General features: G+C 41.2%; 2 protein-coding genes across 2 annotated transcripts; one reads left to right on the top strand and one right to left on the bottom strand.

The window, feature by feature from the left end:
• Window positions 1–7,038: 7,038 nt before the first annotated feature.
• On the bottom strand, window positions 7,039–31,419 carry cep44 (centrosomal protein 44). Its single transcript, XM_079277965.1, has 10 exons — window positions 31,194–31,419; window positions 13,645–13,792; window positions 13,315–13,452; window positions 11,328–11,402; window positions 10,547–10,741; window positions 9,768–9,896; window positions 8,665–8,763; window positions 7,914–7,982; window positions 7,695–7,732; window positions 7,039–7,301 (listed from the first exon to the last, which is right to left on the bottom strand). Exons 1-10 carry the CDS (start codon window positions 31,283–31,285, stop codon window positions 7,217–7,219), a joined length of 1,068 nt encoding a protein of 355 aa, XP_079134091.1. The 5' UTR covers window positions 31,286–31,419; the 3' UTR covers window positions 7,039–7,216.
• Window positions 31,420–31,791: 372 nt separating this feature from the next.
• Window positions 31,792–47,520, top strand: fbxo8 (F-box protein 8). The gene is made up of 8 exons (XM_079279346.1): window positions 31,792–31,964; window positions 34,937–35,042; window positions 37,798–37,881; window positions 39,298–39,442; window positions 39,922–40,048; window positions 40,285–40,403; window positions 40,744–40,940; window positions 44,576–47,520. The coding sequence occupies exons 2-8, from the start codon at window positions 34,937–34,939 to the stop codon at window positions 44,761–44,763; spliced, it is 966 nt and encodes a 321-aa protein (XP_079135472.1). The 5' UTR covers window positions 31,792–31,964; the 3' UTR covers window positions 44,764–47,520.
• The last annotated feature ends 20,216 nt before the right edge of the window (window positions 47,521–67,736 follow it).

Genomic DNA, 67,736 nt, shown 5'->3' with positions numbered 1-67,736 from the left:
AGGATACCAGAGAACCAGATTGACTAATAGGCCTTTCCCTGGACATAACCATTGAGATGCTGTCTGAGGGACTAACCTCTGCTTCAAACGTGTCTGCTTCATCAGCCTGGTGCCTGATACGTTTCAACCAGCTCGCCACCTTTTCCACAAAATGCCTTTCATCATTAAACTTTGGCTCAAACCACTGAGTTTGATCTCTCATAGCGTCTTCCTCACACATTTGAACTCGTTAGCGCCTCGTTTTTCTCCGTTTTTTTTACGAGTTGTACCATCTGCTCACAAGTGATTTACTCAACAGTCCATGGAAGACAATAACAGTGCTTACTTGACATCCGTGGCGACTATTTCTGTCCATCAGATTCCAAAGCAAATCCAACAGAAATCCGGGAAAGGTGGTTTCATCTTTCATTCCTTGTGCATGAATTCACGGTGCTCCCATCATTCCTGATCCAATCTTTTCACGGAGCAATTTTTCTGACTCAATGTGATGGCAGCTTATTTTACCGTCCTTCTTGGCCGCTTCTTGCAGGATGTAGCGAAAAATGACGAGGACAGGGAGTCAACCGGAGTTGCCAACAGCGGGTCGTGTTTTAATAAGAACATTCTTATAGTCAAAATTCACGCCTCCTTTTGCTACGTTCCACCAATCAAACCAGTCTGTTGAATCAAAACAGGACACATCTGGACACCTAATCTGGCCAGGTTCCTATTCTGTCCTGTGCTCACCGAAAACAACTCCATGTAAGGGGTTGTTTTGGTGCTTTTGAGAGATTAATCACACTTTATCTGTCCGAGAGAATCATTTCCCGAAAACTACTTCGAATTCACAATAACACGTTACGTAACTTTTTTTTAGTTCAATTGAAGGGCAGTTCAGTTATAATGCAGATTTTCCTCTACACATCCCTCATCTGAGGGTTTCTTAACTTAACTTTCCTAACTTTTCATAACTTTTGTCAATTGGTGAAACTGGAACCTAAAATTTTGATCCCTGCCTTCATTGCAACAACACAAATGATTTATGTAAATTATATGTGATTGATTATATACCAATACAGTAACAATACAATACAGAACATTTGAGTTCGTAAGATAATTCAAATAACATCATTCAATGCTCAGATTCACTTTCATATAAGGGCGAAAAAACCAACAGATTGCAGTGCAGGAAAAACTCCCTTATGGTCCTTTCCCGCCAAGCGACCACCTTTTTGGTATGAAGTGAATCTGTTCTTGCTGGTCTTGCTTACAAACATGTATTAACAGATACATCACACATTTAATTTCTGCAAAATATTGAACAATGTTTCAGTATTCATTAGATGCAATGTCTTGAGCGAACTGGGCCTTTGTCCCTTGCTCCATCGTCATCATGTTCATCATCTGAGCCAGTTGGAGATTTGCCATGAGACAGTGCCTCTGGCACTGTCTCCTCAGGATGGGTACGATGCAACATGCCAATAGAAAAGCCACAATTAAAACTATTAATGCGCTAATGCCTGCTTTTACCAACACAGACCCCCATTGTCCCAACATTTGGTCTAACCAATCCCATGACCACCCCCCCTTGCCAGCGTTGTCCTTAACTTCCTGTCTCAAACCACGAATTTTCCCCATTGCAACAGCAAATGTTCCATCAGGTGCAGTGTTATTGGGAATGAATGTACAACACTGTTTCCCAAACATTTCACATTCCCCACCTTTTTCAGCTAGAATCCAATCTAATACTTGTCTGTTTTGCCATGCCATGGTACTGGTCTGGTGTAGCTGCTCACCCAACCCCTTCAGCCTCAGGTGTGTGCTAGTTTTCCCTTTCCACATGGTGTGAAGTCGTCTCTTTCTACGTGTATTAACGTGCAACTGTCTGAACACTGGATAGGCTGGTTTGAACTTAAATGGCAATGCTGGCATAGGTCCTGGTCTAACATGGGTTGGAATATGTGTGGTTGCATCGCACTCATCTTGATTCATGGCTTCTGGCTCTCCTCCAGGACGGCTGAACCACCGTCTGGGCTCTCACGGCTCTCAAGGTTGGAGTCCTGGTAGTTGTTACATTGGATGGGTTCGGATGTCCTCGTCTGCGATAGAAGTTATATCTAACAGAACATGACAAATTGCCAATTGCCAACAACTCCCCCCTCTGGCCATTCCCATGGCCACTAAAGTGTTTACAATTTATCGAAATGGCAAAAATGGTTTACATACGCACAACATATGAGGTCAAAACATTAGCTGTTTTTGTGAGTTTGAAGCAACTCCATGTTGTAGCTAGCTTGGGAATGTTAACATCAACATGACAAAATAAATCTCCTGAGATGAGGCGAAACACAGACGTCGGATTTATGGTACAAGACATGTTTACAGGAAATGTAATCTTTGAACACCTTAGTGTGGGACAAGTTGGTGTAACACATTAAACAGTGGCATAGTGTGATGTCGAAGATGTTTTGGATCTTTGGCACACTGCTGATGTGTGTCATTGGTACAAGCATGGACTGTGGTCGTGCTTTCTAAAATTATTACCAAACAAAATATAAATAATATTTGTTGTTGCAGTTCCTACATTCCCTAATGTCAGTTAAAAACTAATTCAAATACTGTAATTAAATGATCTAATATCGAGGGCCAGTTCATTACATCATCATTTTGTCACAAGAATTACATTTTGTGTAAAAGAGATAAAAATGTTCAAAATATCGATACTAATTGTATTTACGTGGTGTTATTTGCTTTGATGATACAGCAAGATTGATATGACCAGCTAAAGAAAGTATAAGATTGAATATCTTATTCAATTTCCTTTTTAACTTTAAAAACTCTACAAAATGTGGATCTACCTTTCAAAATATATCACATATTCTCCCTTTTGCCAAGGGCTGTGGGCTAATTTAGCTGAACAATAGAATAATTCATGTGGAAGTTGTCTGGGCTCATAATACTTTTTAATAATAATCCATTATCCATTAATAATGTTTAAATTGCACCAGATTAGGCCCAACACTTTCTCTGCAGGGGTCGCTAATGTCTGCAATATTTGAACATCATAAGTGTTGATTTCTGTTGATAAATAAATCGTGCTCAGTCGCAGCATCAGCTGCAGCATTTCCTGTTGAGATGGGATCAGAAGCGTTAGTGTAAGCATCTCATTTCATAACACAAACAATCTTTAAGGAGCAATATGGCTTCTAGCAAGTCGGCCACGAGACGGTGGTGAGAAATGGTTTTGCAGGATGATTTCCAAAAGCTCCTGTGTTTCCACAAGGTGCCACAGTGGTGCACTACACCAAAGCAGCAGTCTGTGTAGAAGTTAACTATTTTGTTGGCAGCAAGCTTATCGGCTCCTGTGAGAGCCACATGATCTGCAGCTTGAGCAGAAAAGTGTGTCATGTGATGTGATGAGACTACAGCAAACCAACCAGCCCTTCTTTCGTGTCCGGCGAGCGGGATGCCAAACCGTCCACTAACAGTTGTAAATCAGCATTCGGTGGGCGTGTCTGTGAGGTCAGGTCTCGGTATGCAGACCTGTTCAGGAGAAACAACAGTTTCAGTCAACCAATAAATATCCAATAGCAGGACAGAATAGAGGAGCCTTTCAACTTCAAAGGGCAAAACACATATTTGAAGCACATTTTACAACATGAGGTAAACATCCTAAAGAGCATAACACACATACTTTTGCAAGAAACATAAAATACAACTGTTAAGAATACGAAATGGCTCTTACAGTGGATTTTGTGAAAGTAAACATAGTTTCAAAGATTTTCTTCAGAAAAGTGGCTCAGGACAGTTGCTTTCACAGTCTGATGTCAATTTCATGAATATCTGCAGCTTTCAGCACTTTACTGGCATTTTCACTATTTTATGCTCTTAAACGAAGTTTCAGGCAGAGATGAGGCCAAAAGTGGATTTTGTGAAAGTAAACATAGTTTCAAAGATTTTCTTCAGAAAAGTGGCTCAGGACAGTTGATTTCACAGTCTGATGACATTTCATGAATATCTGCAGCTTTCAGCACTTTTCAGCACTTTACTGGCCAGAGATGCATTGTCACTTTTTATGCTCTTAAACGACGTTTCAGGCAGAGAGGAGGCCAAAAGTGGATTTTGTGAAAGTAAACATAGTTTCAAAGATTCTCTTCCGAAAAGTGGCTCAGGACAGTTGCTTTCACAGTCTGATGTCAATTCCATGAATATCTGCAGCTTTCAGCACTTTACTGGCATTTCCACTATTTTATGCTCTTAAACGAAGTTTCAGGCAGAGAGGAGGCCAAAAGTGGATTTTGTGAAAGTAAACATAGTTTCAAAGATTTTCTTCAGAAAAGTGGCTCAGGACAGTTGATTTCACAGTCTGATGACATTTCATGAATATCTGCAGCTTTCAGCACTTTACTGGCTAGAGATGCAGTGTCACTTTTTTTATGCTCTTAAACGACGTTTCAGGCAGTTCCAGAAAAGCCCAGTTTGCTGTTTGTCCTCTGAGAGTTCATGCAGGCCAGTCCTAAAGTGAGGGTTTATCACTCACAATTCGTGCACTGGAGGTCACATGTTTCCGGAAGAAGTTTGTTAGATCCTGGGGTACTTCTGGCCCGATACGGGGCTTACTCAGCTCTCTAAAAGATTATCGAGCTGGTGTTCTTGCGAGGGAACTCGCCTGGCTCTTCTAACTGCCGTTACTCCCGACGTCTACCCTGCTTCCGCCGGTCTGAGTGCACTCGGTCGAGGGGCCACCCTGACCCCGGGCGCTCCTACCAGTCGCGTCGGTTATGGCAGCTTCCCTCTTCTGGATCCGTGCTCTTGGTAAATGCCAGGTTAGGTTTTAACGGCTCGGATTACTTCTAAAACCGTAAGGGATTGTTAAGTGGATTCGGTCTTCTAGGATAACCTCACAGAACTCAGTTGTTAGACATACAATGGATTTAACTTTTTACTGCCACGAGGAACTTTTACTACTTGAGCAAATAAATGCACTTGAGAATTTTACTTTAAATGCAGATTAGATATTTATTGCAGGTTATATTTAGTTAGTTTGCAAGGGTTAAGCTACAGCTCACATAACAATGTCACTACACTTGATTCGTTACTTTAATTTTCTTCTTAGATTATACTTATTCGTTTTAGATGCCGAGACGGTTCGGTGGAGCTGGATTGTCGATGTGATAAAAGATCCTTTTGGGGTTTTTAGGAGCGAAGGTTCGGCCAGACCCCCCCAGGCTCCTCCTGCGCGGCAAACGAAGTCCGTTCAGCGATCCTCAAGGCTCAGTGCAAAGTCTTTAAGGCGACTGTGTCCATCCGTTGTCCAGTTGTTAAAGTCAAGCAGGGGGAGAGGTGATTCTCCGTCTTTCAATTTTTGTCCACGAACGGCGGTCTTCTTTCCGTGAACAGAGACAAAGTCCTCCGACACGGCTGTCGAACGAGGGCCAGTGTTTCTCCATGGATGGCTCGGTCGGCGTCCCATCTTGAATTCCCGTCTTGCTGTTTGCAAGTTACTTATTTTATAACACTTTGTCAGTTCAAAAACACTGACATATACCAGGTGATACTCAATGCACAGGACCCATAATAAACTCGAGCCAGAGACTGCTGTACCAAGTATATCGATTTTTATAAACAATGCAGTTAATCAAAGACAAGGAAGTTTCAACTAAAGGCCTGTGGTAATGGACATGGTCTGTGCTCAGCTGCAGGGGAGAGATGTGTGGGAGTGGTTCAGGGGAACAGTGCAATGGTTAATTGGCACAGCTGTAACCAGTTGCCAATTATCCCTGATCCTTTAAACAGAGGAGCCGGGCAGCGTGAGAGAGTGCACAGCAGTTTACATTTTCTGTTTGCAATAAAGTACGTGTGTGTGAACATTGGCTGCTGTGTTTGTGTTGAGGTGGGATGAGAGGGGGCAGAATAACTTGTATTTGTCTTTATAACAGATTACATCTTGAATTTAGATTTTACTGCAAATATTAAATAGATTCAAACAATTCCTAGTCTGTGCAGTAACCTAGAATGGTCTGTTCACAATTGGAATAACACCTGGACAGGAAGGAGACGAAACTCGAATTGTGGGTGCTGACCTTTGTATTATACGGTCTATGGCATTGACAGATGCAGGTACGTTAGTTTATAGCAACACACAGACCTGTGTAATGGTCATTTTTTACGTCGTATATATTTCTACTCAGTATGTTGTATTCATGCATAAGTAATTTTGCTCTGAACTTTGTTGAACTTCACCATGTCTCCCCAAGTGAGCGCCCCAGAATCATTTGTGAATGTAGACAAAACTCTTAAAATTATAACATTTGTTGAAAATCAGAAGAAAATGACATAATTCACATTAAACAGTAGAATAGTTTAAAAGAATTGTGTTTTCAAGAAGTAAACATGTACCCATCTGTTTGACCTACGAACAAAGAGCTGCCCCAGGCTGCTTAAACATGCTCCGTCTGATCAGGGCCTTACAAGTCATTTTTTGCCAGGCAGTGAAACAGTTGAAACACAAAGCTTACCATGTACTTTATTTCTCACGAACTCACATTCAGAGGATGCAGAACCAAAACATAGACAAGCAATCCGCTATAACTAAGCTATTTTGTTGAGATGCGGAGTGTACGCCTGGAGCTTTTATTGTGACGCACGTGTGTCGAGTAGGCGGCCCTTCAATGTGACAATATGCAGCCTAGACCACTGCCGAATATGGTCTCTTTATGTTCATCTCCTCACTGGTTGTCAATGAGTTTGCTTTGCTTACAAGGTGTCTACAAAGTCGTTCTTTGTAGTTTCTGGTTGCTTTTTGGTTTATGAGCCTTGAAATATTTCGTGTTTGTCAAAGCAATGAAAAGTGATCCACAGTATAGATAACATTGACTTCTGTTGGGCTGACTGAGTTATAAAAAGTGAACACAATATTGAGAAATGAGTTATCAATTTCACTAAATGAAAAACACTTCAAACAGGCACATTCAGTTTTAACATTTGTGCATTTATTTGCGATAATTAGAAAATCATTTACTGCACTCATCAGCCGAGGCCTTTATTCCTGGACATTCATTCAGTCATTTTCCTTAAGACTGGAGTTAAAAGCTCCAACAGTAGAGCCTCTTGTCTAAAGTTCAGAAAGCTTGCTAGGAAAAATACAAAGCAAGCCAACATGCAGATAATTAGGTTCAATTAGGAACATTACCAATGCCAAAACAATAGAAAAGTAAGATATTTCAATGAACCCAAACTAAAGTGATGAATATGTGTCATAATTAATTTGCAGTGTTGTGGAAGATTCTGTGTTCTTCAGCAGACTGGAGGTGCTCTTCAACCTAAAATGTTCAGACATACACAAACACACAAATTGTAAAAATGATTGAATTATTAATTTGATAAACCCAACTAGATAAAAAAAACATTCATACAATTCAAGGTTGGAGGGGCAACTGGTGCTGCTATTATCAAAGCAGGATGGATGCAGCAAAAAGATCAATAACTGTGTGAAAGGTATCAGATCTTAAACAAAGCGAACTTTGTAGTTTTGTTGGAGGGCACAGCTAACAAGGTTAGCCAGATTTGGAACTTAAGTTGTGTACACATTTAAAAAACAGAAAAAGGGAAAGCTAAAAACAAACATCAATGAATGAAAATCAGGGAGCAGACTGATTTCCCAACCAGGAGGTGGTGAATGTGAACTCCTTTTCAGTGAAGTCTGGAGAACTTACATGCTGGTGATCCTCTCTAGTCTGTCTTTGAGGTCCTCCTGGAAAAAGAAACAGGACAGACAAGAAAACAATGTCTCCTCAATGTTGTGGCTGCAGTCCAGAGTATGACAATAATATACAGTATATTACTTGTTTGATATAAAATAATGACCTAATGATTGAAATCTAATCTTTTTTTATATCCATAGTGACAGCAAGATGAGTCATTTCCTCTGTCACCTTTGAAGCATCAGACATAGTGCAAGAAGACGACGAGGCAGATGACGAACATGGCAGCGGGACACTTAACTAAGATAAAGAGACGAGAAAGCAAAGGTCATTTTAAAAATGTGCTTAGTCAAGGGTTCATCTGAAAACTGGTTTAGTGATAGTTTCAAGGTAATCACAGTTTAACACCTCTGAAGGTGACCAACACTGCAGCTTAACCTATACAAGAGTTTCCCACTATGAACAGATTTAACTGTTGTATAATCTGGTAAGCACAGTGACCTTCCGTCAACATCCCCCTCTCCTTGACTGAGGGTAAGATGGAGCATCATGAGACTGAAGTTCGTCATGTACCAGTCTATGCAGATGCACACCTCATTGTCTCTGCAACCGTGAGATGTTTGATGCAACTGAACCGCTACGTTCCTGATACATCAACATGACTGACGGACTTCACTTTATTACAGTATTGATCCTGGTCACATTCTAGTGTTCATTCCGAGGCTACTTGATCTTTTCCAGATAAAATCCAGTAATTCTGTCTTGTAGCCCTCCAAACAACGACCTGTCTTCAGGGTTTTCATCTTGTAGTGTATACATTACAGGGCATTAGCTTTGATTAGCAATTTGTTACAACCCACCATTGTCATGTGAAAAGGCTTGTTTAGTCAAATAAACATTAACAAGCAGAAACAGACCACAAGACAGTCAGTGTAACAGTCTACGAGGAGATTCAAATGAAATGTCACAGCATGTACACTACCTGTATATTGCTCAGATCTAGTTTAGTCTCCAACAACAGCACTCTGCTCATCAGATTTTCCCAGCTCTCTCTGGATATAGTGATGACTTCCCCTTCATTCTGGAGTAGAACATGATAAATAGAAAAGGTGGCTGCAGTGGTATGTTACAACAATATAATATACAATCACATCCTATCACAGGCTGAAGTGAGCTATTGCTTTTATAAAAACGGGCATCAAGGGTGGCATAATGAGAGTTATATAGCCACATTTCAATTTTAAAAGTTTTTCTTAATGAATAACAATATTCACAATGAAGAAAACAGGTCAATCCTTGTTTTTGTGGTTCACAGGAAGGAGGCACTGCTTTATGTGGTTTCATGTATTCTGTCGCACGTCTTTCATGATTCTTACCTGTTTTATGGTGCCTATGTATTTATAGTTATTTGGATCCATCAGGACATGGCCACCATTTGACATGTTTTTCTACCTTGTCTTTTGGCTGTGTATTGTTTTGACAGGATTGCAGCTGTGTACAGCCCTACTGCCCAAGCAATAAAGTATATCTTATCTTAAAATCGTACCTCCTGGGCCTGGGTGGCCGATATGTGCCTGCCTGCACATATCGAGGCGGGTGCTATGGAAAGTAGTCTACACAGGCAGCTAGCATATTTATTTTTTCATCACATGCTATTGTTATATTGATTTCAATTTGGCTATTTATTTACATTTATCTCAAAGTGTCCAGTAGGATGACTTTGATAACTGCTTGTATTAGGCTTGCCTGCATTTGTTAAACGGAGGTGTGTTGCTTGGTGAGGATGTTGCTATGCTCTCGCCGGTCCCTGAGCTTCAATAACCAGTAGCTCTGGAGAGAGGTTTCACACCTATGGCCACTTATGGCCATAATCTCTAACGTAGCAGGGTGTTTTTCTTTCAAGTCTTATCCCAAATAAAGTTTCCTTCCCAATTCTATTTTCTGGAGCTAAGGGCCGACGGCAATTCCTTGAGCTTGAGTCCTGTATGAACCAAACAGATTGATTGACTTGAGCTCCCCATTTTTCTTGCTGCCTGTCAAATAAAGAAAATATTAAAGAAGTAGAGTAAAGAATGTCATATCAACCTTGTCTGTGATTCTCTGTTTGTCGAGTTTCTCCAGGCGTTTCTCCAGGATATCGAGCCTGACCATCCCAGACAGAAGACTCCCGAGCTGAGCTTCCAGAGCTGAGAGCCTTCCCTCGACCTCTGATGACTGACAGACAGTAAACACAGTACATTACACGTGTTCCAACTCCTCTGCAAATATGTGTGGTTGATCCAGTGGTCCTCAGAACTGTAGGCCTTTCAAGGTTCCGGTACAGAACTCAAACCCCAGCATTGTAGCTTCTCCCATGAGAACAACGTGACCACTCAAAGGCCGCGTTTGCTTAAAGATGGGTTAAGACTACAGGAGTTTAGGGCCGATTCAACCCTGAATCACCCCCCGACAATTGGAGGGAAAATCCGGTATGAACCATTCGCAGCCTCACTAATTTCCAAACGTAAATAATAATAATAACCGTAATAGCCAATGAGAGACGAGCCATGGCAGCTGACGGTGTTTCCAGGCAACGGTAAACTTTCTAGCTCTTGAGGATAACGTTAGCTAGCATACCACTGTTGACAGACATTAAAACGAACACTTAAAATCTCACCCCCCGTGAGAGAGACTGCGTGAGGTGGTTTGTTGCTCCCTCTGGCACAAAAAATCTCAATAATACCCTGTAGTCAAATCTTGAAGTGTGTGCATGTTTGAGATTAGAGAGAAGAACATTTGTGAAGATTCTTCTTATGTGTGTCATATTAAAACTCCTGTAGTCAGAGCCCGGCTTTAGTCTTTGTACTGGTTAAATAAATGCTTACGTAAAGAACGTTATCCTTGTCCTCCTCGTGTCCTGCCAGCTCTGTGATCCCATTTCCAGGAGAATTGGAGGAGTACACTTCATTATGAGAGGTACAGGTTACATCATGGGAGGAGAATTCTTCCACAGAAGAGGAGTTTTTAGGAAAAGTGGAGGAATTTTCTACGTGACTCACAACAAATGGCCTCTCGGACACCTTAAACACATAAAAACACAATTTATTTATACATTTAACTGAAGAGAACGTCCTAATGCACATATCTTCATTGATTTGACACATCACACCTTTATCACCCCCTACCTGCTGATTGCTGCTCATTTACCACTGGACATCCTTGCTAATGTTCCTGTATATTTCAGTGACATTCATTTAGGTTTAAAAGTATGAATTGCTTCTCTGTAACAAAACACACCCTCTGACAAGCACATTCAAGGCTCTCACAACTTATGCCATACTGATGAACAGCTTATTGCATTTACAAAAACTAAACTACCCAAGAATGGATCCATTCATAATCGACAACTAATTTGTTTTGTCTTTAGGTAATTGGCTTTTTAATTAGGGATCTGTATTGCCAAGAAAGCTGCCTTTTGTTTTGTTAAATTGTACAGAATATACATAATTGTCTATTTTTTATGGGTATAGACCTGCTCTGTTCTTCAAATGAAACAAGTCAAAACTCAACACTGAACTCTGTGGTCAGTGTTGACATGTCAACGGAAAATACAGTTTTGGGCTTGTAAGGTCAGAGTGTGTGCCGGTATCTTTACATGATACTTACAGTGTCTGCATCAGTCAGTGTTGGATGAGCTTCTCCTCGGTCATCCTTGTGTGAGGCAGGACATCTTACTCTTGGCTACATCGCATATAAAGACACAATCCTATTGGTTATGTTACAGAGTTGCTGTTTGTCGAATGACGTTTGTCTTCTGTTTTGTTAACCTCTAAACTTCCCTACTGTCACCTCACAGATAGTAGCAGTCCAATGATTTGTTTTAGGTCTAGGGGACACCTTATGGCTGTGCATGGCTATCCCCTGGTAGTGTGACTGGAACACGCAGGCCATCTGTATCTTAGTGAAAAGAAAATTTTCATTACCCTGATGATCATTACAATTTTAATCGAGAGCTGCCAGTCCAGCCAACTAAACTGGACCACATCTGTCATCCAACTTTGGGCAAATGCTCTATTTATGCCTCAATGTATAACAGTAGTGGCAGTGAAGCTCTCCTTTAAGTAGCAGGCCAGTATGACCGACTGAAAACAGCCTGGCAGGTCTGTCTTTGTAATAGGTGTTTATTGTAAAGACAGTGTGTTCCATCAATCCACGGGCCTCATTGTTGTATTGCGTTTGTTTTAAATAAATATGCAAATCAGAAAAAGGTACCCCGTCTGGATGTGTAGCTTCAATTAATAACATCAGAATAGACACTGTCTCCACAAAGCAGCATTCCTAATTATGCAACCCATCATTTTGTGAGAAATTGTAAGTACCAGCTCTTTAAAAATCATAAAATCAATTGGATGAAAGCTTATTTGAAAGAAGTTTTCTGAAGCTTTACTAAAATGCTCATTCTTGGTCGAGACTAAACTGACTAAGCATAAAAAGGATAAGGTTGTGTAAATATGACTCAAACTAACAAGGACTTTTGATCTCAGGTCTAAGACTAAATATAAAAGTAGTCGACAAAATGAACACTAGACATGCCTAAGCTCTGTCCTTCTGTCGGTGGTCAGAGTGTGTTTTACATTTAAAGTAACATCAAAATATTTACTATACCGTAATAAACAACTACAATTTGTTCCTTGAGATTGTGGTGGGGCATGGTGTTGTATATATTGTGGCTCCAGTTCAGAAACTAGACCCTGAAAACCTTGAAACAATACCAATGGGCAGCATATTCTTGCATATAAATCTTGCCATCTTATCATTGACAGCCTTCTACCAACTTCCTACCAATCACACACGCAGACCCGGCACCTCTGCTGACCTCACCAGAAAACAACTCAGCACCATCTAGTGGACTGAAAAAGCAATTGATTTGATTTTTTAATTATTTTAAAAATATTTTATATCATAAAAGATCGATACTTGGCGTCCGTGTCAATAAAACATGCAATAAGTCAAGCTGTTGGTACATTTTAAGAGCATGCTCTGCTGGACCACTAGGTAAACCACTTGAAAAGGTGTGTTGCGTATACAGATTTTGCATTTGAAAAGGTCATTACAGTTTAAATATTTCATATTTTCCCACATTCGAACAAAAGTACAAATTTCGAATAGAATACAAATTTTGTGGGATAGTCCGTTATAGTACTATTTACAGAAAAAAATCTAACAAAAGTTTGGGGTCACCAAGCAGAACTGATGAATTTAATGATCTTCATGATCCAAAATCTCAGATTGCTCTATATTTTTTATATTTTAAATCCCGTATCAGTCCCGCAGTTGGGAAATTTGTTCTCTGCATTTGACCCATCCCTAATATATAGGGAGCAGTGGGCTGCCCCTGAGAAGTGCCCGGGAGAAGTTAGAGGTTCAGTGTCTTGCTCAGGGACACTTCGGCACAGCACATGTAGTAACAGAGGACCGAACTGCCAACCTTGCGGTTACCGGACAACCCTCTCTACCCCATGTGCCACGGTCGCCCATAAAAGAAGGCAGACTGCATTGCTGCCTTTAATGTTACAAATTACACATACAGCTTATGCAATCTGCTTTCAAGACACACATGTAGATAAAAATAAACCATTCAAAATGTCTGTACCTTTTTCAGCTGGTTGTGTTTCTTCAGGACCAAGTTAATGATGTCGCAGATGACAGAGATTTTCCTTTGAGAGAAACCGCACTGGAGGAACTGCTGCTTGGTCAGTATGGGTTTGTAGTGGAAGATATCTCTCAGCACCTACACACACACACACAGAGTGGAACGGACGACAGGTTAGAAGAAGAATTTTGAGTGTTAAATAAAAATCCACTGTTCAAGTAAATTTATTTTGTACAGCCCAAAATATAGACGAATGGGAATTGAGAAACGTGACAACATTTTGCAACGCATCTGTGAAAACACAGCGCTCAGAATGTGTGTACGTGTTACCTTATAAAGAGTGTCAGTGAATCGGAGGTCAGTTTTGCCAGTCAGCTCCAGTCCAGCCTCCATTAGCTGCTTAGCAAAGGGTGGAGAGAAGGAGGTGAGGGTGAAGCTCACAATTGGCAGAAAAGCAGAGGGATCTCCTTTGGAAAGGCTGGTGGAGAAACAAAGAACGTGCTAAACTGTGAGAAAAACTGCAAATGAGGACAGAGAGAATCTGATATGGAAAGTCCACGCTGCTAACAATCCTGCAGTTGTCACAACTCATCCTAAAATCAAGTTCATACACAGTTATGTTTGGGCAAAAAGTGACAGACACATTTAATTTCTTTATATGGTGCCAGAATTGTATTAGACAATAGTTGGCAAAATCAACAGACATATTTTGCTTCATGAAGTGAATATAAACTGTGATGGGGAAATATGTCATAGTCTTATGCTTTAGGATTGAAGAATGTAAGTCTTTAAAAGTGCAGGCACAAAACCTATTTGAGTAGATGATTCTATCAGTTTTGCATCCAGGTGTCTTGTTATTTGTTATCTGTTATCTTGTTATCTGTTTTCCTGTGCATTGTTTCTGTCTTCAAAGACGGCGACACACAGAGGTCTAGATTACGGTACTTCCTGATGAGCATCAGCTGAAGGGCATGACCCTCTGTATGTATATGTGATGTGTGATGGTAAAACAGGCTTATTCAGACTCTGTATTTCTTGTATCTTAACTCTTTGATTGGGTCACAGTGACCCAATCAAAGGAAGCACCTGGCTGAGTATAAATGTCCATGTATCTGACTATGTTGTCAGAGCACCTCCTGCAGATGACGTGATGTATCTGTGAGACTGTGCTCTCTTTGCTTGCAAGACATGCATCTGACTGTGTTATTCAGAGCACCTCCTGCAGATGACGTGATGTATCTGTGAGACTGTGCTCTCTTTGCTTGCAAGACATGCATCTGACTGTGTTATTCAGAGCACCTCCTGCAGATGACGTGATGTATCTGTGAGACTGTGCTCTCTTTGCTTGCAAGACATGCATCTGACTGTGTTATTCAGAGCACCTCCTGCAGATGACGTGATGTGTCTGTGAGACAGTGTTCTCTTTGCTTGCAAGCAAATAAATTGACTATTACAACTTTGATCGTTCATCCAGACTCTGTTTCATTTGACATTGATAAGAAACACTTTAACTCTTCTCCCGACTTTTCATAGAAATATTCCACAACAAAGTGGCGTTGTCGGCAGGATTCGCTGACTGTCTATCAGAGCTCCAGAAGGACTGACCGGGGGAAAGAGGCCTCTCCCAGGAATCCAAAACTGAAGTTTCCTGTCTTATACCTCATTAGATAAGAGAGAAAGAACCGGCAGACCTGAGGGAGTTTCTGATTGACGGCACGCGAATCCAACGAAAAAGAATTAATTTCTACAAACGGGTAAGAAAGTTAAAATTCCAATTGTAAAAGTAATGGTAAAATTATACTAAGGTCATATGATTTAACAGACACAGATGAATGGTCAAGTAGTCATTTTTTAATTTTTTTTTATTATTTGGGTAACAATTGTTTTTGACGTTCGTGGTTTCGTTTTACGAATGTGGTTCATGTAAACTCCCTTTTTCATTTTCTGGCATATCACTATTTGCACGCTTTTACGTAGAAGACAGGATTGTGTTATACGGTGATTGTAGACACAGATCGCTTGACTACAGATATAGGTTTGTTGTAAGACCGTTGTTATGCGCTAAATACGTGAATTCTACTAAAGCAATTGATAGAATAAGATTTGTGCGCCAATACGTGAATTCTATACTGATAGAATAAAAATCGTGATAAATAACTAACGTGAACTTCAAATAACATTTGAAATTAAAGCTGCGAGCAGCGATGAGCGGGCCCTCGCAATATGCACATCGGGGTGCGGGCGGGACTCCGGCCTGCGCGGCCGAGAATGTCCGCGACCGTCGAGCGTCGGACGGCGCGAGGACTCTGGCTGATGCTGCCATTCAGTTCTGTGACCGTCAGACACTGCATGCAGGTTTAGAGCATGGCCCCAAGAGACGTTTATTGAAGTCCATATGTGATACATGTTCCTACCAAATTTCATACATCTAGGTGAAACGTACTGCGAGGGCTGCTTCGTTGAAATTTTGTAGGGGGCGCTATTGAGCCGATTTGCCACTCTGAACCAATAAAATCATATTCCCTAACTACATTTCAGCCTTGTAATCTACTTGCCAAGTTTGCTTATGTTTCGACCATTTTTAGCCTCTCAAAATGACCTTCGTTGTTAACGGCGAAGACTGCAACGCCACGGCAACGGCGTTCGACGAAACATCAAAAGCTTCATGATCTGGCATTATGAACTATTTGTGTGGAACAAATTTGATATTGATTTGATTTACCTACTAAGAGAAACAAGCCAAAGTATCAAGACTTTAACTTCCTGTTACCAGTAGGTGGCGCTATGACTATGATTCAAAATTGGCCTGCATATGTCTTCAGGCCTGGAGTCTAATCAAACACGTGAAATCTGGTAAAGATCTGATGATGTGGAGTCGAGTTACATCGGTTTATTCGTTCATGGCGAAGGATCGAAATTCCGTCGCCACGGCAACAGCTTTTCACGAAACAACAAGCTTTGAGTAACTTTTCATCACAAAGGTCTTTAGACTGTACCGACCAAATTTGAAGTTGATCTGATGAATTCCCTAGGAGGAGTTCGTTAAAGTGCAGCGCCTGGAAATGACAAAAACGACATGAGAAATTCATAAAAAATGCAAAATGGCTGACTTCCGGTTGGGTTTAGAGCATAGCCCCAAGAGACTTTTATTGAAGTCCATATGCGATACATGTTCCTACCACATTTCATACATCTAGGTCAAACGTACTGCGAGGGCTGCTTCGTCGAAATTTTGTAGGGGGCGCTATTGAGCCGATTTGCCACTCTGAACCAATAAAATCATATTCCACAACTACATTTCGGCCTTGTAATCTACTTGCCAAGATTGCTTATGTTTCGAGCATTTTTAGCCTCTCAAAATGACCTTCGTTGTTAACGGCGAAGACTGCATCGCCACGGCAACGGCGTTCGACGAAACATCAAAATCTTCATGATCTGGCATTATGAACTTCTTCTATTTGTGTGGAACAAATTTGATATTGATTTGATTAACCTACTAAGAGAAACAAGCCAAAGTATAAAGACTTTAACTTCCTGTTACCAGTAGGTGGCGCTATGACTATGATTCAAAATTGGCCTGCAGATGTCTTCAGGCCTGGAGTCTAATCAAGCACGTGAAATCTGGTAAAGATCTGATGATGTGGAGTCGAGTTACATCAGTTTCTTCGTTCATGGCGAAGGATCGAAATTCCGTCGCCACGGCAACAGCTTTTCACTAAATAACAAGCTTTGAGTAACTTTTCATCACAAAGGTCTTCCTGAAAACGGCTCATTGAGCGCCGCTAAGCTCAAAATGTTAAGAGGGGATTTAGAAGGTAAATTGAAACAGATTAAATGTACGAAGAAAGACCGAGTCAAAGACTTAGAAATAAAAGTGAAATATTTGGGAATGATAAAAGTCATAGAATGAGTCTGAGCAGCCCGATGCCAAGGTCTTACCTCCGATAATAAATGAATGTGGGACAAGGACAATCAGACTGCCAAATAATTGGAAGAATGAACAAAATTGGGATTCCCTGAAAGAGGCAGTTTTAGCCTACGATTAAAATTTGATCAAACTCAAAACGTGCTTGGAGCAGAGAAAGAGGTGAAGCAGATACAAATAAGTTGATGTCCAAGAGGAATGCAGGGGTGACACACACACACACACACACACACACACACACACACACACACACACACACACACACACACACACACACACACACACACACACACACACACACACACACACACACACACACACACACACACACACACACACACACACACACACACACACACACACACACAGCTCGCTCGCAGCAGCTGAAAGAGGAGACACACACACACAGACACCATGCTCGCTCGCAGCAGCTGAAAGAGGGGTCACACACACACACACACACACACACAGAAACATAGAGATCTAAGAATTGTATCACTACATGAGACAACGTTGTCTAACATTTACTGCTGAACTTTCGGCAGCTGTTTTGTTTTGTTTGTTTTGTTCATTTTTAGTCCTTGGTCCTGATCTGGGGATTCCGCTTCCTGCTGTATGCTCCCCAGCCACAAACAACTTGAACGACACCCACCACTCAACACGTCGAGGATGAAGAAGACGAACGAGACTCGTCAAAATCTACAGGTACCATGTCAATGCTCACAACTACAGAAAATATCTGCGGCATTCAAACCTGCAGTGAGTTGCATACGACCATAAGCCTGGAGAACATCACACAAGAGAGTTGTGTGACATGCAACATGCTGAACATGAGGATCAGTTCAACAACGGACAACAGAGAAGTTTCGTCAGCACAGATGCAAGCATGCCCAGCTGATAATGTATCAGGGCATGAGAGGAAGCTGAAAGAGACTTTGACACACACCAACTGAAGACTTTGTGTGCCATACATGTGGCAGCTTGAACATTGAGGAACAGATGCTCACGCTCCATGAACAAGGAGTGGTGGGAGGGCTCGACAATCAGCCATCAAAGGGGGTGCAGCAGGGACCGGAGTGAGACCAGAGCTGGACCAACAAATACAACACAGAGGGTGAGTTAACTTTAGATTATTTCGATGACAAACTTGTACATTTAATACACACATTAGAAACTAGACAAACACCACTCACACCCACATATGTATTCGAATGAGATTGAAGGATTTATAAAGTTACAGCAAGTCACGTTAACTATTAAGAAAAAAAATAATAAAATGTTTAGACTGTCACATGCAGGCTGATTCACTTCACTGCACAGCACATGGGTTACGTGAACAAGATGAAAGGTTAGGGAAGTATGATTTAGAGAAGTGGAAATGATATAATAAGAGTTTGTTGGACAAAAAAGTACTGTTGATGTCTGTTTCTCTGTGTCCCACACAATCTGAGTTTGTAAACGGGGAGGATTCCACATGTTTCCACATGGTACGAAGCCCAGGACTGGTGTGAAGGACATGTCTGACTGGCAGCAAGTCAGACTCAATTCACTGACTTCAGAAATAGAGGATCCTGGTAATGTACAGTAACAAAGATGAAGAGCCCCTCTCGACACGTGTTTATGCCAACAAACACAAGAAAAGGAGAACGCACCACAAACAGATGAAGAGCAGCCACGACCAGCGCAACAACACGACTTTTGACTCAGACAATGACAACTCAACGACGCATAACTGTACCAGACGCACCGCAGTAAAAAACTTGAAACATGATCCTATTACTGACTATGCGGATGACTTTGACAGCGACACTGACTCCTTTGATGATTTTGATGCGCAGGCCTAAAAGACAGTTTTTGATTTCTATCTTTTTATTCTTTTGTGTTAATTGAATTATATTGCCTGCTACATTTATGGGATCTTTTATCTCACAAGAACTGTTTTTCTTCAGATATTTCAAGTGATGTATTTTCAAATCATATTTTTGGGTAATACTTCTGTTGTTATTGAAATGTCCTTATAACATATTTTTACTATTTTTGTGTGATTACTATGTAATCAAAGAGTGGAATGTGATGGGGAAATATGTCAATTTGATATGTCAATATGTCAATTTGAAGGTTTGGGTGGAGGCCAAGGAACACCTAGAGACAAACTGCAATTCCTTTTGGAATAAAGGTTTTGCAGAACATGGTCATTACGTTACACTGGGACAATAGTGATGCCTTGTGGTCGACAGGCAACGTTACAAGAGGCATTCCACACAAAGTCATTGAAGACTTGAGGACATGTTCTATGTCTTTAATAAGGTAGGTCATTCATTTGCATGTGCAGATTACACCACCTGAGGCAGAGGCCACCACATACTGGTGTTTGTATGAACCAAACAGCAGATAAAGTCTTACATGCAACGTTAGGCATAGTAAGAAAACTAAAATGTTTTAGTTGTCCCCGACTGTAAACTGCATCGGTATAGAGTGGTCTCACCGACGTCACGATCTCCTTAGTTACGAGGTCTGTCCGCCATGTTGGAGTACATACAGATCCTACATGGCGGCGAGTAAACAAGGAAGTGCGGCGAAAATACCATACTTTGAATCACTGGATAGTGCATCAAAGGTTCGCTACCTGGCCAAATTGAAGGTTATTGGTAACTTGGATCCCTATACGATGAGTGCAGATCGTTTCAGTGCCGATCCTACTTATCTTCCATCGGTAAACTACGCCAACATCTACACGTATCTCGTGAACACCCCCAGTCCTTACACAAGTAGAATATGGGATGTGTGGTTCTATAAAATGGTATAGAATTTGCAGGGTTGAGAAGTCCGGCAGTCCAGTATAATATCTCACTTTTTCATCATTATTTTCGAAAAATTCTGAATCAAAGATGGATCGTTCATCGGAAAGTTCCTTTTTCAAATTCAGATTTTCCGAGAGTAGGCGCTGCATCTCAGCTTGCATTGCTGCAATTGTGGCCCCACCGAGGTCTGTCTGGTTGGCTTGGTTATTCTTATCCTCGTCCTCGTCCTCATCCTCTGCTGCTGGTGGGCTGTCATATGCATGATCCGACGTTAAACTCATATCAAGCAATGCTGAGGCTGCATCTATGTGTTTCGCCTGTTGTACACGCTCGACACGTCTCTGGTACCGACTGCTGTCACAGGCCGATGAAGCTTCTGTAACCTTCTCATGTCCAAGTTTAATTTATATTTCCTTTATTAAATACTGTTCACAAACGAATTAGTAAATAAAATCACTGACCACTTATAAAGTGATCCGCACATACTCTAGTGCAGTGATTCTTAACCATAGGGCCGCGGCCCATGATTGGGCCGCGAGCGCCACCTAGAGGGCCGCGAAAAACTTTCAGTTTTGCACCTGTGGGCCGCGAGGGCCGCGGGACCGCATAGGTTATCAATTGAAGACACCAGAGATATTACTGTTATCCATGAGACACTCAGTTACAATACAGCTTCCCACCACCTGGTGGCGGTAATGCGTCAGTCAGTTGTTTAACAAGCTGCAATAAGCAGAAGAAGACACTCAGCTAGCCGCTAGCCTGTAGCCAAAGTTATGGATAAGTTATTAAAAAGAAAAAATGAAGACGACAGTGGTGCCATACCCCCCAAGTCTAAATGTGTGCGCAAGTACAACCCTGACTTTCTTAAGTACGGCTTTGTGAACGGAGGCAACGAGGCAGAGCCGAGTGCTCAGTGTGTGGAATGTGAGCTAATGCTATCAAACGAAGCTCTGAAGCCTTCAGAAATAAAGCGACACGTAGCGACGAAACATCCAACGCTCGTGGGAAAGTCTGTTGAGCTTCTTGTTGTGTATGCAGGTTTACATACACATGATAATAAATGTCTTTGTGATCATCACATTGTATCATCTCATTTATTTAACAAGGGTTTTGCCTGTTCAACACCGGCATCCTCGATCCCCTCCCCTTCCGTTCCTACGGCTTGTTTGCGCAAATACGTCACAAAACATGTCCGTGTTTGGTATCCCAGCATGCCCAAAAGCCTCATCTTTGCAAAGAAATCATCGATTTTCTTTAATTTCTTATGGTTTCTCCACAAAAGGAGCCCACACACACACTGTCCAAAGTCGCCATAACCGCTGCAAGTCGTATCTTGCAGCATTTCGACGGAAAAAGACACATTACAGACCCGACAACGTGCTAGCGGATGTTACCATGGAGCTACTGCCTTCAGAAAACGCTAGTACTTATAGTACAAACCTTATCCTCCTCTTCCATAAGCCGTCAACCAACGTTTGCGTAACTGAGCTATTCTCATTCTCGTTCGTGCGCTCGGTCGCAGCCATTAAGCACAGCAAGTCCGCTACTCACACACCATGTCTTCCACCATATATACGTAGTTTTTGCAATTTGCAAAGGCTAAAAATAAAAGGAAAATAATATAATATCAAAATATAAAGGGAGAAACACCTTTAGTGTGTCAGAATATCATGTGGTTACCATGTGTCCATTTGGGTCTCCAAATGTCCTTTTAGAGCTCCGCCTGGATCTCTTCATGAAGAAACTCTGTAGAATGGTCATACTTTGTCCAATATTCTTCAGATCTGAGGCAGTTGTTCACTGATAGTGTAGTTACAGCCCTATACTGTCCTTTACCTGTACAGATACAGCCACCGGCAGTTATTTATACTGAAAGATACTTTTTTATTTTATGCGGACAAAAATCTTAAATATTTACTGACTCCAAAGGCCCACTGCTCTGTTTCTGTATGACCTACAGGTTGTCTGACACTTCTGATGCATATAGTCAGAGTGGGCCCCGGGACACTTTGTACTTGAAAAGTTGGGCCCCGACGTCAAAAAGGTTAAGAACCCCTGCTCTAGTGTACGCCAAATTCCATTCCTTTATATCTCGAGAGATGCGTTACAGCCATTTCTCGCGACGCCGCTTGGATAGCTCCTTCGTGTCATTTCCTTGATGTGTAATGACCGCTGGCAAACGAAAGAATGATTTCTTGTCTCTATCAGCTCTGCTGCCACAACCAAAGACAGCACAAAAGTCAGCAGGGCCGAGATCCTTCTTGTGGCACGCGTCAGTCTGTGGCACGCAGCGTCACTCAGCGTCACTCTCTGTCACTCAGCGTCACTCTCTGTCAGTTCAGCGGAAAGATTCAGCTGTGGCACGCGAGCATAGTTCGGCAATTGTCAAGAAGCTGCGGAGCTGAGGGGGCGGAGCCACATTTCCTGAGACATTTCCTGAGAACACCCGTTGTTGTTACGACAGATCAGCTTCCATAAATCAGTTTTATGATTTTAGTTGAGTCACCGGAGCCCCCTGTTCTCTGTATGCATCCTTAGAGTAAGTACGTTGTACTTTTTTGTTTCTCATTCATTTTATTTCAGTATGATTTTGCTGCTTTTGCAACAAAATGGAACAGAATACACTTTCCAAATTATTACTTTTATAGTCACTTACAACAATCGGCTAAAATAATGAAAATAAATCATCCGTTTTAGAATCATTTAAAAGTATATATTAAAATTAAAAGACATAAAATGTCCAATCCAAAAATACATGTTTGAAAATATCTTCACTCTTCCTCTGCTTACATGTATATGTATGTCAGTAGGACATATGTTAACTGTTAACAGTTTACAGTATACTTAAATAAATATAAATAAATACAAAACACACACACACTTTGTACACACACTGCAGCAATTCTTTTTCAGGAATATGAGCATATTTTCCCCCTCTGGCAAAATACAACACGTCTCATGCCTTATTTTATTTTACCAGTTGGTGGCGGTAATGCGCCAATTCGTTTGCCAACCGCCAGTACACCAAAAGGGAGGAGAAGAAGAAGCTTTCGCGTGCTTGTGTTGTTGTGCTCATGAGCGACAGCGCTACGTACCCCGTTGTAATAATACTATGAGTGAGGAGCGGAGGACCCAGTCCTGCTGCCAGGACGGAGTCATCAGAGTAGTGTAAAAAAAGTATTTCAATCGGCGCAGGGTGACAGAGGGTTACGCAGAGTGACACAAGCTGCCAGACCGTGACGCAGGGTGACAGAGCGTGACGCAGGGTGACAGAGCGTGACGCAGGGTGCCAGATATTTGATGTTGATGGTTAATTTGCAACCAAGTTGTATACATCATGTATTTACTTGTTATTTGTATGTAATAGAAAAGTGAGCATGTGTAGTTCATGAAGCAATAAATAATGACAATTGAAAAATATAGAGAGATGTTTGGTTCATTCTTTTCAAACACTAAGACTAATTTACCTGAGTCATTGATTTAATTGTCACACTTAAATCCTGAATTGACTGGTGAAACAGAAGAAGTTAAAGGCCAAGATGAGAAGATATAATGTTGGTCAAATACTGTGGTCCAAATTCAATTTATTCAGTTTTATTGGCATTGAGATATAGAAAGTTTGACTCTAGAATATTCAAACAATTCCGAATCTCACAAGACAAGAGCAAAAACAAGATGAATGTGTTCTCCTTTCTTCGTTGCTATCATGTTAACTGTCTTGTGACCCCTAAGATTGATCTCTGGAGCTGTAGGTGGATGCAGACTGTCAGAAGTGTTACTATTTTGAAAATGTATCACTGATTGTGTTACTATGGTAACTAAAGCAAGGTCCACTGGAGGCTGTTTAATAATAGAGTGCAGTGATGAGATTAACGTGTTATACATTCATAATATTAGCAATTTCCTGCCACGTTTTTAATATTTTGTGATCCTATATTGAACGTAATTTTCTTTTCTTTCTCGGAACTGAATCACGCTGCAAGCAATCGGTCCATTTTGTAGCCTCAGATGGCTTAATTGTTGCTGAAAGAGCACTCTTCTAACGTGCATTTATTAACATAGCTGTATAGTAGTAGTGTGATGGCAATAACATAATGAAAATAATGATGTGGCCTGCTGTACATGTGTTAAGTAGTAGCCTATGTAACGTAGCCTATAAAACAATCAATACATATGGTAACATATACTAACAATGATAATAATATACTGTGTTGTCAAACTTGTTTCAACTTGTTTATCTGCTTTTTATATGTTGTGCTATATATTGTGATGACTTCCATAACAGGACAACTACGTTTATTTAACACAAGTAGGAAATGGCATTTAACACGCAAGCTATTTAAGTAGAACTTCCACCATGCTACCGCAATACAGAGTGGACATGCACGGCCAACTGACGTTGTTAATACGGGACCCTAACCTCCATGGAAGGAAAATGAAAGACACGTTTTTTTAACTGTTGGCTGTACATGACCAGTCCATACAGCGTATTGATCTTTTAACAATTTAGTCTAGCCTATTTCATACGAATGTCTTCCGTGTGGAAACAGCCCAATTTCCCTTAAAACAGTGCTCACATGTTTACACCAAAAATAATCATATAAATATATAATGCGGAACAAAAATAGGCAAAACTATTTTGCAGAAATGATAATGGCAATAATGACTGATTACTTCATTTTAAAAAAAGTTTAGAAAAAACAAATCTCTCTGACAAAAAAATAGGTCTCATCGGATCTAGCCCACACCCCTTGCGTCGGTGGAATTTTAAAATCAGAGGTGAGATTACGCTGTAAATGGGCCATTGGCTCCGTGTTAGGTCGAGAAGTAGAGGTGAAGTGTGTCCGAATAATTTCAAAACCTTTAAACTTAACACTACCTTTTTTTCGGATGTATAGATGTCAAAGACAATTTGAAATAGATTTTCTTTGTACTGGGCATCAACATTGAACATGGTCATAAGGACTAAACCATGGCAGGTAAGGATGAGTGCACTTTGAGACTCCACGCTGCAGTACCTCGAATTATTCCTACTTCGAAAATTACTTCAAAAAATCGTAACTTCATTGGGGTTAGGTGATTTAAAGATTTAAAGTTGCCTGCAGACTTGGTTAGGCTGGGCTTTTTATACAAAATAGCAGTGACGAGGTCGAGATCTACCAAATCCAGCCAACAAACGGAAAGACGCCACGGCTCAAGTGATTTCAACATGGCGACAGATGAAAGTCTGTTCTGAGTTTCGCGAGCCTGCTGTCTTGCGACGGACGGACCAAATTTGTATAAAGTTGAACGCGGGTCGTGTTTATGCAAATGTGGATACATTGAATGGTCAGTCTATCTTGCTCTCCAATAAAAAAAATGAATGGGATCCATAAACTTCACATACGTCCACGGATTTGGTGTATCTTCACCTTTTAAAGATTTGACATCCACACCGGCATGTAGTGTAGTTGGCCACGTTCGTCACCCAGCCTCATTCAATTCAATATCTGTATGATATATTTACTGGTTCTAGTGGGTGTCAGAAATACAACAATAAAACAAAGGTATGTTACTTTTTTGAAAGACATCCAGCATTGATCACTGTCATGCAGTAGATGTATTTATTATAAGGTATTTAATAACTAATAGAAGTTGCTGCCACGGCCGTCGCCACTAGATGTCACTGTAGGCTACAGTGTGCGCAACATGTCAAGAAATAACGCAAATAAGAATAACGAGTTTTACTGGAACTAGGCTTGTAGTGCATCTATAGTGATGGCACACAGACATTATTTTTGGTAATAACCCCCCTTCCCCAGAAGTAGGCCTATACACAGATTTATAGGCCTACCAATAACTAGTAGGAGACAGAGTTGTATCTAAAAATGTTGTTAAAATTTACAACATTCATGTAAATAGACTATAGAGTATGATCTGTATTTGCTCTCTACTGCACACGTTGCAGTTTGTTTATTATTTTTGGTATAGAATGAAGCTGGGACCTTTCTTTCATATTACATATTTGTTGAAATTTATTTTAAAATAAATAAATACATATTCTCTTGCAGATTCACATCAGGTCTTCAATGATGCACAGTCTGTTCTTCAGTTTGTTGGTCCCAAGTGTATATTTTGCACTCTGCAAGTAGAGGCTTCTGCAGTGCATCTACATCAAAAACATCTAAGGGATGCTGTTTATTTTCGCGATGGAGATACAGGTACTTAAACATGATTGAAGAGAAAATACTGTATGCTCCTGTTTTTTACAACAGTTTAAGCAAATCTTCATGTCACTAATATTCCTAATTTTATGCAATGTTCCTCGACAGAGAAACTTGTGTTGGCATGCTTTTGCCAGGACGCAAATCAAAGCCATAGATGCCACAGTCATTGTCCGTTTTGCAGCTACAGAGTGTTTTCCCGAATTCCGAACTTCAGGAAACACCTTCAACAAGTTCATGGTAAGTATATGTCACACTCAAAGGTATTTACAAGGCCAACAACTAAGGGAAATACATGATGTTATTGATAGACAATTTATGTTTGGCATAAAGACATTCAAATACTGAATTACAACATTGGCCTCCCTTTCGATCTCTATATCCAAAACAAAATGATGTATAAATATCACCTGTAAATATATTTGAAGCCTCTACATTATTCACGCTCCAGTAAAATCCTGCTTATGATCCCCCACCATCATTACAGAAAAGTTTGGTTATTGTCTCCTATAACAGCCACCCGATCCAACGTTTGTTTGGTTTGACACAACATACATGGTGCTCACGGACCTCCAGTCGGGTACACAAGCATTATGTGCACATCACTGTCAACATTTGGAAAAAGTATTACTGTGCTAATGTAGCATTACAATGTATCACTTCTTTATTGTTGAAATTAAATGTGCTATTTAGTTATTGTTTCATATTTTACAGTCAAAGTGACTTAAAAATGAAATGTACTTAAAATGAATGGTGTTTTTTTATAATGCTCCTTTTCTTCAAATGCAGAATGATGGCAAATTCAGACGACTGGAACACACTTTGTTGGCAGCCAAGTGGTGCCAGACCAAGGTGTTCAAGGGAACAGTCACTTTGCCAGAAGTGACAAATATGGACAAAGACAACCAGCTGAAAGCGCTAGACGACCTTCAAAACATGGATGAAGAAGAAGACGAAGACTCACCACGAAATATGAGAGTGATTACGACATGTTTTGTGAGGAGTTTTTAGATAAGGGCTACAAGGTGGATGGTTCATTTCAGGAAAGTGATTAGTTTCCATGAGCAAAGAAGGGACAAATGTTTGGGTCCCCTATAGTATGACAGGCTTGGCACAGGGGAGGAGTTTCAGCTTGCGTGTTAAATGCCATTTCCTACTGGTGTTAAATAAACGTAGTTGTCCTGTTATGGAAGTCATCACAATATATAGCACAACATATAAAAAGCAGATAAACAAGTTGAAACAAGTTTGACAACACAGTATATTATTATCATTGTTAGTATATGTTACCATATGTATTGATTGTTTTATAGGCTACGTTACAAAGGCTACTACTTAACACATGTACAGCAGGCCACATCATTATTTTCGTTATGTTATTGCCATCACACTACTACTATACAGCTATATTAATAAATGCACGTTAGAAGAGTGCTCTTTCAGCAACAATTAAGCCATCTGAGGCTACAAAATGGACCGATTGCTTGCAGCGTGATTCAGTTCCGAGAAAGAAAAGAAAATTACGTTCAATATAGGATCACAAAATATTAAAAACGTGGCAGGAAATTGCTAATATTATGAATGTATAACACGTTAATCTCATCACTGCACTCTATTATTAAACAGCCTCCAGTGGACCTTGCTTCAGTTACCATAGTAACACAATCAGTGATACATTTTCAAAATAGTAACACTTCTGACAGTCTGCATCCACCTACAGCTCCAGAGATCAATCTTAGGGGTCACAAGACAGTTAACATGACAGCAACGAAGAAAGGAGAACACATTCATCTTGTTTTTGCTCTTGTCTTGTGAGATTCGGAATTGTTTGAATATTCTAGAGTCAAACTTTCTATATCTCAATGCCAATAAAACTGAATAAATTGAATTTGGACCACAGTATTTGACCAACATTATATCTTCTCATCTTGGCCTTTAACTTCTTCTGTTTCACCAGTCAATTCAGGATTTAAGTGTGACAATTAAATCAATGACTCAGGTAAATTAGGCTTAGTGTTTGAAAAGAATGAACCAAACATCTCTCTATATTTTTCAATTGTCATTATTTATTGCTTCATGAACTACACATGCTTACTTTTCTATTACATACAAATAACAACAAAGATGCTTGGTGTCGAGACGCTATTGTTGTTAACCAACACTGTTCCCCGCTGGTGGAGTTTATGGTTTTAAAGTGCCGTCCTTTTTACCTGCCGAGGGAGTTTTCAGCCATTCTACTGGTGGCTGTTTATATACCTCCGAGCCCCAACAACAAGGACAGAGAGGAGGCACTCAGTGAACTTTACAGAGCCATCAGTGAGCAACAGACAGCACACCCAGACGGCCTTCTCATCGCTGCTGGAGACTTCAACCATGCTAACCTAAAAACTGTTCTGCCTAAAATATACCAGCATGTTGATTTTCCAACCAGGGAAAACAACAAATTAGACCTAGTCTACACATCGATCAAGGGAGCGTACAAGGCGTCCCCCCTCCCCCACATTGGCCTCTCCGACCACCTCACTGTCTTGCTGAAACCGGCCTACAGAGCAAGGGTAAAGGTTACCAAACCGGTTTCAAAACAGGTACGGGTGTGGCCAGAGGACAGTACTGCTGCACTTCAGGACTGCTTTGGTACTACAGACTGGGACATGTTCAAGCAGGCAGCCACCTGGCAACTGGCAAAGAAGGCCCAGCAACGCCTGTACTTCAGGAAGCTCAAGCGAGCAGGAGCCCCCCCCCCCCCCCATCATGCTCTCATTCTACCGAGGGGCCACTGAGAGCATCCTCAGCAGCTGCATCACGCTGTGGTTCGGAAGCTGCACCGCCTCCAACCGCAAGAGCCTGCAGCGCATTGTGAACTCTGCCCAGAGGATCATCGGAGTCTCACTCCCTACACTACAGGACATTTACAACACCCGCCTCACCCGCAAAGCACTCGGCATTGCGGGTGACCCCACCCACCCCTCCAACTGCCTCTTCAGCCTCCTGCCTTCAGGGAGAAGGTTCCGCAGTCTCCGTTCGAGCTCTACCCGGCTGAGGAACAGCTTCTTCCACCAGGCGGTCAGGATGCTGAACTCTCTCCCTCCCTCTCTCCTCCTCTCTCCCCCCCTGCCATCTCTGCCATCTCTCCCCTGACCTCTCTACCCTCCCCCTCACCCACCTTTCCCCACTGCCTCAAATGGAACATACCAGGACATCTACTCCCCCTCACACACCCTTCCCTCATCCAGCACCAGTCACTTTTTATTCTCTGCTGCTACTTGTTAATCCTTTATCTAGGCCCTTATGTTCTTAACTTTTTTTTCTTCTATTTTATTCTATTTTATTCTATTATATGTTATATGTTCATGTCTATATTACACTGTGGGACTGCAAGAAACGGCATTTCAAATTTTCTGTATGCATAACACATGTGGAAACTTTGACAATAAAGTGAACTTTGAACTTGAACTTTGAACAAGTAAATACATGATGTATACAACTTGGTTGCAAATTAACCATCAACATCAAATATCTGTCACCCTGCGTCACGCTCTGTCACCCTGCGTCACGCTCTGTCACTCTGCGTCACCCTGCGCCGATTGAAATACTTTTTTTACACTACTCTGATGACTCCGTCCTGGCAGCAGGACTGGGTCCTCCGCTCCTCACTCATAGTATTATTACAACGGGGTACGTAGCGCTGTCGCTCATGAGCACAACAACACAAGCACGCGAAAGCTTCTTCTTCTCCTCCTTTTTGGTGTACTGGCGGTTGGCAAACGAATTGGCGCATTACCGCCACCAACTGGTAAAATAAAATAAGGCATGAGACGTGTCGTATTTTGCCAGAGGGGGAAAATATGCTCATATTCCCGCAAAAGAATTGCTGCAGTGTGTGTACAAAGTGTGTGTGTGTTTTGTATTTATTTATATTTATTTAAGTATACTGTAAACTGTTAACAGTTAACATATGTCCTACTGACATACATATAAGCAGAGGAAGAGTGAAGATATTTTCAAACATGTATTTTTGGATTGGACATTTTATGTCTTAATTTTAATATATACTTTTAAATGATTCTAAAACGGATGATTTATTTTCATTATTTTAGCCGATTGTTGTAAGTGACTAAAGTAATAATTTGGAAAGTGTATTATGTTCCATTTTGTTGCAAAAGCAGCAAAATCATACTGAAATAAAATGAATGAGAAACAAAAAAGTACAACGTACTTACTCTAAGGATGCATACAGAGAACAGGGGGCTCCGGTGACTCAACTAAAATCATAAAACTGATTTATGGAAGCTGATCTGTCGTAACAACAACGGGTGTTCTCAGGAAATGTCTCAGGAAATGTGGCTCCGCCCCCTCAGCTCCGCAGCTTCTTGACGATTGCCGAACTATGCTCGCCTGTCACAGCTGAATCTTTCCGCTGAACTGACAGAGAGTGACGCTGAGTGACGCTGCGTGCCACAGACTGACGCTGCGTGACACAGACTGACAATGCGTGACACAGACTGACGCTGAGTGACGCAGAGGTGCCAGTGCCACAAGAAGGATCTCGCTGTCTCTCACAAAAGTTCACCACCGATAGGTTATGCGACTCAGCCGTGCATGCCAGTGGCTTTGTGTGTACTCCAACATGGCCGACAGCTAAACTGTGACGTCACACGAGACCACTCTATTGTTTAAATGTAAGAGTAACGCATGCAACAGTTAAATCTTTCATATTCCGTTTGACAACACAGTTAGCGGTTAACGTTAGCTAAACTCGCTGACTGCTGCTACCACTAGCGTTAGCTTCCTACTGACTAATGTTAACGTTACATGTCACGCCAGGCTAGTTAGTTAAATATTAACGTGTGGTGTTATATGGGCTTCTAGCACTGGAAACCTCTATGTATGTTGGAGTTGCTGTGCTTTTATAAAGCGTCCGTGTCAGGCAGATATGTGTTATTTTCTTACCCGTTGTAGTCGACATATCCTGGGTACTTTATCGCCCGGAGGAGAGTTTCCAGTTTACGAAGACATCCTTGGACATCTCCAGTGGACTGCATCTTTATCTGTAACAAAGAGAGAGACGCGCCAAACTAAACTGCTAACTGGAGTCAGCTTGTGTTGTGGCAACACAAATACGGTCGACGCAAAATTAGACTAAACACGCAAACCACTACAAGTTTTACGTCGTGTTTGAATATGCAAATGACAGTGTTATAATTTCAATGAGTTCGCTGCAGTCTTCTAGTGTTGCCGAGCTAAGTTTTATTTCGTCCCGTCTAGGGAAACGAAGGAACAGTCGTTTTGTTTCTACCGGGTGATCAACAGCACGAAACATGATTGGCTGTTCCACGCAGGTTGACGTCAGTGACGTAAACTCTACGCACACTGTTCTCTGCTCTTTTCCCGTTGAGGTTAGTTTATTAATTTGTCATAGGCAGCGCGTATTCACAAAGAAAACGAATGATGTTGACTCACTGTAAAAGTCTTAATTTTCCTTCAGTTCATCAGTTTCTGTGATGACCGGCAGATGGCACAGAAGGAGGAGTGAGAAAACAGAGGATGGTAGTGGTAGAACAACGACATGAAAGGTTCCTCCTGAGCACGGGAGCAACTGCTCTATTTGCAATTGCACTTTGCTAAGTGACATGACAACTGGATACGTTGGACAGCAAGGACACTGTATTTCAAGCTGTACTTGTGTGCAGGTCGGGTTGTCAGAGGAATTACGAAACTCAGGTAAGTAGTTCAGGGTTACTGTATCGTACTCATTAGGAAATACTGCACCATGCTTGAAAAAGTAATGGGGCCAACGTCCTTTAATAGTGCAGCAAAATCAATTAGTTTGGGTCGGCAGTGTCTTCGTCAACTTAAACTAGCTTTGTAAGCTAACTCGGGGATTTATAAGATCAGATTGTGAGTGAAAGCTAATTCAGCCAATGACCTTCCAGTTTGAACGCTATTTTGATATGTGTGACCAATGATATTGAAGGGAAGGCGGGACTAAAGGTCAGACTACCTTGCTAGCTCGAACTTCCAACGTTGATGTTTACAACAGTGTATTGGATTTGTTTATGCAACACAGCTGACGTTAGTCAGGCTGAGAGGAAAGAAGTGTGGGCAGTTTAATACTGAAGAAGGACCGGCCGGCAGTGCATTGCTGCTTTGTTTCTATTCTGAAGTTCATCTGCACAGAGTTGTGACAATGCTCTAAGTAGAGGCTGATGAGGTGTCAGAAGGGTTACATGCATTCTTAATTGTAAGAACTCTGAAATATTGTCTTAACACAGGAAACTATAGAATGCAATATATAGCATGCCCTCATACATTATCACTTAGTTCATTGATTCTTTTTTTCATAATATAATGAAGTGAATAAGCAGTTGTAGAACATTATGCATTGAACTAGAAAAAGCATTTCCTGCTGAAAATGCGTTGGAATGCTGAAAACTGAAATGAATCGCAAAAACATTGCTGAAAATAGGTATCCAATTCAAAAACAAATTGCAAAAAGCTTAATGATTCAAAAAGTTTAAAGATTACAAATATGAAAAGTCATATCACCCCTCTCCTGAAAGAGCTGAACATTTTGATATTTGAACAGTTTCTGTGGCTTAAAAAAATTCATCAGTGGTGATATTTGTAGTAGTATAAGTTGTAGTATAAGTATTATTAGTAGAAGTATTAGTAGCATTAGAATAACTACTAGTAGTAGTGATATTTGTAGTAGTAGTAGAAGTTGTAGTTGTAGTAGAAGTATTATTAGTTGTGGAAGTATTAGTCATTAGAAGATGTAGTATCAGCAGTCATAGTAATAGCTGTAGTATTGGTCGTAGTATTTAATATCACAGTAGTAGTAGTAATAGTAATGGCAGTAGTAGATGTAGCAGTAGTAGTAGTACTAGTAGCAGTCGTACTAATAGCTGTAGTAGTATTACTACTTTTAGTAGCATGAATAGCAGTAGTAGTAGTAGCAGTTGTCGTATAAGTAATAGTAGTAGTGGTAGTAATAGCAGTAGTGGTAGTAATAATATTGATGTAGCAGTAATGGCAGTAGCAGTAGTAGTAATAGTAGCAACAGCAAAAGTTATAGTAGTAGTAGCAGTAGTAGTAATACTATATTAGCAGCAGCAGTAGTAGTTGTAGTATTAGTAAGAGCATTCATTTTTTTAACAAAAAATGCCTAATTTTGAGCTTGTTTAAATACAGTTAATCCACGGGGCTTTTATTTTGAAAGGGTGGAGTGCATGTGCGTCTGTGTGTTTATCAACATCACTAATTGGTGCACTCTAAGCTGCGCAATACACACCCATTATGAAGTCAGAAAAGGGCTGAAAAATCATAAAAGTTAAATTGCGGCAATAATTCAGGGTTTTCTCAACATTTGAAAGTTGAAATGGTGTCTGTAGCTGAAAGTATGAGGACGTTGAAGGATTTGAAAGTTGAAGAAGTTTAAGAGGATTTGAAAATCTTCTCCATAGAAACCCTTTAAAAAAAAAGTTGCTAAAAGCTGAATAATTCAAAAAGTTTAAAGGTTAGAAATAGAAAAAGTCATAGCAGAGATGAGCTGAAGGAGCTGAACATTTTGATCGTTGAACGGTTTCTGTAGCTTAAAAAATGAAGAAGAAGAGTTTCAAAAAAGGGGGGACGGAAGAAATAGTGGAATAAAGAAACAGGATAACAATAGTTGAAACAGGATAGCAATGCTTAACAGCATTCCAACAATTATAAAATAACTGTAGCTGACCCAAATATAATCTGACTTTGTTGAATGGTATGTTATTGAAGAAGATACTATCATAGGCATGATTGAGTCTATCGAACACTGTACAGTGCTAAGAATTCCTATGTAATAGTTGAGACTTGAATGGAACAGTCTGGTTTTACCAGTTTTTAGTGTTTTTCAGCAGCACATATGCTTTAACATGAAAGACAAGCAGTGCGAACAAATTAACCAGAGGAAATGATAATAACACATTATATCATTCCCATTGTAAACACCAGATTGTTGGGAAGATTTTGTATATAACTAGTGGTGAATTATTTTATTCACTAGTGGATAGTCGGAACGATATGATACAAGACAATGTATTGTAACAATCTGAGAACCATTCCGCCCAGTGGTTAGTACATGTTGTTTAAAGTACAGTGGGCATATGGTATTCTTATATGAGTGAGTCGTATCTTATTTGTGATCATCTTCCAATCAAAGTGTTTCTGGATTTTATTTTCCTGAACTGATTTTCACACTGTCTTGTGGAGTTGCCTGCTCTATTAGGTTGCCAGTAATGGAAGATCATAACAGGTTATATTAATTGTTTTCCTGCCTAACTAGTAACTCACTGACATACACATGGATAAGATGTTGACTTTTGGAAAACCACAACGAGTTTAGTCAGATGTATGTAACCAACATATTGTTTATGCACAGTACATACCATAAATGGGATATTGACATAAATCATCACAAATATGAGCAGATTATTGCATGTAAACATACTGCTGTACGAGCAGTTGTCCAATGTGCTGCTCACAGTACACCCTTTGATCATGTGCAGTACCTCTCCTGTGAGGTACAAATAACAAAGAGTGTGCAGGCACCGTGTGTCACTTATTACCTTACACGTGGGTCAGCTGTGGGTCAGGATATTGTTATATTATATCATCATCCAAGTGACCAGCTTGTACTGTGTTACTGCGCTGCCATATAGATGGGTCAAGCACTGTGGAGGCTGCCTCCCAGACAACAGCTGCAGCTTCAGGAAGAGCTTGCAGACCGACTGGCTGACCGAGAAGGAGGAGGAAGACAAGACCAAGGTGATCCTCACATTTCTTAACTAATTACTTTTGGCTGAGGATTTTAAAGTTTGTGCGTGACGTGACTGCTGCTATCACAAAGGTTGTGTTTAATTTCCGATACAATATGAGTTTGTTATTAAGGTGTATCTATATATTTATTTAAGGTTCTGGGTTTCAGTCCGTATAAATAAACGTTCAACTCAATATTAGCACAGCAAGCACCAACTTAAATATCAGTTTTTAAAAAGTTCCTGTTCATGTTATGTACCTCTAATGTTAATAAAATAAAGAATATGGATTTATTTAATTGTTTGACTCGACTTTTTGAACCTAAAGATTGTGTTATTTGTCAAAACTATAATCACTGTCGGTGTGTTCCTTCAGTAATTCCACCAGACACAAAAAAAATTATAAGGGCAGGTAAATCAGAGTCAGATGTCATCGTGTACCTTTTATAAAAGTTCTTAAGACATTTGGAAGAACCAACACAGTTTAAAACTGACAGACGATGAAATAAATCGAACTCAATCTGTGCAGCTTCCACCCATTGCAGAATCATTGATGTTCAGAGAAAATAACAGAATGAACTGAAAATGACATGCACCATGTCATGTCGCATAAAGCTTCAGTTTACTGCCAAAAGTGAGAGTAATTCTTTAAATGAAGTGGATAAAGATACACTGGATGTTTATCTATAACTGTATTATCCAAATAACAACTAGCAATAACAAGTGGTTTTCATCAGTGGTTAGTGTTACAGAGGTTACATCCACTTCATTAGCTTGGTCTCCATCAGCCTTATGCTGCGTTCACACCGGTCGCGTTGATTTTTTGACGCACTGCAAAAAAGCGTCCAACGCACTGCAAAAAAGCGTCCAACGCGCCGCCGGTCGTGTTCACACCGGTCGCCGCAAAATCTCGTAGCGCCGGAGAGGGGGCGTGGTTTATCGTCCTGGAAGCCTCGATCTGGCCGCCATTGTTTTCCGCCGTCAACCATGACAGGAATAAGGACAATTGCTGCTTTGTACGTGTTGTGGAAGTCCCTCAAACATCGGAATGCCAAACGCCGTCATGTCTGGTTCATAATATTGTTCAGAGGAGCTCCGTGGATTGTATCGAGCTGTATTCACTGTGTCTAGCAAGCCACCGGTCGCTGTTTACTACAGCTGTAGGAACACAAAATAAACTGATTTGGCTGTGATTCAACGGCAATAAAACGACAAAAAGGGACTCCGAAATAACTACGTAATGATGCCGATTTGTACTTGTCTTCTCCGACAAAAAGGGACTCCGAAATAACTACGTAATGATACCGATTTGTAGGTTACTGGTCTTCTCAATGGAGCTCTGATGGATCGGTGCTAGGCTATGCTAACATCGTAGCAGCTCCACCAGCACTCAATAACGTCACGTAGACGTAAATACGGCAGCGTCTATTTATTGTTTGTACCGTATGGTTTACACACACACATGCATACACATAGTTTGGTCCGGTCTCTGTTGATATGAGGTATCGTAGCGCTCTGGGTGAACACAGACGGCGACAGGATTTATTTCCTGATTCAACAACGGCAGGAAGCCAGTGACGACAGGGGGAGCAACTCAACGCTGATAGGCTATCGCGCCACAGCGTCACGCGATTATGTCGCTGAAGTTGAAAAATTTCAACTCGCGCGTTGGCGATTTTGCGGCGTCCAACGCGTCCACCGCGTCCACCGCACTGCAATAACGCGTCCAATGCGCCGCGGGATCGCAAAATCGAGGCGCGCCAGTCTCATCGCGTCTGTGCATAGACTTTGTATGTAATCTCGACGCGCGTCAAAAAATCAACGCGACCGGTGTGAACGCAGCATTACTCTTACTAGTTTTCTGTTTCCGGGATTCCAATACTTTCATCCTTTTGTCTGCTATAAATCTGACCCCACCTGTCATTCTTGCTCCGGTGTTTCTCAAAGCTGTTTTTCTTGTAATTGTTTTGCCCCTAGCAATGTGTCTCTTTCTTGTTGCTATGCTCCTAGGATTTTGCAAACAAAAGTCTTGAAGTGTAATCTCTTGTAGTGGCTTACAGTAAGAAATGTTCCATGTTGGCAAAATGCAAACGTTTTACTCAAAGGAGGCGAGTAGAGCAAAAAACAAGTTTGAACTTAATCACTACTTTCATTCATCTGAAATTCAACGAGCACCTCATTTCATACATATACACTATAATGAGAATTTTCAGGGTTTTACAATTTACACAATAAACTGAAAGTAAATACTGTACGTTGTGAAGAAAGATACCAGTAAAACCATACTGTATGAACACATTATTAACAAAACTGTAAGAATATACAAGCGCCAAAGATGATAATAATAATAATAAATCAGACTGAATTTATCTTTTAATCAAGGCAAGGCAACTTTATTTGTACAGCACATTTCAACAAGGCAATTCAAAGTGCTTCACATAAAACCATCAAAACATAAGGCAAAAGAAAAAGATTTAAAAACAATTAAGAACATTCATTGAAACATTGAAAAGCTAAAAATATAATAAAAGTTGCAGTACAGTTTCAGGAATAAAATACAGTAGTAAAATGCAGAAATTGATTAATATCCTTGAATCTGGTTCAATTAAAGGCAGCAGCAAACAGAAAAGTCTTCAATCTTGATTTAAAGGAGCTGAGGGTCTCAGCAGACCTGCAGCTTTCTGGGACTTTGTTCCAGATATGTGGAGCAGAAACACTGAACGCTGGAATAAAAGAAGTAGAAACATGAATGTATCTTCTTTTAGGGAGAGATGGAGATCCCCAGAAAAGAGCTCCTCAGCCGTGTTATGGCCCCGACATCTATCATCTGCTGAGAACACGCATGGGAGGTACGAACACACACACTCTAGCTACTAACGCTCGTTCTTATTATGTATTTTGAATGTTTTCACTGATCTTTGGTTGCCCCTCTCCTTTCCATTATTTATGATGGTGTGTGCATACAGTCAGCGTAGTTATAAATAACAGGGATTGGTTGCCCACCTACAGAAGAAGCCATCACTTCCATTGAATCACGTACAGGGTGATACATTCCAAACAGAGATAGATAATCCAACAAGATTCATGCATTTTTGCTGCCTTCATTTGATTTCATTGAGGTGAGTTAAGGGCTTTAACGCCAGTTAGTACATTAGGATTAGGCTTGAAAAACTGCCAAAAGGATCTTAATCTTAAGGAATGCAAGTTTAGTGCAAGCAATATTTCTACTCTTGCAGTGGTTGATAAATTAGATTAAATCTAAACCAAATTCCCACCAAGGCACAGGACAGGAGTCTCTATTCTTAATTTTTCAGTATGATACGGGCCATGAGTGGCTAACCGTCACCTGTACTTTTTGCAATGAGTCCGTCCACATAATGAATAGTGTTTCAATGGGACCAGGTCTACTTCCTGTCAGCTTATGTCATTCACATACACTGCAACAGGAACTAAACTGGAACACATCTGGAATGTTTTACAACTGTGAAATGGGTCGGAGTTTCAAGGCAGCCAATAAGAGAGAGCTGCTTATTTTTGCGGTGTGTTCAAAAGAAGTCATGAGGCAACAAAGCAGTCAATCTCTTTGAGCGCTTGTCCTACCTACTTCTTCCTTTTTTATTTGTGAAAAGTTCTGCACTGTTCTTTAATTCATTTTAGGGTTGGGAAATGGAATATTACTGTCCTAACAGCAAAAGAGAGCTGCAGGGCTAAGGTATTTCTGTAGGCCAATCCGGAAGTTGGTATTGCACTCGTTTTCTTGACAAACAGCCAATGGGATTTTTCCATTGCGTTTTGGATTATTGCAGAAAATAAACTCTGTGGCAGACAAATGTTGTCAATACTTTTTGTTCACAAGGTAATGTTATGCTATAAATAAACTACACCACGGTCACATAAGTGTGAGTATACACACAACGAGGCTGTAGAGGCTGACTAGTGAGTAGATGACTTTCCGTGTTCGGTGTGATGACTTTTCATGTCCCCGACAACCTCTGAAGTCTCATTTAGCCACTTGTTAGCAACTGCCTTTTTTAAGACATGTAAAAGCTTAAAAATTTTGGCGTGGGATGTTTATTGACGTATTTTATCTCGTAGAACAAAAGGTTAAAATCTCTTAAGCTTGTGTCGAAGACAGACCAGGCATCTCACCGAAAACCCATTCAAAAAACCTGTTGACTTCGAGACGAGGGAGCTGGATGTGTAAAACAGTTAACTGATCTGTTTTCTATTTCTGCCTTCCTCCTTCTTTTTCTCTGTTACTGTAGGTAAGGAACAACATGGTTTTATAGATTTGGAGATGTTGCCACCCGAATTAGGCATCACCATCCTGTCATACCTGAATGCTACTGACCTGTGCCTGGCTGGCTGTGTGTGGCAGGACCTGGGAAGCGCCGAATATCTATGGCAGGGGTGCGTGTCTCAATAAGATTACCTGTCTAAATACAGGTTAAAAGAGGGCTCAGAGCTAAGACACTGGGTTTTCAGTTTAAACAGATTAGTATGTATTTCCATTCTGTTAATGTCTTTTCATTGTCACAGTTAAGAAAGGCTGTATTGTTTTACATACCAGTAAGTTTAAAATATACTTTTGCCACCAAATTTAGGGGTTTGGTGACCCAATGGGCCAGTACTTTAAATGAATAGCGTCTATCTCTGAACTGCATTGTGTGATCTGCCACACTGACATACTAAATAAATGATGACAGATAAACTTTGAGGAGAAAGTTCAAGGTAGTAAAAACTTGTTTTGTCAACTGCTGTCTTTGTCAGTTGTTTTCGGTCAACTTACCAGACAGCTTTTTGTTTTTCACCACATGTATGCAGTAAAGTTCTATTATGTTGTTTTTTATTTGTTTCTGTCCTTTAACCCACATGTGTTGATCCATCAGGCTGTGTAAGTCCACTTGGGGACACTGCTCCATCTACAACAGAAGACTACCTGCTGGTTTCTCATATAGAAGACTCTACTTACAACTAGATGAAGGCTGCCTGACATTCAATGCTAATGCACAGGAGGTAACACATGACAGCTTCTGCAGTGTGTGTTGAGTGTGAGCACATGTCGGTGTGTGGAACAGTGATGTACAAAATTATGTTTGAAGTTGGAGAGAAAAGTGAAGCATCAGAGGCTCAGAATGATGACATCATCAAAGTGTGTGTGTGGATGGATTAAGACTCTGTTAGATCTGCATTCACAAGATATGATTCTGTCACTCTCTTGTGTGTGTGTGTGTGTGTGTGTGTTTGTGTAGGGCATCGATTATTTCATGTCTAAAGGTATACTAGTGGATCATCCAACAGAGCTGGCTAAGTTCATCTTCTACACCAGACGGCTCCACTGGAAGATGCTGAGGATTTACCTGGATGAGAGGTTAACACAGAACCACACAGAATACCCTGAAATGTCATCACTAGACTTCCACAACAACACATGTTACTTCTGTGACAACAGCTCTTTTGTGCGATTCTTCTGTGTTGCCTTACGAAAGTCTAAAATATGCCCTAAAATAATTAGATGTATGATTTTAGATTATTATTTTTCTGGTTTTCTAATGTGTCTGCTATGATATTAAATATACATTATTGATGCCCTTGTCCTTGAAATAAGAATTCAAAATCTGATAATTCAGTAACTTTCATTACCTGTGTACAAATAAAAATGTCCCATCATGCCATTTGGTGTGTATTTGTGTGTGTCTATGGATGTGCAGGCGGGACGTCCTGGACGAGTTGGTGACCCTCCATAACTTCAGCAACCAGTTCCTCCCCAACGCTCTGCGGGACTTCTTCAGACACATCCACGCACCAGAGGAGAGAGGAGAGTATCTGGAGACCCTCATCACCAAGTTCAGCCACAGGTTTTGTACCTGTAACCCTGTCCTTGTCAGACAGCTGGGCCTCAGTCCGGGTTAGTACACACACATACACACACAGACACAAATATTGAGCACGTACTGTATGTTAACTATAAGGGCTTGTAGTTGCGGTCCTATGCTTATTGGTAACAATTAAATACCTACACAATAGTTATAGTTATGGGTCTTTGGCGGACTTATGAAACTGTGCTTCATAGCAAACAACAAAAGTGTCTTCACGCTAAATGTATGCTGGTATAAAACCAAGTCAGTCACAACTAAATATTCACTGTAAAAACTAAAGAAAATTTCTTGCGATTGTTACTGTTTGATGATCATTTAACTTTAGTCAATATAGCAAACTTACAGTATGGGAAATCAGGATAAAAAAAATTATAGATTGATTGTAAACATGTGTAAAGAATATGATCTGGGATGAAGTCAAGCAACTTCAGGTGCTAAGCAGATAGAACTTGAGCCACAAGGCCTCCTGTCCACCATGGAGACATAAAAGGACAGAAAGCACAAACACACTAGAGGCAAAATTCAAGCACACTATTCACACCGAAGGGAAAAGAGATGAGTAAACCACACACAGAGGAAGAGCGACTTCATTCTCTCCTCGGGTAGACATTAATCCACTATATCTTTACATAGCAAATAGGCAAATTTAGCACCAAATTCAGGTTAAGTGAGACTGATAAGATCCACCCTGAGCCTAATGGTAGCAGGTACATATCTGAAGAAATCAATCATTGAAGGTCCACTGTGTAGGATTTGGTGACAGATTGCAACCAACAGATATACCCCTCCGCTCAATGCTCTCTTTCCAAGAGTGCAGTAACGTCAGCCGCTGAGTGCAAAACCATGGTACGGCCATTCGCCTCGCTCAGAGGCCATCCTTACTGTAATAAAAATACTTTAGGCTCAACGGTGACTGATTGTACCTACTTTTTGCACTCTGCGTCTCATGTTACCACAGGTTCACAAGCATATCGGAGCGCTGCAGTGGCAAACAAGGTAACATAAAAACACAAAAGGGCCGCTCCAGAAGACAGTAGACAAATGTGTGTAATAGGATCTGTGTGCAGCCATGGACAGTAATGGCTGAGTCTTAGCTATGCTGCATTTTTCATAAAGAAATCCTTGTCCACTATGTAATACAACCAGAGATAATAAAGGAACAGGTAACCCTGTGTAAACAGTGCAGCAACATCTTGACAAATCTTTATGATCCCAAAGTCTATTTACTGTAAAATAGAAATGTTGATGCGAGGATGGCAGAAGATTGATTTCATGTTGATTAGACAGTCTTGAGAAGGTGGCCAAAGAGTGACTAAAGAGGAAATGCCATGCATTGACCGCAAAGGATTGTGATCTAGGAAGCATGTATAGTAAGTTTCATTGTAATCAGATTGTGAACAATGCTGTGTTGTAGTGGACATTGTCTAGGGCAAGGGAAGATTCATCTTCAAAATGTACACACATGAAATGTTTCATGCCAGGACAAATATTTAATAGCTTATGTAAAACCTAACTTAAAAAAACTGAAATATTTATTTAGATTAGAAATTGTGACCAAGATTTGTTTTTGCAGCAAAGAAAAACAAACAGAAAAATAAAATAAAAACAAACTATGCAACTGGCAAAGAAAGACCAGGAAGAAAACGAATTAAACATCAATAAATAAGTAAGAGGGGAAAAAAACAACACATCAAAACAACCATGCAGCTGACACTCGTGTCAACAATAAATTCAGCCCAACAACAGATATCAAAAATATATTCGGAGGGTTCTGTACAGAGCTTTACTTAAACCTAAGTCTAGAAAAATCTACTTCTCCCTGAGAACTATATGTTTTGAACAATGTGTTTTCTATTTATTGGTGTATTGTTTACTGACTGCTTGATAGTGTATATTATTTTTGATCACTTTGTTTATGATTTGAGAGCAGTGTTTGATTTTGAGCACAGGTAAAACTGTTTTGAGGCGAAAGTTTCATTTTGCAAGAGGATTCAGAGGTTTTGTAAATAGTGCTTGAAGATGAGGTTTTGTGTTTACAGTTTTGAGAGAATGGGTGACCGTTTCAAGAAATGTGTCTTAGCAATCGAGAAAAACTGTATTTCATTAGGTTTCATAGTTACCTCATGTTTCCTAATTTATTTTATAAAGTACTGCCGTAACTGTAAATATCTGAAAAAAAATCATACTTTTCTAAATTGTATTTTTCCTTCAATATCTGAAAACTGTGTAATGTGTTTTTCTCCGTTATTGTGCAGAAAGCAGTAATACCTTGGTTGGTCCAGTACCTGAATCTAGAATCTATACAATTTGGTTTAAATTCTGTGTAGTATGCAAGAAGCCATCTGAGTTTTCTTTACTGGATCCACAAGTTTAATTGCTTTATAACATCAAACCAGGTGTGCAGGGTGAATGAGACGATGGGGTTCAGATGGGCATGATAAGTGAACATTAATTTGTGGTCTGTGATTACTGCTTGGACTGGGATACCTTTGCATTCATTTTCCATCTCCTTCCACTTAGCCTCGTAACCATTGTCACACCAAAGAACTATTATTTTTAATTGGGCTGAATGGATCTATGTTACATTGCACATGCTTTTGGCTTTTCTATCCTGCAATTTCTTGTTACTTAGTAGCCAAGATATACTCAGACACAGTACATCTGTGGAATGCTAAAGCGATCCGTTTGTACACAACTGTGTACACACACTTTGACCTGAAGGTGGCGCTAGAGGAAAGCTCATGGACTGTCCCAAATGAAAGAGGCTTTATCCTCTGGAGAACATAAATACATTCAGTCGATTCCAAAGAGTGATTCGATTTAAATTTCTGGTGTTTGGGTTGGAATTTTGATTTTAGGTTACAAGAGAGGTCAGGGGGTCATCGGAATATACCGAAATGTCCTCTTTGGACCATTACTACCCAACCTACCCTGACCATAACTAGACGTCACTATGTTTTAACCCTGAAGTCAGAGGGCCAAAAACTCAGACAGAAGAAATTATTTTGAAGTTACTTCTGACTCAATGGCTCAACCACAAAATGAGGGGGAAGCCATCAAGGTTTTATTTTCAAGTAATCCCCGGCTTCAGTATTGTCACTGGACCGTGCATCTACCAACTGAGGGCTTGGCTAATGTTAGCAGACCGTACAGAAACTAATCCCTGACTAAGTTGCTGTTAACTCTTTGGACCTTGTCAAATGATTAGTAGGATTAGTGAAACGGTTTCGAGCCCAAGGCTGGAGATGGATGGCTGCCTTTCTCAAGTCAGCTCTTTCATTTCACTGCTGTTCTACCCCTTCACTCCTTAGAGAGCAATTTATAAGTAGCACAGTATAGATGTATGTGTCTTATTCATCATGTTAGGATGTCAGTTAATAAGTCTTGTTTGTTTTACTGCCCCTTTTCTCCCCCTTTTATTGTGGCTCTTCCTTCAGTAATATTTTGGTGTGAGGTGAGGCTCAGGTCCTGACTTTATTAAACATGCTTGAAATCCATGACAGGGTAGTCTCTCTATCTGACCAGTGAAACTTCAGCCTTTATGGGACTCTGACTTGTCAGTTTGAACACTACAGAAATGACCTGTTCTCTTTAGAGCCTCACACTCTTGAGTTTGCGTGAAAGCTGGCGAGAAACACAAACGACCTCTATCATCTCTCTGCAGATGCGGTGTATGTGCTGTGCTACAGTCTGATCCTGCTGTCCATCGACCTGACCAGCCCCCACGTCAAAAACAAAATGTCCAAGAGGGAGTTTATCAGGAACACTCGCCGAGCGGCACATAACGTCTCGGATGACTTTGTAGGCCACCTCTACGACAACATATACCTGATTGGCCACGTGGCCGTGTAGTTCCACCTACCAGATGTCCCAGAGATCCTCACACTGCACTGAAGAATAGGAACCGGTGATTGGGTTGCTATACATGAAAGTATGAAACACTGTGGAAATGGATTTTAACAATTTTCACAACACCCAATACATCTTACGATAAAGGCTAGAAAAAGGAATGAAATTCACCACTGTACTGTGAGAGAGACTGTGCTTATTTGATTTTAATCAACGGTGTGAAACATCTGAAATGTCTTTCAAACCGTGTCACTGCAAAGGAGGTTTTTGAAGTGGAACAATGAAGATGAGCTCTGATACGGCACGAACGGATGGCGACGACTGGAGGAGGGAGGAGGAGGAGCACAGCCCTCACAGATCCCGGGACAATGCTGCTGTTTTGCACTTGGACAGCGGCTTCACGTTTACCAGTGGGACAAGTGACACAGGGGACGCTAATTCCACTCATTAATATCTCTAGCATTTCCAGTAACATTCGAGCTATTCGGCAAATCAAATGACCTTGATGCATTGTCCAGTGGTAACAACCAGAATGTCTCGGTGTCAAGATTCAACTAGATCTGTTTTTCTGTGGCTAATACTAAATGATGTTTTTTTTTTTTGCATCTTACACGCTGTCATGCAAAAACACTGTCTTATTCCCATCCTTAATCTCTCTTATGTTTGTCTTTTGAGGTTTGCTTGTATGTGTTCCAATTCACCAAACTGCACAAAGACTTTAAACTTTGGACTTTCTCGTCCCCAAGGGTAAATTTCTCTCCATAGTAGTACATACAACACCTCTACAGCACCAACTTACAATGGCAGACAACAGGACACACTCAGGGTCTATTCAGCGAGGGCTGTTGTTTATTGCATGGCTGCAGGGTTCAGGCTTTACCCAAAGCGAGTCCATCTACACCTCAGTGCTCTGTACCTGCACCCAGAGGCAAGGAGGGTGAGCTGGTGATTGAGTGGGTGTGTGATTTCCTGCTCTGTTGAGGTTAGAATGCTAGCAATGCTTATTGTTAAGCTCTGCGAGGTTGGGTGTTGATAGACCAATTATCCTGGCAGCGGCGTTGGTTATGTGTATGAGTTCATGTTAGTCTATTTAATTTCGGTCTCATTAAAACTCCAAATGCATTCAGATTAAAAAATCTATGATTAATAAGTCAGACGAGCGCTTTCTTCCACTGTGGAGAAAGTTATCTGTACATGACTCAAACCACGGGTCCACTCCTGAATTTTAAAGAGAAAATTCCAAGTATGACAAATGTGAAATTATTGAACATACATCCGAAAAACTGCATTCGTTAAAATAGATTGTCGCACATGTAGGTAAAAGCAAAGTGTCATGTAGTATTTTCTGTGTTGTAGGAACCGACTAGCTAATATTTTGTGTGAGCTTTTGTCCAGATTATGATTATGAATGTATTAAAGTGGTTACTCACACATTACATTAGGGGAATTTGTAATCCCAGTGCTTTGCTTTTGGAGGTGACATGCTTCATGTGCAGCAGATAGAGCACAGAAGCTGCTCTGTTACGCTGCTTTATCAGGATGTAGGTACTGTAGTATTTAGGAAGTCAGGGGTTCGTGATGGACCTGACTCTAATTCTGGCTTCATCATCAAGGAAATGGCTGAAGTCAAGTGGAGAGAAAGACGATAAGTGAAGTAAATCATTCTGACTCTTGAATTGTCACAGAAGGACAACACTACTGGCTGAAGCCTGTGCAGTAAATTGTATGAGGTTCATGAAGTTCTTGTGTGTTCAGAATAATCCTGCTAGAATTTCATATTTTTGCACAATGCACACATTCTACAGTGATAAAGTTATTGCTGCCATGGAATAATGGCACAATCGATCAATTTACATTAGACATGTAGTTTTATAATAACTGTAAAACACCACATCCACTGCAGCTGTCAAAAGAGCTGAGATTCTTCCAGAAAGGACAAATGAAAAAAGAGAAAACACTCTTATTTATCACTATAATTTGTAGTTTGGTGAAGTAATGGGCACATATACAGTATGTATATGTGTAATGTGAAAAGAGGGATTAAATTTGTCAGTGCAGGAATATGTGTTGTTTTCATGTTGCTTTCCATGGATTTCTTTGACATAATAGAAGCTGGAGCATATCGAGGTGAGAAGATGTGGTGTCTGACGCTACAGTGGTATTAGTGTGTGAAAGCCAATCTGGAGAAATGGAAGTGTACAAAATACTTTGATCAAGACGTATTGAAGACACAATGATGACATTTTCATAAAAATGAAATCAGTTCAACAATGGTGCCCATTAGACCTCAATGCAGCATAATATTCACTGTGTGCCAGTGGCTTCGAGTCCCAGCAGCTAGCATGTAGCCGCAACAGTGAGGTGTCACTGAATGTAGCCATAGGAACCAACAGAATGACAACATGAAGCAGTTATTTAAATCCCGAGCTAGAAGGCTACCGGTAGTTGCAATACCAACCAACATTTATTAATTTTTTGATTTGTTTTCTTGGTAATTTCTGTATCATAAGAGCATCTTCATTGGATTGTAAATCTGACCGTGGCTAAACCCACAACATTAATAGTGTTGACGATTCTTTATTGCTGATTTATCTCTGATTTAGAGCTATAACCTCATTGTTTTCGTTAAATTATGAAGGAAATTCACTTCCTGTTGTGTGTTTTTATTTTCTTTGTTGTTACCAGAAGACTTTATGACTGACAAAATGTACTGAGAAATTGTTCCAATTATCTGACTCATTAAATCTGGGTTTGATTTTACTGACACGTTTCAACCACCTGCAGTTCTACAGCTCGACGTTCGAAAAAGGGGAGAAATAGAGAGTCAGTTCTTACACAGTAATCATTCACCACTCATTGTGTCACTGAGTGATGCACATTTAGTTGAGTGATAGATCTGGCTCTTCTTCCTCACTAGATGATGGTGAGAGCTCACAGTACAGCTTGAAAAACCAAATAGATGAAGAGGAAAGTGATTACAGACATTTCAAGATTCTCTGCTTTCTATAGTTTTAATAAAACACAAAGGACTCAAAACGGATGCTGGGAGAACGATTCCATGTTAATACGAAACTCTAAAATTATAATGCAGCCGTCAAACATTTCTGATTATGGGCCATAATCAGAAAAATATATGCAGTCACGGTCCGAACAATACTTTTCAACCAGTTACGAGAAGATCAGTGTTCAAGACTAGAAAACCCCATGTGCCATACAAAATATACTTTCTATCAAAATATACAAAAACAGTTTCATGTTTGACATGGTAAGTTCATTGGTGTCCCCAAATATTAGAAATATGTATTTATATATCTGCTGTTCTTAATTTAATGAAAATGAAGTGAATCATTTTAAACTCTAATACAATTGCCCACTTGAAATATTTTTGATGTTTTGTGCAAATATGTATGAATGTAAAGTTAAAACAGGCAGAAATTGCCAAATATTTTTTTGTGCTTATGGTCTAAGGCCCCACTCAAAAGACTGCAATGCAAAAGATGTAAATCTGTAAATTTAATATTAAGATGGTACAAAAATATAGGTTACTGTACCAACATGTTAAGACAGATCATTTTGCTAAATCTAGGCGATATCGAGTGTTTAAAGTAGGATGTGCAATCACATTCAACACAATTCGTTAGAAATGTGCCGTATTCTAGCTTATTTCTAAAGACTCACCGCGGCCTGCGGGTCATAGTCTGGCTACCCCAGCATTAATGGATGACTGTAGCTAATGGTTGATGCTTAAGACTTCAACAACACCAGGATATGTATACTACTGTTGGGTGGGTTAGAGGGCTGTGATCAAACTTAGCTATATTACTGTTTCATCAGAATAGATGTGCAAAGTTTCAGCATAATGATATTTAATACAATAAAAGTAAATACTATTTATTAACTCTTAAAGAATCCAATGTTAAATGTAAGCAAAAATGTGAGAATACATTCAAATTCAAGGAAAAGTCTTCAAATAAACAACCAAGTAATATATATCTACATCATCAGACCCAATCAGATCCCTTTTTGTAATAAAAGGACACCAACAGAATGACATATGTATTAGTCTGGTCCAGGTCATTCAACAGCACACGTTGAACCGGCCACTCTGCTTTTTGTAATTCTATTTCAGTGTGTGTGAGTGAATGTTTGAGATCAAACAGCCAAAAGAGTAAATCCTCTTCAGACACAATATGACCTTTGGCTCTTGACCTGTGTTTGTGCGTGCGTGCGTGCGTGCGTGCGTGCGTGCGTGCGTGCGAATGAATGAGCTATTCCTGGGTGGTAGTGTTTTATGTACTGCAAATGAAGAGAGGGCAGAGATACACACACACACACACAGTCACATTCTCTGTCAGAAGTAAAAGTCATTTTTAATCCTGTGTATATTCGACCATATATCTGCAATGGAATCAGACCTGACTTGAAGAAAGAATGGAATAGTAGCAGCAGTTTTAGTATCAGTAGTATTTCTATTGGTTGTGTCACACATAATACTGAAAACATCATTTAATGATGTTTTTTAACGACCTAAATTGCTGATTAATTATTAAGCAATTTCCAAAAATGATATAAATAAACTGTCTGTTAATTGATCAGTTTAGCACCTGAATAAAAGTAAGTCAACTCACTGCTAACTGAAAAAGATGAAGCTACATTATACTGTGTGCACACTGAATGCACTACTTGACTGCTCGATTGTGTGTGTGTGTGTGTGTGTATGTGTGTGTGTGTGTGTGTGTGTGAGAGAGTGAGAGAGAACAATCAACTGTGCCATTGTGAGCATCTCTCAGGGATGTGCCAGAAAATCATGTATGAAGAACATGATGTAAAGAAGTGTCATCTTGATTTGTATTCTATGTCTGTCTTTTTCAGTGAGTCGATGAGAGCTGAACCCAGTGACTGTGATCTAAACTGTTAAAGCACATATGTGATAGAAAAGGTGTTGAATTGGTGTTTTATGGCCAAACTTAATGTTTATTCACCCAGACCAGACAAAGGAGTATTCATTATGTGTCATGCTGCAACATCAAGCTGTTCACCCACAGCTTATCAGTCATAACAAGCACGCTACATTGACACACTTTTGTAATGAACTGGTTTGAATATGAAATATTTGACTCATTTATTGTTTCCAAATGTTTGAGTGAAATTAGGCAGTGACCTGCCAGGGTTCAACATCAATGGTTTTTTTTCCACTTTCTCGGTTGGGCAAGTGGTTCAGAAATCGACCTACTGCTCCCATCCTCTCTAACGCCACCCAACTAAACTCCAGGATTTCTCCAGGTTTACAGGATAATTGTCCTTACCTGCTGCCATTTTCTTGCAAGTGCCCAGTCGGCACTGAGCACGTGCAACTCTCAACAGAGATGAGAAGGAAACGAGATGACTCAAGTTTAGTTTATTTATAGGGTACATTTAAAAAACAAGAAAAGTTTACCAAAGTGCTGTACAGTTGTAAAACAGCAATACAATATAAGAAGGCTCACTCTAAGTTGAAAATGAAGAAGTTCAATGCCAATGCCATGTTCCTAGGACGTATCAAATCGTGTCAGAGCTTGTGATGTGGTGGAGTGATTGTCGGATGTTCAAAATTAATGAAAAAAGAATGTGTTATTGAAAAAAAAAAAGAACATCCCCACCCAATACCATGTAACCCACCAGCTCTCTCTCTGCTGTTGACCCAAGTTGGATCTCAGGATGATGATGATGAAGGGGCTGGTGTTTATTTAGTCCAGCTCAGACCGGTGGCCCGGGTCGTCGTCTGGTGGCGTCCCCGTCCAGAGAGCCTCACTTAAGCTTGATGGAGATGATGGATGGCCTCATGAGCCCCAGAGCCTCTGCACTTCATCAGCATGAGCAGCCACTGCTGCTGACACTGCAACACACACACACACACACACACACTGCAGGTCGGTTCACACAGTGCTGACACTACAGGTGCTGCTCCTATGGTACTAACTATTACTTTTGCTGCTACAAGTAATAATAATACATACAATTAGCTTCATCATTGTGACACGTTAAATTATTATTGCTTCTATACAAAGGCTTTGTTAAAAATTGTTGTTGTGATAATAATTATTTTGATAATAATAGAAAAGAAAGTTGATAGCCTAAACCTTTTTAAATGTAGTTTTATAAACTTAGTTCAGGAACGGGACCACGCCCAGAACACGGCTCATTTCCCCGGCACAAGTATTTAAGTTCAAACGAACCCGTTCATTTCCTCTTTGACTCCGTTCTCTCATCCCTCCCCCCAACCCCGTTTTTGTGTTTCCTTTTCTCTCTCTCCTGGGCCTTCTGCAAGGCCCAGCTTTTACTGCATATGCTCTCTAATAAATGTACTTTCATAATGCGATCATTCTCTCATGTTATATTGTCATTATGATTAGTAACAGTGGTTGTAAAGATGTTAAATATGGTTCTGACGAATGTATTTGTAGTTAAGGTGAGTTAGGATGAAAAAAGCCTTAACAACAGCCTGTTGAATCTACAGGCTGTTGTTGGAAGAATGCAGAGACCCCTGTGCCTATGTTAAAAATAGATAACAAAGCTTACACTTCACTTCTGATTGGCCACAGGTCCAATAATGTATTTACTTGCAACGATGCATACAGTATTGTTGGGATCTAACGGAGCGTGTTTGGGTTATCAGCATTTAAGAAACTGAATTCTTGACATCAATAGAATTATTAATGTATGTAACAATTATTAATGATTATTAATAAAAACGGGGCACCACCCTGCGAACAGGGTCTAACTAAGTCTCATAATTAGTAGTCACTCATAATGTCAATAGTCTGCGTATGACTATACATTCAGTGACAGTGAAGGTTTTAAGTTCGAGCACAGGCTACTACATACAGTCTTATCAAATACATATGCACAAGTAATCACAGACGACTGCTCCTTAAAGTATAACAGAGTTTATTAAATCAAAATAATAAATGATCAGATCAATTAATATTGCAACCAACAAACGTTATCATACAATTTTATATGCCTAAACTAAAGAATGAATAAAATGGATGAGAGTGTATGTCTGTGTGTGTGTGTGGGTCTGTGGGTCTGTGGGTGAAAAGGAGGGGGAGTCTTACAGCTACAGCTAGAGACTACAAAGATGGCGGCGTCGAGTGACGCTGGCCAAAGGGGGAGGGGCCTTAAGAACTACAGCTAAAAACTACAAAGATGGCGGAGTCGAGTGACTCGGACAAAATGGCAGTTAGGCTGCTGTATGTAATCACGTGTGCCGATGCAGCACGTGTGTTGTGAGGCGATCGTTTCAACGGGGTTCCCCAGGTGTAGAGCTAGGAGCTGTGTGTGTTACGTGAGAGGAGGAAAGAGAAAAAGGTGGGGGCTCATGAATCAAACTTCTGCGTGCGGTCCGCGTTGTAGTGATAATGGGGGTCGCTGGCGTATCGTACACAACGTGCCGTTGTCGGTAGAACTGCCAGCAGTTATGTACGATAGCCGAGATTCCACACTTCACCCACAGAGCTGATTTAATGAGCAGAGAATACTACACGAAGTGTAGTAAAACAAATGAAAAGAAATCAAATAAATCCCAAGCAAGCAGTCATAGTTAATACACCAATACAGCGGAGCTTCTCTGCTCCGTAAAGAGTTGCGTGATATCTCAATATCACGCGACAGTAACTTAAACACACAAAAACACGGGAATATCAACATATAAATGAATGACCTGAATTAAACTTACGTTAATTTAAGCTAAGCTATGCCCAAATGCCAAGAATCTTACTTGTCGATGCTTCGTTGCAACGTGGAAGTGTTCGTAGCAAGTTGTCCTTTTTCTTCGAGAGGAAGGGGGGGGGCTGCTTGCAGCGCGGCGTTTGAGCTGGCGCTGTTTCGGTCCGTCGGCGTGGCTCTGGAACAAAACGCAGACGTGATCAATCCTCGCTGCAGGGAGGATGACCTAACTTCGGCTGAGACGACGTGGTCCGTAGGTCTTGCCGGGAATCCTCGGTCACGAGAGGAGCGAGGCTTCGTCGGGCTCCTCTGTGCCGGTTTGTGCACAAAATAAAAAGAAAAGCGGAGAACGGATCGCTGATTCGGGTTCGTCTCGCGGGCTGAATGGAGCCGTACTCAACGTGGAACCCTGTCGTTTCGTCCAGCGAAATGGCTCGTGACCTGTCAGGGTTTGAGTAGGGGAGAAGGGCCGTTGCGTCCTCGTGGCCTCCTTCGTGCTGGAGGGGGGAGGAGAGGCCGATGTATCTTCATGCGTCCAGGACGAAGGTCCGGGTGAAGAGCGGTTGCGTGCTCCCTAACTCAACCGAGGTCGAAGGGAAAAAGCCATGAGGTGTGAAACTGCAGACAGTTTTGTAGAACAGGGGTTGAACCACAGGGGGTCCCGGAGCCCCTTGGCCTTCGGCCAATGAGATGACTTCAGGACCCATAGTTTTTTGGGGGGAGGGGGAATTCACACCCTAGTGTGACATTCCTCCCGAGGAGGTTTACTCTTATCAACCTACAAATCAGGATGAAACCTTTGCTTGAAACAGTGAAGGCCTGATTCTCTTTGTCCACAGCACATGTTTAAGCCATATGGTCAGACCCCAACAGTATCCTTGTAAATAGTGATATCAAATCTGATGGACAACAGTATTTCAGTAATAAATGGTTAATTTATCTTTAAAGCCAGCAGGTTCCATTTTTACAGTTACACAGTTTTCCATAGCAGCAGTGATCTGGTGTTTGTATAAATGTATTCACTTTTTTAACTTCATATTTTAAGTCTTAATTTGCTTATTTACATGATAATTTAAATATGAATATGCATCAACAGATATTACCCTATTGTGATTACAGCACAGCAGAAGAGTCCAACCCAGTAAGACCCATACTGGTGAACCAGAAACATTACCGCTGGCATTGCCATTGTGCCAGTAGGAAATAATAGAAAACATTCCAACTCAAATTAATCTTGCTGATTCATATTGTATTTTTCTGCAATGGAAAAAGAGCTACCGGTAACCAGTGAAAATTTCAGAATTTCAAAAAGTGTGAATGAAAATGCCACTGGTGCAAGTGGACAGCATCTCTGCCAATATCCAATCAACCTTGTGCAGATGAATGTCATTATTTTCTATCGTTACATTTTTAGTGTGTGTGTGTGACGATTACTGAACAGAAACTAGAAAATGCATTTCCTGCTGAAAATGCGTTGGAATGCTGAAAGCTGAAATTAATCTCAAAAACATTGCTGAAATAGATATCCAATTTTATAAAAATTGCAAAAAGATGAATAATTCAAAAAGTTTAAAAGAGTTGAACATTTTGATATTCGCACGGTTTCTGTAGCTTAAAAGAATTCCAGCGGAAGTGATATTTGTTGTAGTAGTAGTAGAAGTTATAGTTGTAGTAGAAGTATTATTAGCAGTATAAGTATTAGTAGCATTTGAATAAGTACTAGTTGTAGCAGTAGTGATATTTGTAGTAGCAGTAGTAGTATAAATTGTAGTCGAAGTATTAGTAATTGGAAGAAGTAGTAGAAGTAGTAGTATCAGTAGTCGTAGTAATAGCTGTAGTAGTGGTCGTAGTATTTAATATAACAGTAGAAGTAGTAGAATTAGTAGTAGTAGTAGTAATAGTAAAGTCAGTTTTTGAAGTAGCAATAGTAGTAGTACTCGTAGCAGTCGTACTAATAGCTGTAGTAGTATTAGTACTGGTATTAGCAGGAATAGCAGTATTAGCAGTTATGGTATAAGTAATAATAGTAGTGGTAGTGGTAGTAATAGCAGTAGTGGTAGTAATAATATTTATGGTAATAGCAGCAGCAGTAGTAGTAATAGTAGCAACAGCAAAAGTTGAAGTAGTAGTAGTAGTAGTAGTAATACTAGAAATATTAGCAGCAGTAGTAGTAGTTGTCGCAGTATTACTAAGAGCATTCATTATTTCAACAAAAAAGCTAAATTTTGAGCTAAACATTTCAATACAGTTAATCCATGAGGCTTTTATTTTGAAAGGGTGGGGCTGGGTGGGGGAGGGAGGGGGAGAGGAGACATAATTATAATGTTAGATAAACACAAACCGGTTATTAAATGACAGGCTCATCACAAGCATTTCAGTTAGGATTCATTCTGTGGGGCTTTTATTTTAAAATGGTGTGTGTGTGTGTGGGGGTGGAGGGGGAAAGACCTCTAAAGATCCCTAAGACCTGAATGACTGTATGAGAGACACACACAGAGAGATAGAGGGAGAGGAGTGTATGTGCGCATGTGTCTGTGAGTCTGTGTGTTTATCAACATCACTAATTGGCTCAATCGCGAACACCTGTGTGCCTGAAGCCATTTCATGGAGATAAAACAGGGAAACGCCTCTCAAACAAATCCTCAAAACTCCCATAACCGTAGCTCCTATTGCTCCGATATTAATAAATGAGAGGAAGGATGAGTTGAAGAACCGATCCTGTAAAAATTGTGTCTGTAGTGTAAAATATGTGGCTTAACTGGCGATCTAGAAATGGGGTACCGTGTTCTGTGGAAGATGTTTTTGAAGCAAAATTTAACATGGGTCTATATGGAGCAGAAAGTTGGTTTTCCTCTCAATTAACGGCTTCCGTGTAAAATGTGTAAATCTGTGGGATTCCACAGTCATTTTTCTACGACAAGGACAATATTAGCTACTTTTACATCCAGAAATTATGCATGAAGAGTGAAGATTGTGGACAGTGGCAAAACACAAATGTTTTTTTCACAAGAATCTCAAGCTGCTCTTCACTCTAGCGGTGACATCACGCACTCTAAGCTGTGCAATACTCTAGTCCAGCGTTCTCTCCACAATAAATTGGTCGTAATACTGTGAAATATTTAATTATGAAGTCAGAAAAGGGCTGAAAAATCATAAAAGTTAAATTGCTGCAGTTCAAAAAGTTTAAAAGATATCGGAAAGCTGAATTACGCGGCAACATTTTAAAGTTGAAATGGTGTCTGTAGCTGAAAGTATGAGGAAGTTGAAGGATTTGAAAGTTGAAGAAGTTTAAGAGGATTTGAAAATCTTCTCCATAGAAACCCATTCAAAAAAAGGTTGCTAAAAACTTAATAATTCAAAAGTTTAAAGGTTAGAAATATGAAAAGTCACAGCACCCCTCTGCTGAAAGAGCTGAACATTTTGATAGTTGAATGGTTTCTGTAGCTTAAAATATGAAGGAGAAGAAGAGTTGCAAAAAAAGGGGGACGGAAGAAATAGTGGAACTAGAAAAAGCATTTCCTGCTGAAAATGCATTGGAATGCTGAAAACTGAAATTAATGGCAAAAACATTGCTGAAAATAGATATCCAATTTCAAAAACAAATTGCAAAAAGCTTAATAATTCAAAAACTTTAAAGATTACAGATATGAAAAGTCATATCACACCTCTCCTGAAAGAGCTGAACATTTTGATATTTGAACAGTTTCTGTGGCTTAAAAAATTCATCAGTGGTGATATTTGTAGTAGTATAAGCTGTAGTAGAAGTATTATTAGTAGAAGTATTAGTAGCATTAGAATAAGTACTGGTAGTAGTAGTCGTGATATTTGTAGTACTAGTAGAAGTTGTAGTTGTAGTAGAAGTATTATTAGTAGTGGAAGTATTAGTAATTAGAAGTAGTAGAAGACGTAGTATCAGTAGTCATAGTAATAGCTGTAGTATTGGTCATAGTATTTATTATCACAGTAGTAGTAGGAGTAATAGCAATGGCAGTAGGAGTAGTACTAGTAGCGGTCGTACTAATAGCTGTAGTAGTATTACTACTTTTAGGAGCATGGATAGCAGTAGGAGTAGCAGTTGTCATATAAGTAATAGTAGCAGTGGTAGTAATAGCAGTAGTGGTAGTAATAATATTGATGGTAGTAGTAGTAGCAGTAGTAGTAATAGCAGCAACAGCAAAGGTTATAGTAGAAGTAGTAGTAGCAGTAGTAGTAATACTATATTAGCAGCAGCAGTAGTAGTTGTCGCAGTATTAGTAAGAGCATTCATTTTTTTTAACAAAAAAGCCTAATTTTGAGCTTGTTTAAATACAGTTGATCCATGGGGCTTTTATTTTGAAAGGGTGGTGCTGGGTGGGGGGGAGAGGGGGAGAGGAGACATAATCATAATGTCTGACACACATAAACAGAGGTCATTAAATGCCTGGCTTCTGTTGTTGGCTTCTGGCTTGTTGGAATGCTTAACAGCATTCCAACAATAAAGATTCAAAGAACAATAGTTTCTCTCATGATGTGACCACCATCTGCAGGCCTCTCCAAAGGATTCCTGTGCCTGTACTCTTTTTCTATTGTTCATTTTAATTTTGCATTTTGTCCAGTAACTGCAACGGTAACTTTTTATCTACATGCCAAACATTTCTATGTGGCCAAACAGAACATTGGTGACTCTATTTAGTGTACTCTGTGAAAAGCTATTGTATCAACAAAAACTATAATGTAAGTGATGTCAGCTTTGTGTATTTGCACAAAAACCTTCAATTGACTAAAATAATGACAAAGTGCTCAATCCAGGTTGCTCATGTTGACAGTATGTTCAGATACGTACTGTAGTCTACATATCAACACAAAGCTTCCCCTGCAGATATGGTTTCATCTCTGTTGTGACATTTACAATGAGTCCTGCACCAACTGAGCCTTGTATTGGGTTTGTGTTCAGTCTGATAACATAGATTGGTAAAAACAAAAGAAAAACTCATCTAATTAAGCTACTAAACAGTTCTGGTCACTGACTATTTAGCACAAAGTGATATGATGCACTAAAATAAGGCTCAGGCTCAGCACTGCCAGACTCTTAGTTCTATAAGTATAAATGAGTTTAGATACCGTCCATTGTGGTACCGTCCTATTGACTTTCAGCTGTCATTTTGAAAATGATTGTTAGCACTGCTGTTAACATTTTATCCCCTCTATTTTGCCAGGCCATGATCATTTCATGAAGATATTTGTCAAAAGGTTCTGCAAGCTGAAGTTTTTGGATCATGCTGAAATTCTTCAAATAATTCTTGCGAACCACCAGATGAAATGATAACAAACTGTGGAAGCTTGCTGTTGTCAACCATATCAATTGAGCTAGAGACAGTCTACTGTCTACAGGACAATGATACATTTTCCTACAGAATAATTTACAAATTTCATGTAGATATTTTGCACATATTTCTTATAGTAAGTGAAAAAAATTAAATGTAAGTCTCTTTGGACAAACTTGTCTCCAAATTAATGCAACGTGGAGACCAAACTGCATTAGCATAGTCTACCTTGATATGAGTTTGACCTACTTTCTGTTTAGTTTTCAGTGTTCACACTTTTTTGACTAGTTTCACATTTTTTCGGAGTCCCGCTATGATTCCTAATCTTGTTGAATTACACAATTACATTAAAAAGGAGAGAGAGCGAGAGAGAGAGAGAGAGAAATGACAGGCAGACGGAGTGTGAGCAGAGAGAAGAGTGAGTGAAAGAGAGAGAGACAAAGAACATCAAAGAGAAGAGAAGAAAAAGGTATAAAACATAAAAACGTTGACTGCTTGTGAAGGACTGAAGACTTGTTAAGTCCTTTTGATGAACTTTTCAATAAGAACCGCAGACAATTGTTTTTTTAAATCATTAAAACTATCCACTTAAGTAAAAGTAGTAACATCACAATGGCATAGAGGAGTAAAAAGCACCATGTGTCTCTTTAAAATGTGGTGAACTTAAATATAAATCATCAAATGAAATACTACAGAACAAATGACAAGCATAATTTTAAAGCTGCGAGCAGCGATGAGCGGGCCCTCGCAATATGCACGTCGGGGTGCCGGCAGGACTCCGGCCTGCGCGGCCGAGAACGTCTGCGACCGTCGGACGGCGCGAGGACTCTGGTTGATGCTGCCATTCAGTTCCGTGACCGTCAGACACTGCATGCAGGTTCAGAGCATGGCCCCAATATACTTTTATTTAAGTCCATATGTGATACATGTTCCTACCAAATTTCATACATCTAGGTGAAACGTACTGCGAGGGCTGCTTCGTTGAAATTTTGTAGGGGGCGCTATTGAGCCGATTTGCCACTCTGAACCAATAAAATCATATTCTATAACTACATTTCGGGCTTGTAATCTGCTTGCCAAGTTTGCTTATGTTTCGAGCATTTGTAGCCTCTCAAAATGACCTTCGTTGTTAACGGCGAAGACTGTATCGCCACGGCAACGGCGTTCGACGAAACATCAAAAGCTTCATGATCTGGCATTATGAACTTCTTGTATTTGTGTGGAACAAATTTGATATTGATTTGATTGACCTACTAAGAGAAACAAGCCAAAGTATCAAGACCTTAACTTCCTGTTACCAGTAGGTGGCGCTATGACTATTATTCAAAATTGGCCTGCAGATGTCTTCAGGCCTGGAGTCTAATCAAACATGTGAAATCTGGTAAAGATCTGATGATGTGGAGTCGAGTTACATCAGTTTATTCGTTCATGGCGAAGGATCGAAATTCCGTCGCCACGGCAACAGCTTTTGACGAAACAACAATCTTTGAGTAACTTTCATCACAAAGGTCTTTAGACTGTACCGACCAAATTTTAAGTTGATCTGATTAATTCCCTAGGAGGAGTTCGTTAATGTGTAGTGCCTGGAAATGACAAAAACGACACTAGAAATTCATAAGAAATGCAAAATAGCTGACTTCCGGTTGGGTTTAGAGCATAGCCCCAAGAGACTTTTATTGAAGTCCATATGCGATACATGTTCCTACCACATTTCATACATCTAGGTCAAACGTACTGCGAGGGCTGCTTTGTCGAAATTTTGTAGGGGGCGCTATTGAGCCGATTTGCCACTCTGAACCAATAAAATCATATTCTGTAACTACATTTCGGCCTTGTAATCTACTTGCCAAGTTTGCTTATGTTTCGAGCATTTTTAGCCTCTCAAAATAACCTTCGTTGTTCACGGCGAAGACTGTATCGCCACGGCAACGGCGTTCGACGAAACATCAAAAGCTTCATGATCTGGCATTATGAACTTCTTGTATTTAATAATAATAATAATAATAATAACTTTAATTTATATAGCGCCTTTCAGGGAACCCAAGGCCGCTTTACAAGGGTAACAGTTAGACAAAAACAGTTTAGACAAACAGTCAGAAAAACAGAACAAGTGAACTAGGGGCCGAAAGCCTTGGCGAACAGATGGGACTTGAGGGCCCTTTTGAAGGCGTCCAGAGTGGAGATGTTGCGGATCACCGCAGGGAGAGAGTTCCAGAGGGTGGGGGCTGCCACACTGAAAGCTCTGTCCCCGAAGGTTCGCAGTTTGGTGCGGGTGGTGGCAAGCAGGCCAGAGTCTGAAGACTGCAGGTTCCGGGGAGGGGCATGTGGGCGGAGGAGGTCCGATAGGTACTGGGGGGCATGGGCATGGAGGGACTTGTAGGTGAGGAGGAGGATCTTGTATGACTTGACCGGGAGCCAGTGGAGGTTGATGAGGGTGGGGGTGATGTGCTGCCAGGGCTTTGTGTGCGTGAGAACCCTGGCGGCAGAGTTTTGTACATACTGGAGCCTGTCCGGGGTTTTGTTGGGTACCCCGAACAGGACACCATTGCAGTAGTCCAAGCGGGAGGTGACAAATGCATGGACCAGGGTTTCAGCAACAGACTCCGAGAGTGACGGTCGGAGTCTGGCAATGTTCCGGAGATGGAAAAAGGCAGTTTTGGTGACGGACTTGATGTGGGACTTGAAGGAAAGGGTGGAGTCCTGGATGACACCCAGGTTGCGGACTTCAGGAGATGGGGAGATGGAGCAGCCGTCAACCTCGAGGATGAAGTCACCAACCTTCCGGAGCAGCACCTTGGGTGCCACAACCATGAGCTCTGTCTTCTTGGTGTTGAGTTTGAGAAGATTTGATGACATCCAGGTTTTTATTTCATGCAGACAGTTGACAAGGGACTGAGGGGGGAACTGGGAGGATGGAGTGGTACTGAGATAGATTTGAGTGTCATCAGCATAGCAGTGGAAGTTCAGTCCATGATGGCGGATGATGTTGCCGAGGGGGAGCATGTAGATGGTGAAGAGGAGGGGGCCAAGCACAGAGCCTTGGGGCACGCCATGATTGACTGGGGCTAGGGGGGAAATAGAGCCGTTGATGGAAACAAACTGTTCCCTGTTATGGAGGTAGGATGAAAACCAGGAGAGGGCGGTGCCAGTGACCCCTAGAAGGTCAGATAGGCGGTTGAGGAGGATGGTATGGGAGACAGTGTCAAATGCTGCAGAGAGGTCCAGGAGGATGAGGATGCTGAGGCAGCCGGAGTCAGCAGCAATGAGGAGATCGTTGATGATCTTAATGAGGGCGGTCTCCGTGCTGTATTGGAGTCTGAAGCCGGATTGGAGGGGCTCATAGAGCTCATGGTTGGACATGTGGAGATGGAGTTGGCCGGCGACTACTCTTTCCAGAGTCTTACTGAGGAAGGGGAGGTTGGAGATCGGCCGGTGGTTGTGGAGGTCGTCAATGTCCAGGCCAGGCTTTTTGAGGATGGGGGTGACTGAGGCAGTTTTGAAGCTGGTAGGGACAATACCAGATGCCAAAGAAGCGTTGATGATGTCCACCATGTAGGGGCAGAGGGTGGGTAAGCAGTCCTTGACCAGGGCTGTAGGCATGGGGTCCAGGGAGCAGGTGGACGTCTTGGCCGAGCTGACCAACTTGGCCAGTTGGGGAGCATCCACAGGGGAGAAGGAGGAGAGGTCACAAAGGGAGAGGTGCGGCGCTGAGGGGGCGTTGCCAGGTGGCTGAAGTGCGGGTGGAGGGGGAGGGGCTGGTGTCAGGAGCTGCTGGTGGATGGAGTCGACTTTCGCCTGGAAGAAGTCGAGGAATTTGGAGCAGAGATCGGGAGCACCAGAGGGATGGGGGGCGTCAATGGGGCGGAGTAGGCGGTTGATGGTGGAGAACAATGATCGAGGGTTGCTTTGCTGGGCACCGATCAAACGAGAGTAGTATACAGTTTTGGCCTGAGAGAGAGCTTCCTTGTAGGCTTCCACATGGTCACGAAAGGCCAGGAGGTGGACCGTGAGGCCAGTTTTTTTAGAAAGCCTCTCCAGCTGGCGACCAGAGGCCTTCATGCTGTGGAGTTCGGAAGTGAACCAGGGGGCAGGGCGGGTGAAGGAAACAGTCCGGGTTTTGATGGGGGCGAGAGAGTTGAGACTGAGGGATAAGGCAGCATTGTAGTGGGCTACCAGGCCGTCCACGGTGGAGTCGGAGGGAGCCGAGGCCATGTGGGTAGCTATCAGGTTGGATAGGGCTGGTGCACTCACAGTCTTGATGTTCCTAAACATGATGGTGCGTTTAGGATGCTGCCTGGGCAGGGAGACAGGAACAGTGAAGAGGATGGCGTGATGGTCAGATACAGCCAGGTCCAGACGCTGTAGGTCGGGGGGTGGTGGGCCGGTAGAGCACAACAGGTCCAGTGTGTGGCCTTTGTTGTGGGTGGGATCCTTGACATGTTGCTTGATGCTGAAACAGTCCAGGAGTGACAGGAATTCAGTAGCAAACTTGCAGTTGCTGGAGTCCACATGAATGTGTGGAACAAATTTGATATTGATTTGATTTACCTACTAAGAGAAACAAGCCAAAGTATAAAGACTTTAACTTCCTGTTACCAGTAGGTGGCGCTATGACTATGATTCAAAATGGGCCTGCAGTTGTCTTCAGGCCTGGAGTCTAATCAAGCATGTGAAATCTGGTAAAGATCTGATGATGTGGAGTCGAGATACATCAGTTTATTCGGTCATGGCGAAGGATCGAAATTCGCCGAGCCGCCACATCGCCGCCCTTCAGTAACTTCTTACGATCTTCACAATGAAGCATTATCAAGGTCTTAAGGCTTGTTTGACAACATTTGAGAGGGATCTGATTAATCTGTGAGGAGCAGGATGTCAAAGTACGCAGCGTACAACTTCCGGTTGCCACTAGGTGGCGCTATCACTATGATTCAAAATTATCATGTAGATGTGTTCCGGGTCAGGATGTTATGACATATGAGAGATTTGGAGCAGATTCGACAATGTACGGCCGAGTTACAACAACTTCCTGTTTCGTGGCGAATGGTGTTTCTTTGACGCCACACCACGGCCACATAGTTCGATAACGTTTTGATCTTTGAGTAACTTTCACTGCCAAGGTCTCAAGAGCAGACTAGCCGAATCTGAAGTCAATCGGGTCAAATCTCTGGGAGGAGTTCGTTAAAGTATGACGCCTTGAAACGGTCAAAAAACGTCATAAAAGTAAAGTGGCCGACTTCCTGTTTGGTTTAGAGAAAACTTCCAAGAGGATTTTTGGTGCGTCTCATCACGTTCCACATACCTACCAACTTTCATACAGCTGGGTGAAACCTGATGTTGGGGCTACTCAATAGGGGGCGCTAGCGAGCCAATATTTCATACCGCAGCTGGACACCCCAATCAGACTGCAATTTTCGCAAATTCTGGCTTGCGTGCCAAATTTCACAGACTTCCCAATATCCCAAGCACCTCCTTTTTGCCATCAAACTGGTAAAATAATAATAATTAAAGCTGCGAGCAGCGATGGGCGGGCCCTCGCAATATGCACGTCGGGGTGCGGGCGGGACTCCGGCCTGCGCGGCCGAGAACGTCCGCGACCGTCGGACGGCGCGAGGACTCTGGCTGATGCTGCCATTTAGTTCTGTGACCGTCAGACACTGCATGCAGGTTTAGAGCATGGCCCCAATATACTTTTATTTAAGTCCATATGTGATACATGTTCCTACCACATTTCATACATCTAGGTCAAACGTACTGCGAGGGCTGCTTCGTCGAAATTTTGTAGGGGGCGCTATTGAGCCGATTTGCCACTCTGAACCAATAAAATCATATTCCCTAACTACATTTCGGCCTTGTAATCTACTTGCCAAGTTTGCTTATGTTTCGAGCATGTTTAGCCTGTCAAAATGACCTTCGTTGTTAACGGCGAAGACTGCATCGCCACGGCAACGGCGTTCGACGAAACATCAAAAACTTCATGATCTGGCATTATGAACTTCTTGTATTTGTGTGGAACAAATTTGATATTGATTTGATTTACCTACTGAGAGAAACAAGCCAAAGTATCAAGACTTTAACTTCCTGTTACCAGTAGGTGGCGCTATGACTATGATTCAAAATTGGCCTGCAGATGTCTTCAGGCCTGGAGTCTAATCAAGCATGTGAAATCTGGTAAAGATCTGATGATGTGGAGTCGAGATACATCAGTTTATTCGTTCATGGCGAAGGATCGAAATTCGCCGAGCCGCCACGTCGCCGCCCTTCAGTAACTTCTTACAATCTTCACAACGAAGCATTATCAAGGTCTTAAGGCTTGTTTGACAACATTTGAGAGGGATCTGATTAATCTGTGAGGAGCAGGATGTCAAAGTACGCAGCATACAACTTCCGGTTGCCACTAGGTGGCGCTATCAGTGTGATTCAAAAATACCAAATAGATGTGTTCCGGGTCAGGATGTTATGACATATGAGAGATTTTGAGCAGATTCGACAATGTACGGCCGAGTTACAACAACTTCCTGTTTCGTGGCGAATGGTGTTTCTTTGACGCCACGCCACGGCCACATAGTTCGATAACTTTTTGATCTTTGAGTAACTTTTAACTGCCAAGGTCTCAAGAGCAGACTAGCCGAATCTGAAGTCAATCGGGTCAAATCTCTGGGAGGAGTTCGTTAAAGTATGACGCCTTGAAACGGTCAAAAAACGTCATAAAAGCAAAAATGGCCGACTTCCTGTTTGGTTTAGAGAAAACGGCCAAGAGGATTTTTTGTGCGTCTCATCACGTTCCACATACCGACCAAATTTCATACAGCTGGGTGAATCCTGATGTTGGGGCTACTCAATAGGGGGCGCTAGCGAGCCAATATTTCATACCGCAGCTGGACACCCCAATCAGACTGCAATTTTCGCAAATTCTGGCTTGCGTGCCAAATTTCACAACATTCCCAATATCCCAAGCACCTCCTTTTTGCGACGAAAGACTAAGAATAAGAATAATTAAAGCTGCGAGCAGCGATGGGCGGGCCCTCGCAATATGCACGTCGGGGTGCCGGCGGGACTCCGGCCTGCGCGGCCGAGAACGTCCGCGACCGTCGGACGGCGCGAGGACTCTGGCTGATGCTGCCATTTAGTTCTGTGACCGTCAGACACTGCATGCAGGTTTAGAGCATGGCCCCAATATACTTTTATTTAAGTCCATATGTGATACATGTTCCCACCAAATTTCATACATCTAGGTCAAACGTACTGCGAGGGCTCCTTCGTCGAAATTTTGTAGGGGGCGCTATTGAGCCGATTTGCCACTCTGAACCAATAAAATCATATTCTGTAACTACATTTCGGCCTTGTAAACTACTTGCCAAGTTTTCTTATGTTTCGAGCATTTTTAGCCTCTCAAAATGACCTTCGTTGTTAACGGCGAAGAATGCGTCGCCACGGCAACAGCTTTTCACGAAACAACAAGCTTTGAGTAACTTTTCATCACAAAGGTCTTTAGACTGTACCGACCAAATTTGAAGTTGATCTGATGAATTCCCTAGGAGGAGTTCGTTAAAGTGCAGCGGCTGGAAATGACAAAAACGACATGAGAAATTCATAACAAATGCAAAATGGCTGACTTCCGGTTGGGTTTAGAGCATAGCCCCAAGAGACTTTTATTGAAGTCCATATGCGATACATGTTCCTACCACATTTCATACATCTAGGTCAAACGTACTGCGAGGGCTGCTTCGTCGGAATTTTGTAGGGGGCGCTATTGAGCCGATTTGGCACTCTGAACCAATAAAATCATATTCCGTAACTACATTTCTGCCTTGTAATCTACTTGCCAAGTTTGCTTATGTTTCGAGCATTTTTAGCCTCTCAAAATGACCTTCGTTGTTAACGGCGAAGACTGCATCGCCACGGCAACGGCGTTCGACGAAACATCCAAAGCTTCATGATCTGGCATTATGAACTTCTTGTATTTGTGTGGAACAAATTTGATATTGATTTGATTTACCTACTAAGAGAAACAAGCCAAAGTATAAAGACTTTAACTTCCTGTTACCAGTAGGTGGCGCTATGACTATGATTCAAAATTGGCCTGCAGATGTCTTCAGGCCTGGAGTCTAATCAAGCATGTGAAATCTGGTAAAGATCTGATGATGTGGAGTCGAGATACATCAGTTTATTCGTTCATGGCGAAGGATCGAAATTCGCCGAGCCGCCACGTCGCCGCCCTTCAGTAACTTCTTACAATCTTCACAACGAAGCATTATCAAGGTCTTAAGGCTTGTTTGACAAGATTTGAGAGGGATCTGATTAATCTGTGAGGAGCAGGATGTCAAAGTACGCAGCGTACAACTTCCGGTTGCCACTAGGTGGCGCTATCAGTTTGATTCAAAATTATCATATAGTTGTGTTCTGGGTCAGGATGTTATGACATATGAGAGATTTTGAGCAGATTCGACAATGTACGGCCGAGTTACAACAACTTCCTGTTTCGTGGCGAATGGTGTTTCTTTGACGCCACGCCACGGCCACATAGTTCGATAACTTTTTGATCTTTGAGTAACTTTTCACTGCCAAGGTCTCAAGAGCAGACTAGCCGAATCTGAAGTCAATCGGGTCAAATCTCTGGGAGGAGTTCGTTAAAGTATGACGCCTTGAAACGGTCAAAAAACGTCATAAAAGTAAAAATGGCCGACTTCCTGTTTGGTTTAGAGAAAACGGCCAAGAGGATTTTTTGTGCGTCTCATCACGTTCCACATACCTACCAACTTTCATACAGCTGGGTGAATCCTGATGTTGGGGCTACTCAATAGGGGGCGCTAGCGAGCCAATATTTCATACCGCAGCTGGACACCCCAATCAGACTGCAATTTTCGCAAATTCTGGCTTGCGTGCCAAATTTCACAGACTTCCCAATATCCCAAGCACCTCCTTTTTGCGACGAAAGACTAAGAATAATAAGAAGAAGAATAAACATTACAGTTTCAATAGGTCCTCCGCTCCGACTACGTCGGTGCTCGGGCCCTAATTAAAGCTGCGAGCAGCGATGAGCGGGCCCTCGCAATATGCACGTCGGGGTGCATGCACGTCGGAGTGCCGGCGGGACTCCGGCCTGCGCGGCCGAGAACGTCCGCGACCGTCGGACGGCGCGAGGACTCTGGTTGATGCTGCCATTCAGTTCTGTGACCGTCAGACACTGCATGCAGGTTCAGAGCATGGCCCCAATATACTTTTATTTAAGTCCATATGTGATACATGTTCCTACCAAATTTCATACATCTAGGTGAAACGTACTGCGAGGGCTGCTTCGTTGAAATTTTGTAGGGGGCGCTATTGAGCCGATTTGCCACTCTGAACCAATAAAATCATATTATACAACTACATTTTGGCCTTTAAATGTGTATGCCAAGTTTGCTTATGTTTCGAGCATTTTTAGCCTCCCAAAATGACCTTCGTTGTTAACGGCGAAGACTGCATCGCCACGGCAACGGCGTTCGACGAAACATCAAAGCTTCATGATCTGGCATTATGAACTATTTGTGTGGAACAAATTTGATATTGATTTGATTTACCTACTAAGAGAAACAAGCCAAAGTATCAAGACTTTAACTTCCTGTTACCAGTAGGTGGCGCTATGACTATGATTCAAAATTGGCCTGCATATGTCTTCAGGCCTGGAGTCTAATCAAACACGTGAAATCTGGTAAAGATCTGATGATGTGGAGTCGAGTTACATCAGTTTATTCGTTCATGGCGAAGGATCGAAATTCCGTCGCCACGGCAACAGCTTTTCACGAAACAACAAGCTTTGAGTAACTTTTCATCACAAAGGTCTTTAGACTGTACCGACCAAATTTGAAGTTGATCTGATGAATTCCCTAGGAGGAGTTCGTTAAAGTGCAGGGCCTGGAAATGACAAAAACGACATGAGAAATTCATAAAAAATACAAAATGGCTGACTTCCGGTTGGGTTTAGAG

The sequence above is a fragment of the Melanostigma gelatinosum genome, assembly GCF_949748355.1.
Source record: "Melanostigma gelatinosum genome assembly, chromosome: 11".
NCBI classification, from domain to species: domain Eukaryota; kingdom Metazoa; phylum Chordata; class Actinopteri; order Perciformes; family Zoarcidae; genus Melanostigma; species Melanostigma gelatinosum.
Note: the sequence above shows the minus strand (reverse complement) of the source record. Positions and strands in the feature narration are given on the sequence as shown.

Excerpts from the sequence above, each read along its gene's own strand:
- cep44 (XM_079277965.1), bottom strand. The coding sequence starts at position 31,285 with ATGCAGTCCACTGGAGATGTCCAAGGATGTCTTCGTAAACTGGAAACT. Across the intron at positions 13,793-31,193 it reads GGATATGTCGACTACAACGG|CCTTTCCAAAGGAGATCCCT; the intron begins GTAAGAAAATAA and ends TTTCTCCACCAG. Across the intron at positions 7,302-7,694 it reads CTAGAGAGGATCACCAGCAT|GTTGAAGAGCACCTCCAGTC; the intron begins GTAAGTTCTCCA and ends TGAACATTTTAG.
- fbxo8 (XM_079279346.1), top strand. The coding sequence starts at position 34,937 with ATGGGTCAAGCACTGTGGAGGCTGCCTCCCAGACAACAGCTGCAGCTT. Across the intron at positions 39,443-39,921 it reads GCCGAATATCTATGGCAGGG|GCTGTGTAAGTCCACTTGGG; the intron begins GTGCGTGTCTCA and ends TTGATCCATCAG. Across the intron at positions 40,941-44,575 it reads ACAGCTGGGCCTCAGTCCGG|ATGCGGTGTATGTGCTGTGC; the intron begins GTTAGTACACAC and ends ATCTCTCTGCAG.